The 67,140-nt window shown below is 50.7% G+C and overlaps 1 protein-coding gene and 20 non-coding genes across 21 annotated transcripts; all 21 read left to right on the forward strand.

Moving 5' to 3' along the window:
• The first annotated feature begins 24,470 nt into the window (after positions 1-24,470).
• On the forward strand, positions 24,471-25,211 carry LOC126195537 (nematocyst expressed protein 3-like). The gene is made up of 2 exons (XM_049934163.1): positions 24,471-24,824; positions 24,942-25,211. The coding sequence occupies exons 1-2, from the start codon at positions 24,471-24,473 to the stop codon at positions 25,209-25,211; spliced, it is 624 nt and encodes a 207-aa protein (XP_049790120.1).
• Positions 25,212-26,756: 1,545 nt separating this feature from the next.
• On the forward strand, positions 26,757-26,875 carry LOC126195836 (5S ribosomal RNA). The gene has a single exon (XR_007538616.1). It is a non-coding gene; the product is annotated as a 5S ribosomal RNA (ribosomal RNA).
• A 1,064-nt stretch (positions 26,876-27,939) lies between these two features.
• On the forward strand, positions 27,940-28,058 carry LOC126195949 (5S ribosomal RNA). The gene has a single exon (XR_007538627.1). It is a non-coding gene; the product is annotated as a 5S ribosomal RNA (ribosomal RNA).
• A 1,064-nt stretch (positions 28,059-29,122) lies between these two features.
• On the forward strand, positions 29,123-29,241 carry LOC126196063 (5S ribosomal RNA). The gene has a single exon (XR_007538635.1). It is a non-coding gene; the product is annotated as a 5S ribosomal RNA (ribosomal RNA).
• Positions 29,242-30,305: 1,064 nt separating this feature from the next.
• Positions 30,306-30,424, forward strand: LOC126197004 (5S ribosomal RNA). The gene has a single exon (XR_007539416.1). It is a non-coding gene; the product is annotated as a 5S ribosomal RNA (ribosomal RNA).
• A 1,064-nt stretch (positions 30,425-31,488) lies between these two features.
• On the forward strand, positions 31,489-31,607 carry LOC126197867 (5S ribosomal RNA). Its single transcript, XR_007540069.1, has one exon. It is a non-coding gene; the product is annotated as a 5S ribosomal RNA (ribosomal RNA).
• Positions 31,608-32,671: 1,064 nt separating this feature from the next.
• Positions 32,672-32,790, forward strand: LOC126195842 (5S ribosomal RNA). Its single transcript, XR_007538617.1, has one exon. It is a non-coding gene; the product is annotated as a 5S ribosomal RNA (ribosomal RNA).
• Positions 32,791-33,854: 1,064 nt separating this feature from the next.
• Positions 33,855-33,973, forward strand: LOC126195853 (5S ribosomal RNA). The gene has a single exon (XR_007538618.1). It is a non-coding gene; the product is annotated as a 5S ribosomal RNA (ribosomal RNA).
• A 1,064-nt stretch (positions 33,974-35,037) lies between these two features.
• Positions 35,038-35,156, forward strand: LOC126195864 (5S ribosomal RNA). Its single transcript, XR_007538619.1, has one exon. It is a non-coding gene; the product is annotated as a 5S ribosomal RNA (ribosomal RNA).
• Positions 35,157-36,220: 1,064 nt separating this feature from the next.
• Positions 36,221-36,339, forward strand: LOC126195875 (5S ribosomal RNA). The gene has a single exon (XR_007538620.1). It is a non-coding gene; the product is annotated as a 5S ribosomal RNA (ribosomal RNA).
• Positions 36,340-37,403: 1,064 nt separating this feature from the next.
• On the forward strand, positions 37,404-37,522 carry LOC126195886 (5S ribosomal RNA). Its single transcript, XR_007538621.1, has one exon. It is a non-coding gene; the product is annotated as a 5S ribosomal RNA (ribosomal RNA).
• A 1,064-nt stretch (positions 37,523-38,586) lies between these two features.
• Positions 38,587-38,705, forward strand: LOC126195897 (5S ribosomal RNA). The gene has a single exon (XR_007538622.1). It is a non-coding gene; the product is annotated as a 5S ribosomal RNA (ribosomal RNA).
• Positions 38,706-39,769: 1,064 nt separating this feature from the next.
• On the forward strand, positions 39,770-39,888 carry LOC126195909 (5S ribosomal RNA). The gene has a single exon (XR_007538623.1). It is a non-coding gene; the product is annotated as a 5S ribosomal RNA (ribosomal RNA).
• Positions 39,889-40,952: 1,064 nt separating this feature from the next.
• Positions 40,953-41,071, forward strand: LOC126195920 (5S ribosomal RNA). The gene has a single exon (XR_007538624.1). It is a non-coding gene; the product is annotated as a 5S ribosomal RNA (ribosomal RNA).
• Positions 41,072-42,135: 1,064 nt separating this feature from the next.
• On the forward strand, positions 42,136-42,254 carry LOC126195931 (5S ribosomal RNA). Its single transcript, XR_007538625.1, has one exon. It is a non-coding gene; the product is annotated as a 5S ribosomal RNA (ribosomal RNA).
• Positions 42,255-43,318: 1,064 nt separating this feature from the next.
• LOC126195943 (5S ribosomal RNA) lies at positions 43,319-43,437 on the forward strand. Its single transcript, XR_007538626.1, has one exon. It is a non-coding gene; the product is annotated as a 5S ribosomal RNA (ribosomal RNA).
• A 1,064-nt stretch (positions 43,438-44,501) lies between these two features.
• On the forward strand, positions 44,502-44,620 carry LOC126195956 (5S ribosomal RNA). Its single transcript, XR_007538628.1, has one exon. It is a non-coding gene; the product is annotated as a 5S ribosomal RNA (ribosomal RNA).
• Positions 44,621-45,684: 1,064 nt separating this feature from the next.
• On the forward strand, positions 45,685-45,803 carry LOC126195967 (5S ribosomal RNA). Its single transcript, XR_007538629.1, has one exon. It is a non-coding gene; the product is annotated as a 5S ribosomal RNA (ribosomal RNA).
• A 1,064-nt stretch (positions 45,804-46,867) lies between these two features.
• Positions 46,868-46,986, forward strand: LOC126195979 (5S ribosomal RNA). Its single transcript, XR_007538631.1, has one exon. It is a non-coding gene; the product is annotated as a 5S ribosomal RNA (ribosomal RNA).
• A 1,065-nt stretch (positions 46,987-48,051) lies between these two features.
• On the forward strand, positions 48,052-48,170 carry LOC126195990 (5S ribosomal RNA). The gene has a single exon (XR_007538632.1). It is a non-coding gene; the product is annotated as a 5S ribosomal RNA (ribosomal RNA).
• Positions 48,171-49,234: 1,064 nt separating this feature from the next.
• Positions 49,235-49,353, forward strand: LOC126196001 (5S ribosomal RNA). The gene has a single exon (XR_007538633.1). It is a non-coding gene; the product is annotated as a 5S ribosomal RNA (ribosomal RNA).
• The last annotated feature ends 17,787 nt before the right edge of the window (positions 49,354-67,140 follow it).

Here is a 67,140-nt window from a genome sequence, read left to right on the forward strand (position 1 = left end):
TGGGTCCTACAACTAACTTATCCTAAGGTCAAAATTGGGTGCGTTGTCTGGATCGGTGTAAAACTGCACCCCACTCCCCCTAATCCTGAGGCGCGGCGGATTCTAGACTGAAGAAGTCGGCCTTTCCGCGCCCAGGCGGTTTGGGAATAGGGTACTAAACTTCATCGGTATTTAAGTGGATCTCTATAAGGTGCTAATTTGGTTCTCTCAGGTAGTCCTTTAAGACTTTCTGTGATACCGCGTTAGCCAGTTTGTTGATAATCTGAAAGGTGTCGCGTTGTCTCAGCAGTCTGTATGTGTCATTGTGGGGTAATTGGTTTCGTAACACTGAGGCCACATCATTGAAAAGGGGGCACTCGTAGACTGCATGGTCAGGAGTACCCTCCGGAACACCACAGTCACAAGCGGGTGTCGCCTTTTTCCCGAATCGACATAAGTATGTCGAATAGGATCCATGTCCAGTGAGAAAGTGAATCAGTCCCCTGGTTGGTTCGAAATATGACATTCCCATTCTTTCCCTGACATCTGGTAATAGGTCAAAAGTTCTGCGACCTGTGTCTTCGCATTCCCATGAAAGTTGCCACAGCTGATCCCCTCTTAGCCTAATCTCAACTTTATTCTCAGTCCTGCTTCCCAGAATTTCCTCTATTTTCTCTAAGTTCCCCTTTCTTGCCCAGTACCAAGCAGCTTGCTCCCGAATTTTGATATCTAAGGGGCAGAGTCCCATTATGACTAACAGGGCTCCCCCCGGTGTAGTCCTGTATGCCCCCACTGATCTCATAATCATATTTCTTTGCACTCTTCTCACTGTCATGGCGGGCACCACCCTCGTGAGCCTGTGTGCCCAGATTCCCAAGCCTTAACCGACTATGGAGGTGAGTATGCTATTATGATATAGTTTGATGAGATGTGGTGGGAGATGGAAGCGTTTGTGTCCAATGGAGATGAGGTTGTTGAGTACTTGTAAAGCTCTTTGTGTTACGGTTTCAATGTGCCTGCCCAATGACCACCTTTCATCAATGATGATGCCGAGATATGGAGTCTCACGTCGCCTGAGAACTGGTGAGCCCTCTATCCTGACAGTTGGATTTCGGACTAGTTGTCCCTTTAGAAGAAGGTATGTGGACTTAGCTGGTGAAATCTTCATCTTGGTGTTCCGACACCACAGTTGAAGTGTTTCTATTGCTCGCTCTATCTTAGGCTCTATGTCTTCACGGCTTCGGCCGCCGACCAGTAGGAGGAGGTCATCGGCGTAGGCTATCACCTCCAGCACTTCGTCACTTTGCTGTAGTTTGTCTAGTAAAGGTTCCATGTGGATGTCCCAGAACAGGGGACCTAGTACGGAGCCCTGGGGACATCCCTTAGTGATTGTTTTTCTTACCCTTGTGCTGGGGGATGATAGCCAGACCTCCCGATCCTCGCAATAGCTCCTCAGACACCCATATAGCGGCCCTGGACACTCCTTCTCCCGTATACAGGAGAAGAGCGAAGGCCACCACAGGTTGTCGAAGGCGCCACTTATGTCCACCATGATGCCGACCACGTACTTGTACAGGGTAGAGCCACAGACCTAAGCCGCCAGGGCGATTGCATCAAATGCCGATCGCCCAGGCCTGAAGCCAAACTGCCTGCTGCTCATCCCGCACAGCACTCAGTGCGCAGCCATTCTGTCAGCCAGCAGTCTCTCCAGAACCTTCCCAAGCAGATCAAGCCGGCAGATTGGTCTGTAGGATTTTGTTTCTGCTGGGTCTTTGTCAGCACCTTTCTTAATGATTACTACGTTTGCCCTCTTCCAAATTCGAGGGAACTTTTGCTGCCTGAGACACTCATTGTATAGGTGAGTTAGAGGGGCGACTATCTGGGGGGCCAGAAATTGCACCACCTCCGCCACAATGCCATCTGGCCCGGGAGCTTTCCCTCTCTTCAGGGATTTTATGTGGGCAGCTACCTCCTCTTCAGAGAAGGGGTAGACTGCCGTGTCATTTCCATATGCATTGCTGCTGTAGGTTTCTCGCAGCTGCCGTTGTCTCTCCATCCGCTGTATCATCAGGCAGCAGGGACTGGAGAAGGACCTCAGCAGTTTCCTGCCAGGACTCCGTCATCCCGTCCCCACGCCTGACGGTTGAGAGCTCCATCGGCGAGCGGATTTTTTCCCGGACAAGCTTATAGGGAACTCCCCAAGGGTCTAGAGCAAGTTGGTTCAGAACGAAGTGTTCCCAGCTTTTAGATCTTACTTCACGTAAGTGTTTATGGAAATTTTCTTTCGCTTCCCGGTATAGCTGCAGCCATCGTTGTCTTTCTAGCCAGACGACACTGCACTGGTAGTGCCTCCTGAGCCTTCTAACAGACCGGCGCATCTCCTCCAGTTCGGCTGACCATGGTGACGGAGAGGCTGCCATGGCCTTTCTCCTAGTTGGTACGGCAGCCTTCACCGCTCGAGTTATTACTGTCATCAGTTCCTCAGCTCTATTGTCAACGTCAATGTCCAGGTGTCCATCACCTTCTGGCAGTGCAGGAATGTCGCACTCCCTAGCAAGTTTCTCCCAATTGGCTCTTTTGTAGTTAAATTGCACCTCCCACCCCATGGCCCAGCGGCTCTCCCTGTCTCCCATACTGAAAGTGATAAGATTATGGTCACTAGTGGTGGCGTGCTCTACAACTTTCCACTGCTGGATTAAGTGCGCAGCATTGGGCGTAGCCAAGGTCACATCAATTTTTGTGCCTTGGCCACCTCCCGCCACGTAGGTCGGAGGGTTGCCAGGCTTGTTTGCCACCACCAGCTGCAAGGCCATGATGGCCTCTTCTGCCCTCTCTCCGTTTGGGTCCCTGTTGCCGCTGTACCATAGGGGGGATTTAGCATTTATGTCTGCAGTTATAATTACTTTCCGCCCCGGCAACGCCGTGATGACTGTGGTGAGGTGTGCCAAGTGTCTCTCAATGTCATCACCGTACTGAAAATACATGTTGATGCGGATAATGATTCCGGATGGAGACTGCAGCTCCACGACGTTGCAGTGGCTGGTTGTAAACTGAGTTAGAACTATGGCTCTTAGGAGTTTGTTGGTTATAATTATTGCCAATCTTGGGTCTTCCCCTCGGCTTATAACTTGCCAGGTCGCAGCTGTGAAAGCTAATTTTCCATTTAGGGAGTACGGCTCCTGCAGACAGACCAGATCCAGTCTCCTCTCCTCCACTTCCTTACATAGCTCCTGCATCACAAGTCTACTGTTATGGGCGTTAAGTTGGCCAATGGTGATTATCGTCATTTAGTTGTTATGGAAAATATGTGTGAATTCTGTCGTTAGGCCAAGTCTAGTTCCAGTCAAATGTAATGCGTCCATTTGCCAAAACTGCTTGCTCGTAGATGTCATCCAAGTCGAATTTTTCGCCACGTTTTTCAAAGACTTTCTTTAGTAAGTCCCGCAGGGCTCCGAAGTCGGTGGGGAGATTCACTGACTTGAGCTGGATTCTGTCAACAGCCTCCATTACCGAGAAGGTGACTCTCCTACCATATTCATGTCCCACCCGGACCATGTGTCTTAAGGCAGTGGTCAGGGTAGTCGGCTGCTCTAGTCTCCCCAGTTGCATCGTATATTCAAGGTTTGGATAGACTCTGACTGGGTCGATGGGTGGCAATCTCACGACGGGATCTATTGTGGCTAGTTCACTAGAGCTAGTTATTTTGTTGTCCTGAACTGGTTCATTTGTATTTCTGTTCTCCTTCGTTGAGATTGCCACAGTCTCTGTTACAGGATGCCATTGCCGTTGATCTTTAGTCGGCCTTGTTTCCCGGCTTTGGGAGGAGGGGGGCTTGACCGTAAGAGGCTCAGTTTGAGTTCCTCTGTCAGTTGTAGTAGAGTCCGTTTGAGTACTCGCCTCTTTGGTATTGATTGTGGCGTCAGTAAGCGACCTCAAAAACAACTTAAAGGCACTTGCCCTCATGGCATCCCTCCTCCTTTTGCTCGGGGATTTTCTTTTGGGCATCCTGTTCGCTTTGGCATGTTCAGCCATAGTCAGTTCTCGAAATTAGTCTCTGTTCCAGCTGTCTGTAGGTGGGGCAGTTTCGCCCGGTGGTGCCACAAGATTTTTTACCCCGTCTCTTACAAGGGATGCAGACTGCTGCAGCCCTACAATCTTTCCGCACATGTCCGTCCTCACCACATTTTGAGCAGGCCGACCCCCTGGTACAGTGCCTCAGAACGTGGTCGAGATCTCCACAGTAGTGGCAACGCTGTACCACAAGATAATCACGTGTATTTATGGCATGAAAGCCTGTATACAGTTTGCCCATTGAAGTTAATTTCCTCCACATTTGAGCGGAGACCTCAGCGACGTGGTGAACCACATCACGGTCCCGAGGCCCTGTTTTAAATCTCAGTTTAAAATTTTCTTTGAATTCATCCTCTGACATCTCCTCAAAATTTTGTGCCCTTACAGTTTCATGTATTTCCTCATTCGTCATAATTGTTGGTACATCATAGAGGATGACCAACAGGTTTCTTTTCCTCAGTGGCTCGCATTTGACCACCGAGTTTAATTTAGCATTGTTTAATAGTTTTGCTCTGTCCTCTTCGGAGGCAACTTCTGCAATAACTGAATTTCTACTTGGTTTAACCTTGTTAATTTTAATCTTATCTTTTACTGGGTTTATTGTGGTGGTGAGCAACTCTTGTATTTTCCTAACGCTAGTGTCTTGACCGGGCAAGGTCTTTAGGAACACCGTAGTGTCTACTTTTTGTGTAACTCTTGCAATGGTGTCCCTTGTTGTTTGTGGTTTTGGTGGCGCTTGTGCGACCACTCCCGCCCAGGTCTTAGTAGGTTGTTTTCTCAGTCTTTGATTTTCCTTTTCTAACTCTTCTACTCGTCCCTCTAGCTTGGCGTTAGCGATGGCCCACGCCGCCAACTCATTTTTGATTATTGTCTGTGCTGCCTGACTGATCTTTCCATTTTTAATATTTTGCTCAAGGAGCGACGTGATCCTTGAGTGTCTTTACAGCACATTTTCCTCGTTTGCCTGTCCCGACTCGTCCTGAGGAGCAGGTACAGGCATCAAAGAAGCTCGCGATAGCGCACTCGAATCACTCGTCTCTGGTGTCTCCATATTGAACGAGTGATAAAAAAGGGTTGGGAGCCCGTCTCTTGCCCCGGACCGGCTCCTCTGGCATGGGGGGTGGACTTCTGCAGCTCGCCCACCGACCTCGCCCCTAGGTCAAGGGCACTCCAGAGCTGCCGGGTTCAGCGCGCCGTCGCCAGCGCACTGGTCCCCGTCGAAGGCCTCGTCGTCGACGATTTCACACGACGCTCCTCGGCAAGTGCACCCCGCACTCCGGAGAGGCGGATGCACCTATCACCCTTCGCCGCCTACTAGCCCGAGCTTCCACCTGAAGGCCAAGGACCCACTCCTACTCAGGTGGTGGGTCGGCCCCCCAGTCGTTCGGCGGTCTGGACCCATCTAACCTAGCCCAGGCGATGTCACCACCTCCTGGGTTTGGCAGAACACGCCCCGGTTACCCAGGGGCGCGGCGAAGCACCCTTGCCGACTCGCGCCGTGATCCCACGCCGACAAACGAAGTCGCCGGCATGCAGAGCACCTGCTGGTCTGTACCCTGCGAACAGAAAGGGACTGGTGTTTGGTCCCTAGACACAGCTCCCCCTGTGCCACGCACCCTTCGCTTTCGCATCGGGTTGGGTCGCAGCTCTCCCTTTTGTCGCAAGGCAGAATGCCAAGCTTAACATCTGGCACCACGGGAAGGCGGAAAGAGCCACTTGGGAAGGAGAGGCTGAGTTATTTGCATTGGATGAGTTATTTTTTTTTAAATTCTTTATTTAATTTCATAATAATTATACTATAATGACCCACCACCTTAGTGATTAGTGGGTCCTATATTTCTAAATTTACAAAAGCAGCTTTAATATTTTTCTTAACCACAGACAGTTCTACGATTTCTACTAGGCAGACTACTTCTAGTTTACTAGCAAACATAATTTCTAGTTACTACAATTGGTTAATACTAACTGCCTGCAGCGTTACAAGTGTGCCAGTTTTAATAATATAAACCTACTTAGATGCCTTGCTCATAGAGCTAATCCCTATGAGCAAGCCCCTGGCACAGGGCAGGCAAGGGTTAACTTATCGCTGCAGGTTCCTAACTTTCTATCCTATTCTAATTAACTAAATCTAATCTTATTCTATGTCACAATCGGTGCGTTTTCTTCATTCGGGATCGCCCCAGTCCCCCTGGTCCCGGTCGTGGCGGATTCCAACTGTAAAGTCGACCTATCCACGAACAGGCGGTACGGGATTGGGGCAGTGGTCGCATTCGGTGTTGTCTGTTTACACTCCTGGAAATGGAAAAAAGAACACATTGACACCGGTGTGTCAGACCCACCATACTTGCTCCGGACACTGCGAGAGGGCTGTACAAGCAATGATCACACGCACGGCACAGCGGACACACCAGGAACCGCGGTGTTGGCCGTCGAATGGCGCTAGCTGCGCAGCATTTGTGCACCGCCGCCGTCAGTGTCAGCCAGTTTGCCGTGGCATACGGAGCTCCATCGCAGTCTTTAACACTGGTAGCATGCCGCGACAGCGTGGACGTGAACCGTATGTGCAGTTGACGGACTTTGAGCGAGGGCATATAGTGGGCATGCGGGAGGCCGGGTGGACGTACCGCCGAATTGCTCAACACGTGGGGCGTGAGGTCTCCACAGTACATCGATGTTGTCGCCAGTGGTCGGCGGAAGGTGCACGTGCCCGTCGACCTGGGACCGGACCGCAGCGACGCACGGATGCACGCCAAGACCGTAGGATCCTACGCAGTGCCGTAGGGGACCGCACCGCCACTTCCCAGCAAATTAGGGACACTGTTGCTCCTGGGGTATCGGCGAGGACCATTCGCAACCGTCTCCATGAAGCTGGGCTACGGTCCCGCACACCGTTAGGCCGTCTTCCGCTCACGCCCCAACATCGTGCAGCCCGCCTCCAGTGGTGTCGCGACAGGCGTGAATGGAGGGACGAATGGAGACGTGTCGTCTTCAGCGATAAGAGTCGCTTCTGCCTTGGTGCCAATGATGGTCGTATGCGTGTTTGGCGCCGTGCAGGTGAGCGCCACAATCAGGACTGCATACGACCGAGGCACACAGGGCCAACACCCGGCATCATGGTGTGGGGAGCGATCTCCTACACTGGCCGTACACCACTGGTGATCGTCGAGGGGACACTGAATAGTGCACGGTACATCCAAACCGTCATCGAACCCATCGTTCTACCATTCCTAGACCGGTAAGGGAACTTGCTGTTCCAACAGGACAATGCACGTCCGCATGTATCCCGTGCCACCCAACGTGCTCTAGAAGGTGTAAGTCAACTACCCTGGCCAGCAAGATCTCCGGATCTGTCCCCCATTGAGCATGTTTGGGACTGGATGAAGCGTCGTCTCACGCGGTCTGCACGTCCAGCACGAACGCTGGTCCAACTGAGGCGCCAGGTGGAAATAGCATGGCAAGCCGTTCCACAGGACTACATCCAGCATCTCTACGATCGTCTCCATGGGAGAATAGCAGCCAGCATTGCTGCGAAAGGTGGATATACACTGTACTAGTGCCGACATTGTGCATGCTCTGTTGCCTGTGTCTATGTGCCTGTGGTTGTGTCAGTGTGATCATGTGATGTATCTGACCCCAGGAATGTGTCAATAAAGTTTCCCCTTCGTGGGACAATGAATTCACGGTGTTCTTATTTCAATTTCCAGGAGTGTATTTAAGCATGAAGGTCTCTCAAAAAAGTTGTCAATACTTTTCAAGATACCTCGTTTGCTAGCGTATTCAGTCTCTGAAATGTCTCCTCCCGTCTTAAAAGGTCATAGGTGTTTGTGCTTGGTAGTTGTCGTCTCAATGTCCCGGCTACATCATCGAAAAGGGGGCACTCGTAAACCACATGGTCGGGAGTACCCTCCGGTGCGCCACAGTCGCACGCAGGCGTCGCCCTTTTCCCAAACCGACAAAGATAAGTCGGATAGGGGTCATGACCGGTGAGAAAGTGGAACAATCCCTGAGTTGGCTCGAAGTACTTCATTTTCAGTCTGTCCTTTATATCTGGTAGGAACTGAAAGGTTCTTCTACCAGTTTCATCCGACTCCCATATTTCCTGCCACAGAGCTACCCCTCTTTCCCTAATCTCCCCTTTTTCCCTGACTGGTGACCCCATAATTTCCTCTACCTTGGTGATAACACCCTTTTTGGCTCAGTACCATGCAGCGTGTTCGCTAATCTTTATATCTAGATGACAGAGCCCCATTATGATTAACAGGGCTCCCCCTGGAGATGTTCTGTATGCTCCCACGGACCTTAATATAATGTTGCTTTGTACTCTTCTCACCGTCACAGCAGGCACCACCCTCGTGAGCCTGTGAGCCCAGACTCCTGAGCCGTAACCCACTATTGACGTCAGTATGCTGTTATGGTAGAGTTTGATTAAATGAGGCGGGAGGTGGAATCTCTTATGTCCTATGGAAATTAGATTGTTTAGTAATTGTAGTGCTTTCTGGGTTACGGTTTCTATGTGCTTTGCAAAATTCCACCTTTCATCGATGATGATTCCCAAGTAGCGCGTTTCTCGTCTCCGAAGAACGGGCGTACCGTCAATTCTCACAGTCGGGTTTCTTATTAACTGTCCTTTAAGTAGTAGGTAGGTCGACTTAGATGGTGAGATAGTCATTTTGGTCTTTCGGCACCATAGTTGTAATTTGTTTATTGCTCCCTCTATTTTCGGTTCTATGTCCTCGCGACTTCGGCCGCCGACCAGCAGGAGGAGGTCGTCAGCGTAGGCTATCACCTCTAGCACATCTTCGCTCTGTTGCAGGCTATCCAGAAGAGGCTCCATGTGGGTGTCCCAAAATAGGGGACCCAGCACGGAGCCCTGGGGGCAACCCTTGGTGATAGTTTTCCGGACATTCCCGCTAGGGGATGATAGCTGTACCTCCCGATCTTCACAATAGCTCCTCAAACACCCATATAGCAGCCCTGGGCACTCCTTCTCCCGAAGGCAGGAGAAGAGCGAAGGCCACCACAGGTTGTCGAAGGCGCCACTGATATCCACCATGATGCCAACAACATACTTACACGGGGCTGAGCCACAGACCTCGGCCGCCAGGGCGATTGCATCAGATGCCGATCGCCCCGACCTAAAACCGAATTGCCTGCCGCTCATCCCGTGCAGCATGCGGTGAGCAGTCAGTCTATCCGCTAATAACTTTTCCAGAAGTTTGTCAAAGCCGTCCAGCAGGCAGATGGGCCTGTAGGATTTGGCCTCTGCACGGTCCTTCTCGGGGCCTTTCTTGATAATCACCACGTTTGCAGCTTTCCATATTTTTGGAAATTTGCCTTGCCTGAGGCATGCGTTGAAGATATGTGTAAGTGGTGCAACTAGCTGTGGGGCTAATAACTGCACCACCTCCGCCACAATGCCGTCTGGCCAGGGGGCTTTTCCTCTTTTTAAAGACTTGATATGAGCAGCAACTTCCTCCTCAGAGAAGGGGAGGACCGCCACGTCATTTGCATACCTATGAAGGTGTTCATCTCGTAGTTGACGCTGCTCTTCGGTGTCGTCATTTCTATCATCGTCAGGCAACAGCGACCGGAGGAGGACCTCAGCAGTTTGCTGCCAGGATTCCGTCATCCCGTCCCCGTACCTGAGCGTTGATATCATTGTTGGGGAGCGAATCTTCTCCCTTACCAACCTGTATGGTACACCCCAAGGATCAAGGGCCAGCTGATTGGTTACAAAATTTTCCCAACTAGTTAGTCTGGTCTTTTGTAATTCTTTTTGGAAGTTGTCTTTTGCCTCCCGGTATAACTGCAGCCATCTTTGCTTTTCCCACCAGACGACACTGCGCTGGTAGTGCTTCCTCAGTCTCCTGACAGACTGTCGTAGTTCTTGCAGTTCGGCTGACCATGGTGCCGGTGTGGCCGCCACGGCTCTCCTCCTGGTTGGTACGGCCGCCTTAATCGCCCTTGTTATTGCATGTACCAGCCCTTCGGCTCTGTCGTCCACGTTGAAGTCCTGTCGTTCGTCTCCTTCTGGTAATGGAGGAATGTCGCACTCTCTGGTTAGGCGTTCCCAATCTGTTTTTCGAAAATTCCTTTGCACCTCCCACCCCATGGCCCAGCGGCACTCTCTGTCTCCAACAATAAAGGTGATTAGATTGTGATCGCTAGTGGTGGCATTGTCTTCCACTCTCCACTCTTGGAGTATGTTCACTGCGTTTGGCGTGAGCAAAGTCACGCCAATGTTGGTGCCCTGTCCTCCTCCAGCTACGTAGGTTGGGGGATTACCTGGTCTGTTTGCCACCACTAGTTGAAGAGCCATTATCATTTCTTCTGCTTTTGCACCATTTTCATCCCTTGTGCCACTGTACCATAGGAGGGATTTGGCGTTAATGTCAGCAGTTATTATGATTTTGTGCCCCCGCAACGCCGTGACCACACTCACTAGATGATCTATGTGTTGTTCAATTCTATCTCCGTACTGAAAGTACATGTTAATAATGATGACAATTCCAGCAGGAGATTGTATCTCCACGACGTTGCAGTGACTGTTGGAGAACTGTGACAAGGGTGTTGCACGCAGTGCAGCGTTAGTTATCAGAATGGCCGCTCTGGGGATGTCCCCACTGCTAACAGTTTGCCATGTTGCGGCAGTGAACGCAACTTTTCCAGCCAGAGAGTACGGCTCCTGTAAACAGAGTATGTCCAGTCTCTTTTCCACCACTTCCTTTCGGAGCTCCTGCATCACTAGTCGACTGTTATGAGTGTTGAGTTGTCCGATTTTTATTCTGGTCGTCATGGGAAGTAGGTACGTATGTGGTCTTGTGGCCAGGTTTTATTCCAGTCATATGCCAGTCGTCCGTGTGCTATCACCGATTGATGATAAATGTCATCCAGGTCAAATTTCTCTCCTCGTCTTTCAAACACTTTTTTGAGTAGGTCCCGCAGTGCTCCGAAGTCAGTGGGTAGGTTCACCGACTTTAATTGTATTCTGTCCACAGCCTCCATCACCGAGAAGGTTACCCTTCGTCCGTACTCATGTCCTACTCGGACCACATGACGTAAGGCAGTGGTCAGGGTAGTCGGCTGCTCCAGTCTAGCTAGTTGCATGGTGTACTCAAGGTTTGGGTACACCCTCACCGGGTCCATGGGTGGCAACCTCACCACCGTGCTATCTTTGGTGTTGGCGGTGGAGCTCGTTATCGTGCTTTCCTGGACGGGTTTTGCAGCTTTATCTGTCACTACCACAGGATGCTCTTGCCGTTGTAGATTTTTAGTCGGCAGCGTGTCCCGGCATTGGGAGGAGGGTGCTCTGACCTCTGAGGGAAGCTCAGTTTGAATGCCAATGTCCCTGGTGGGGTACTCAGTTTGTATGGATTTGTCGACTGTTGGTATGTCGGCGTTGATAAGCGACTTCAGGAAATTCCTGAATCTACTTGTTCTCATAGCATCCCTCCTCCTTTTGCTCGGGGATTTATGCTTTGGCATTCTGCATGGTATGCCGTTTTCAGCCATAGTCGATTCGAGATATCAATCTTTGTTCGAGCATCCTGTAGGTAGGGCAGTTTCGTCCTGTGGCTCCACAAGACTTCTTGCCACGACTCTTGCACGGGATGCAGACACCTGTGGCCTTACAGTCTTTCCGGGTGTGTCCGTTATCACCGCATTTTGAGCACGCCGACCCCCTGGTGCAGTGCCTCAGAATGTGGTCCAAGTCGCCGCAATTATGACAACGAGGTACCACGATGTAATCTTTAGTATTTATAGCGTGGAATCCCACGTATAGTCTGCCCAGTACTGTTATTTTTCTCCACATTGTTGCGGAGACCTCGGCGACGTGATGTACGACATCACGGTCCCGAGGACCCGTCTTAAATCTTAGTTTAAAACTGTTTTGAAATTCATTTTCATTTATATCCTCAAAGTTTTGTTTTCTGACTGCCTCAGACAGTTCCTCATTTGTCATTACAGTAGGAATGTCATACAATATGACCAATGGGTTCCTCTTTTTTGGGGGTTCGCATTTTACTACTGCGTTCAATTTAGGATTTTCAAGAAGTTTGTTCTTATCCTCTTCAGACGCAACTTCTACAATCACCGAGTTGCGGCTTGGTTTGACACGTATTATCTTTATTTTATCTTTTACAGGGTCAATTGTAGTGGTCAAAAGTTCCTGGATCCTTTTGACGCTCGTATCTTTTCCAGGCAAGGTCCTAAGAAAGACTGCCCGTCTCCTGTTTCTTTGTCACCCTGTCTATTGCCTCTTTTGTATTGTTTTGTCTGGTGGGGGCTTGTGCAGCCACCGCCGCCCAGGTCTTGCTCGGTTGTTGTTGCCATCCGGGTGTTTTCTTTCTCCAGCTCCTCTACTCTTCCTTCCAATTTAGCATGAACAATTGCCCATGCAGCCAATTCGTTTTTTATCTGTAAGATTGCTGCCTGGCTTATCTTCTCATTTTTGATACTTTGTTCCAGGAGCAACGTAATTTTTGGATGCCTCTGCATTACTGAGTAGTCCTCCTCTGCCTGTCCCGCCTCGTCCTGTGGAGAGGGATCAGGCGCAAAAGAAGCTCTCGAAGGCGCACTAATATCACTCGTCTCTGATGTCGCCATTATGTACGAGTGATAAGAAGAAGTGGGAGCCCGTCTCTTACCCCGGACCGGCTCCTCTGGCATGGAGGGGGGGGGGGGGGACTCTTGCAGCTCGCCCACCGACCTCGCCCCTAGGTCAAGGGCACTTCAGAGCTGCTGGGTTCAGCGCACCGTCACCAGTGCACTGGTCCCCCTCGGTGACTCCGTCATCGACGATTTCACGCGACGCTCCTCGGCAACTGCACCCCGCACTCCGGAGAGGCGGATGCACCTCTCGCCCTTCGCCGCCTACTTGCCCGAGTTTCCACCTCTCGGCCGAAGACCCACTCCTACTCAGGTGGCGGGCCGGTCCCCCAGACGTTCGGCGGTCTGGACCCATCTAACCTGGCCCAGGCGATGTCACCACCTCCTGGGTTTGGCTGAACACGCCCCGGCTACCCAGGGGAGCGGCGAAGCACCCTTGCCGGCTCGCGCCGCGATCCCACGCCGACAAACGAGATCGCCGGCATGCAGAGCACCTGCTGGACTGTGCCCTGCGAACAGAAAGGGACTGGTGTTCGGTCCCTTGACACAGCCCCCCCTGTGCCACGCACCCTTCGCTTTCGCATCGGGTTGGGTCGCAGCTCTCCCTTTTGTCGCAAGGCAGAATGCCGAGCTTAGCGTCTGGCACCACGGGAAGGCGGAAAGAGCCACTTGGGAAGGAGAGGCTATAACAGACGCATCACTTCCCCTCTGAGGACTGCCGCCGCCGCCGCCGCCGCCGCCGCCGCCGCACAACCGACTGGAAGCGATACGCCCCAGTGCGAGCTTCCGTGCCATACGGCGCGTCGACAACGGGCGGGCCCGTGCCGAACGCGCCGTCAAGCGACCGACCTCACGCCAGATGGATGAGTTATTTTTTTTTCTTTAAAAAAAAAAACAACTTTATTAACACAATACATTACAACTCTATGAGAATTACAAAAGATAACCCACCACCTTAATAATTAGTGGGTCTATGTATTATACTATTTCTAATACAGCAAGTTCTACTTTTTTAGTATTTTAACTGGCTAACTTATGGACAAGGTTAATCTGTTATGCTATCCTACTATTCTGTTATATTCTGCAGCGATTACAGGTGTGCCAGTTGGTGTTACAAACCTACTGTTGTAAGGCCTGCTCACTGAGCTAAACCCAAGTGAGCGTGCCCCTGGCACTGGGCTGGCCAAGTCTGTTTATTCGCTGCAGTCCCTACTTGTTAGTGTTGTTAGTGTTCTAAGTCTACTACTACTACTAATGATATTGGTTCTATGTCTGAGTTGAGTGCAGTTGTCATAGTCTGGTGGGTGATGCACTCGCTGTCCTAGTCCAGTAGTGCGGCGGATTCCAGTCGAGGGAGACTGGCCTGCTCCGCACCCGGCGGTATGGCGAGTACATCTCAGTCTAATCCGGGTCGATATCATCTTTTTTGATTTCTTAAGAATTCTCGCAAAACCTTATGTGATACCTCGTTTGCCAATTTATTAAGGATACTAAAGGTATCGGCACGTCGTATCAGGGCATAAGTGTCGTGATCTGGTAATTGCGATCGCAGGTCATGCGCCACATCATCATATAGCGGGCAGTTATATATATGATGTGTTCCGGTGTTCCATCTTGAGCGCCACAGTCACACGCTGGTGTAGCTCTTTTTCCAAACCGACATAGGTATGTCGGATATGGTCCATGTCCCGTGAGAAAGTGCAATAGTCCCCTGCTTGGCTCAAAGTAGGTCATCCCAAGTCGTTCCTTGATGTTTGGCAGCAACTGAAAGACCCTTCTGCCAGCTTCTTCGTTCTCCCAAGATATTTGCCATAACTCTTCCCCTCTTATTTTTATGGCAGATTTGTTTCCTACCTGAACCCCTAATATGTCCCTTGTCTTTTCTATTTTACCCTTAGTCACCCACTACCATGCGGCCTTTTCCCTTATTTTTATGTCTAACGGGCATAATCCCATTAACACCAATAGGGCCCCCCCGGGTGTCGTTCTGTAGGTACCTACAGACCGCATTATCATGTTTCTTTGCACCCTTCTCACGGCCATGGCCGGCATCACCCTCGTGAGCCTGTGGGCCCAGACCCCACACGCATAACCTACTATTGATGAAAGGATGCTGTTATAGTATAATTTGATGAGAGCAGGTGGCAGGTGGAATCTTTTATGACCGATATTGATGAGGTTGTTTAAGGTTTCTATTGCGCGTAGTGTAATGGTTTCGATATGAGATGTGTAGTTCCATTTTTCATCAATAATTACTCCAAGGTATCGCGCTTCGCGACGCCGAAGAACTGGAATTCCATCAATTCTTACTGTGGGATTCCTGACCAGGCTGCCTTTTAAGAGAAGGTATGTTGACTTATTTGGTGCAACTTTCATTTTGGCTTGTTGACACCATTCAGCAAGTATGTTGATTGCCCTTTCTACTTTTGGTTCAAGGTCTTCTCGGCTACGGCCGCCGACCAACAGGAGGACGTCGTCCGCGTAGGCTATCACGTCTAGCACGTCCTCGCAGAGTTGTAGGTTTTCTAACAATGGCTCTACATTTACGTCCCAAAAGAGTGGCCCCAGTACGGAGCCCTGGGGACACCCCTTCGTAATGGTCTTACTTATTTTGTCGCTAGGCGATGATAACCAGACCTCCCTGTCCATACAATAGCTCCTGAGACAGCCGTAGAGGGGCCCTGGGCACTCCTTCTCACGCAGGCGGGAGAAGAGCGAGGGCCACCACAGGTTGTCAAAGGCGCCACTGATGTCCACCATGATGCCAACCACGTATTTGTGCGGGGCAGAGCCACAGACCTCAGCCGCCAGGGCGATAGCGTCAGACGCCGATCGCCCCGGCCGAAAGCCGAATTGCCTATCGCTCATCCCGCACAAAGTTCTGTGTGCAGTCAGTCTGTCAGCCAACAGCTTCTCTAACAGTTTCCCCATGATGTCTAGGAGACATATTGGTCTGTAGGACTTTGGCTCCATAGGATCTTTGTCCTTGCCCTTCTTAATAATGACCATATTTGCCCTTTTCCAGATCTTTGGGAATTTACCAGTCCTGAGACATTCATTGTATAACCCTGTAAGAGGTGCTATCAGCTGTGGGGCGAGGAACTGTACCACCTCCGCTACTATACCATCTGGCCCTGGTGCTTTTCCCTGTTTTAGCGATTTTATTTGTACAGCAATTTCTTCTTCAGAGAAAGGGTACACACGGGTGTTGTTGGTGTACTCCTGCTGATCTGCCCTGCGGATTTGCTGCTGGGTCTCTGCTTCCAGATGATCAGGAAGACGGAGAAACAGAGTCCTCAGGAGGACCTCAGCGGTCTCCCGCCAGGACTCTGTAGTTCTTCCAGCCTCTCTGAGAGTGGAGAGGACCGCTGGGGACCTTATCTTCTCCCTGACCAACTTGTAGGGAATTCCCCACGGGTCAGTTTCGAGTTGTCTAAGTACATAATCCTCCCAGCTACTCATTCTAACCTGTTTTAATTCCTTCTGGAATGCTTCCTTTGCTCCTCTATATTGCTGCAACCAGTATTGTTTTTCGGGCCAGATGGCACATCGCTGGTAATACCTTCTCGCCCGTCGGACAGACTGGCGCAGACGTTCGAGGTCAGCAGTCCATGGCGATGGAGAGGCCGCTATGGCCCTTCTCCTAGTTGGAACAGCAGCTTTTACCGCCCTAACCACTGATCCCACCAGTTCCTCGGCGTACCTATCCACGTCCAGGTCACCCTCGGGCAATGGAGGAATACTACACTCTCGAGCCAGACGTTCCCAGTTGGTTTTATTATAGTTGTATTGTATTTCCCACCCCAGGTCCCAGCGGCACTCTTCTTGACTGAGTTGAAAAACAATTAAATTGTGGTCACTTGTGGTGACTTGGTCCTTAACTCTCCAACTATGTATGTTACTGCTGATGTTAGATGTGGCCAGGGTGACGTCAATGTTAGTCCCTAAACCGCCTCCACCTGTATAGGTGGGGGGATTTCCTGGTTTGTTGGCCACAACAAGCTGCTGGGCCATGATAAACTCCTCAGCCTTTCCGCCATTTGCGTCTCTGGTGCCGCTGTACCATAGGGGGGATTTTGCATTCATATCTGCCGTGATAATGACCCTTTTGCCTTGTAATACCGTGGTCGTCTCCGCAAGATGATCTAGGTGGTCCTCAAAGTTCCCACCGTACTGGAAGTACATATTTACTATGAAGACCAGGCCAAGAGGCGTTTGTAATTCCACCACATTACAGTGGCTGTTTGACAGCTGTGTTATTGTTGTTGCTCTTAGCCCTTTATTTGTGATGATTACTACTGCTTGAGGTTCTTCCCCGTTGGAAATGACTTGCCAGGAGGCTGACATGAAGGGGATTTGCCCAGCTCGAGAGTATGGCTCCTGTAGACAGATTACGTCCAGTCTCAGCTCCTCCACTATTCTTCGCAGCTCCTGCATGACAAGGCGACTATTGTGGGTGTTAATTTGTCCGATTACGACTTTTGGTGGCATTATGGGAAATATGTATGAAAATTACATTCGGGCCAGGGTTTGCTCCAGTCTGATGCTATCCGCCCATTGGCCAGGACAGACTGTGCGTATATTTCGTCTAGCTCGAATTTTTCTCCTCTCCTTTCAAACACTTTTTTAAGTAAATCACGCAGGGCTCCGAAATCAGTGGGAAGGTTCACTGACCTCAGCTGTATTCTGTCTACAGCCTTCATTGTGGAGAAAGTGACCCATCTTCCGTGTTTATGCCCTACGCGCACGACGTGCCGAAGTGCTGTAGTGAGGATGGCCGGCTGCTCCAGGCGGGAAAGCTGCATAGCGAATTCTAGGTTTGGGTAGATTCTCCTAGGGTCTACTCCTGTGGGTCTTAATGTTATTGTTTCCAATTGTGTGGTACTTGTAACAGAGCTATCCTGTAGAATTTCTTTAGGGGTGGCGTCTTGTGTAGGGGTGGCGGTGTTTGTGTCTTGGAATTTTGAGTCCTTAGGTGGCGTGCGGGTGCTTAGTGTTGTTGTGGGGGGTTGCCTTGTTGTTACTGATCGGGCGACAAAGTTTGCCGCTTCAGGGTTGAGTGTGGAAGTGACATCTGGAGGATCAGAATTTAACGGTTCAAGCTTTATGGTTATGTCTTTGGATGAGTTATTTGCATTTACAACCTCCACAATTACGGCCGACGACAACGCCAGCTTACTTTCGGCTTTTAGTCCAGACGACGTCTTTGAAATAATTCGCGGCTCCCCTAAAAGGAAATCGCCGGGCCCTGATGGCCTTCCGATCGAATTCTATCAACGATATTGGAGTATCATGGATGATAAGTTGACACAAGCCGTTAACGACGTCCTGCGGGGAAAGTTTGTACCACCAAACTTAGAGAATGTAAAATCGTGTTGATTCCTAAAAATAAGGGATGTAAAATGATTAACAACTTCCGGCCGATTTCTCTTCTTAATTCAGATTATAATATTATTGCGAGATCTTTAAACAAACGAATGATGCCGTTGACCGCAACCATAACTGGGCAACAGCAAACTTGTGCTTACAGGCGATCAATATTTCAGACTACAGCACAATATGGGGATATCGTCGCTCTGTCGTCCGCCAGCGCCACTAATTGCGGCCTCCTTTTTGTCGATTTTTATAAAGCATTTGATCGTGTCAGCCATAAATACCTCTTCGAAACGATGCGAAGGATGGGCTTCCGGCATGACTCCATCGCTGTCGTGCGCAATATGGTCACTGGTCTGGCCGCCACGATCTCCGTCAACTGCCAGCTCACAAGACCAATTACCATCGCAAGGGGTGTCCCCCAAGGAAGCCCCCTTTCCATGTTGCTCTTTGTCATCTCATTAGAACCATTGCTGCGGCTAGTACAAGAGCACATGACGGGCATAACGATCGCCGGGACGAAAACTGCAGTTGGGGCATATGCTGATGATGTCGGCATCGTCGTGAAGAACAGGGAAGATGTGATTCAACTGGAGGCAGACCTCCGAAGCTATGGTTCCGCTTCTGGCGCAAAAATGAATGAAATTAAAAGCAAATTGTACGTATAAGGGGACTTAACAATGTCGGCCTAGAATGGGCTAACCATGTTACGGAACACAAATCTCTTGGGACGATACTGACGGTCCCCCCACAAAGGATGATAACGGCGAACTGGCGGTATGTCTCGCTCAAAGTCAAGGGTGCTTTAATAGATAACGTCTATCGCAGCATGGACCAAATTCAGAGAGTTAAATTTATAAATACATGTATCCTGTCGCGAGCATATTATGTGGCACAGGTCTTTCCAATCCCCACTGTCATAGCCAAACAGATAATGAGCGACCAATTTTCTGTGGCGGGGGGAAATATTTCGAGTTGACGTGAAGACTGTGACTCTCGACCCTCTGCATGGTGGTATGGGTCTGACCGATCTGAACGCCAAAGCAATGGCTTTATACATTAAACGGATGACATCCTTAATCCAAAGCTACTCTGACACCCTTAAGGCAAAGTTGTTTGAGGCAGTCGCGCCGAAAAGCGTAGAACCGCCGATCAATGTGCAGACGATCGACTACGAGCTCTCCCACAACCGCACATATTATCTGGGAAAGAGCTACTTGAGCGAGGTCCTTCTCCAACATCGACCCTTAACTGCCAAGGACATTCTGGAGCACAGGAAACAATATGAGGGCAAGAACAAAATCGAACAAAAGCATACTGGTGTCAATTGGGATGTCCTGTGGGCGAACATCAGCAGCAGTGTACTTCCGTCCTTGGTCAGGTCGACGTGGTACAAAACGGTCAACAACATTATCAGCACAAATGAGCGCCTGCATGCGATTGGGCTAAGCGACACAGCCCATTGTCCAGATTGTCACCAAGTGGATACTGTTCCCCACAGATATACTTGCAGTCACCGCATGCGCAATTGGCAATGGGTTCGTCATAAAGTCGCCCTTATAACTAGGACTTCTGAAAATAACAGACACGAACTTACTGCACAGACCGGACGTCAAATATTTTCCGCCAACAAAAAATAATGCCGTCATGTGGCTGTTGGGTCACTATACAAGTCATGTCTTCAATCGGCTGACGGGCGACGATTACAGCTAATTTCTGTTACACATGGAAACGGAATATATTAAAATTAGACACTACGCGGATCACCGTCGCTAGTACAGTAATATGCTCCATATTGCATTCAATAGAACGGGTATTGGATATCTGTTCGAGCCCTAAAACCTTCACCCGTTTATGTATTAACTGAATAATCTGGCTCCAATCCCCTATTGATGCTTTCAAAAAAAAAAAAAAAAAAGCACCAATGTTCCTTCACAATCAATGTGAGTGGTGATGGGTATGAGGGCAGCACCGTGGCCAGGCCTCGGACTAATTGACCCCTGCCCTCTTTGCCGCCACCTGCCTGCCTCGCTCGCAAATTAAAAAGATAGCTTTGTGGTCAGCGTGACGGATAGCCGTCCTACGGGCCCGTGTTCGATTCCCGGCTGAGTCGGTGATTTTCTCCGCTCAGGGACTGGGAGTTTTGTTGTCTTCATGATCATTTCATCCTAGTCCAGCGTGCAGGGCGCCCAATGTGGCGTTCAGTGTAATAAGACCTGTATCAATGCGACCGGACCTTCCCTGCAAGGGGCCTCGCGGCAAATTACGCAAAAAGCTCATATCCATTTTTCCATGTGCTGAAGTTACGAAAGTTGAAACTGCTGGTATTGATACTTCAGAGGAAGAAATCTGTGCTTAATTTTCTACAAATGGAGGTGAACCCGAAAGTCTGAATGGATCTGTGGATCTTTAGTGTTTGTTTGAGAATGGATGTGAACATGAATTTGATGTGCGATTTGCAATTAATGTGGCGCAGGAGCGTGTAGCAGAGGAAAAGGAAAAAAAAGGTAGCTCAGTTGGTAGAGCACTTGCCCACGAAAGGCAAAGGTCCCGAGTTCGAGTCTCGGTCCGGCACACAGTTTTAAACTGCCAGGAAGTTTCAATTTAGTACTGAATTGTTTAAATACGAGAACTCTGTATTCAGATGAATACCCTATGAAGAAACGTACTTCTATGTGAGAAAAAGCACCCAAAGCTAAAACAGGAAAAACCTACCCTCAAAGAATAATTTGCTTGGAGAAAGAGGAACCACAGTATACTTGACACTTGAGTTTCAGAACTCAGACAGTATATGTGAAACAAGCACCAATGTTCACTATACTTTCAGAAGGCATCAAAATTACTTTGTTCTTGCTAGATCGATCAAAGCTGTTTTTGCGTGTTATTCACTGAATAGTTTTGCTGAAACGTTTTAGGGGTGGGTGGAAGAACGAGCACTGCATGAAGGACGTTTTACAGCCGTGAAACACTACAGCATTTATTTCCTCCATAACTGCTCTGTGACTAACATATACATCATCATTATTATTTTTTAAAAATGGTGTGAATGACATTTATGAAATTAATAAATCTTTTGCTTAAAAACGGACAGGACAAAGAACAACGACAGATTTGTTCCCCGAGATGTTTGCAACAGCATATAGGACACTGATCACACAGAAACAGCCCCAATTCTTTACAACCTCGTTTATAATGCGCAGGTACGGCATTGGAAGAATTTGCAAGTTAAAATTCACCCATTACCCATGCAAATACTAACGAAATACGTCATATAAGCAAACATCTTACTGCTATCATTAGGCAAGTCTACTTTATGGCATTCTTATATTATTTAATTTTCGTGAGCTACTATGAGGGCCTACATAAACAAAACGACTTTCAGTTTTGTTGTGTACATAGTTCCGCATAGTCAGCGCGTACACAACTTTCCCACTAGAGCGCGCCCCGCTAAGCACTACGAGATGGCGCTGTCTTAGAGACGGACCAAATTCTGCTTCCGCCGATCCGCGTATTAATATGTAACGCAGCCAATGAGATTGCTCCTTACGTAGAACTTTTTCTCCTCGCGGATCACACTCGCGCAGTGATACCTGAACGCTCGAGGTATTATAACGAGTGTACAGACCTCCGATAGGTCAGTCTGCATTAGTCTGCACCAGTCTGTACCAGTCTGCATTAGTCTGCATTAGTCAGTAGTCAAGTTTCAGTCTGCGCCTAATAAGATTAGCATATTCCTGTACATAGCCATGGAGAAAAATGTATAGACACTTTGTCAAGTATCAGAGATACGTGAGAGTAAGATTAACGTACCAAGACCAAGAGAACTTCAGATTGTCAATTATAAACAGCATCCAGAATCAAGTAACGTAATGTCTATGATTTTTATTATTCTAATAAATGTGTGTGAAAATTAATCAAGTTCTGTTTAAAGTTGGTCACCGTCAATCTGCTACTCTAAGCGTGCTAATGGCATTTCTATCGTCTGATCTAACGGCAGAAGATAAACACGCCACGATAAGACCTCGAGACATGTTGCTGACACTCGCCTACTTCGTTAGAGCGACAAGTCAAATAATCTGATGGTGTGTGTACCGAAGGTCTTACAGTACGCACACCACAAGTTTTTTCTATATAACGTTGATTTTAGACAACAGGGTTATTTGACTGGATCCGTGGCTTTACTGCCAACATGACAGATTCAGGACCATTGTTTTCGCATTGTATGTTTGCTCTGCTGTTTCCCACAAATAAACGTATTGGGTTGGGTTGTTTGGGGAAGGAGACCAGACAGCGAGGTCATCAGTCCCATCGGGTTAGGGAAGGATGGTGAAGGAAGTCGGCCGTGCCCTTTCAAAGGAACCATCCCGGCAATTGCCTGGAGCGATTTAGGGAAATCACGGAAAACCTAAATCAGGATGGCCGGACGCGGGATTGAACCGTCGTCCTCCCGAATGCGAGTCCAGTGTGCTAACCAATGCGCCACCTCGCTCGGTAGTAAACGTGTTATAATAAGTGAATTAGTTAATGAAAATTTATCCTTATTGCCCTTAAATAACGTCACGTAATTTTTTGTTTTCTATTGCTGGCCATGCTTTCAATTCTCTATAAATATTCTATTAAAGAAATAAATTTCATATTATATTACTATCCAGAAAAATTTTAATTTCTTATCGTTACTGAATTTCATCACAGTCTAACATGTGCTGGATTGTGACGATAACAACTTTGGTGTAGCTTCCAGTTCGCGGAACTGGCGGCTGTTTAGGGGAGGGCCTTACACTATGGATAGACATACAGGGGGGGGGGGGGGGGGGTGAATGGACGGGACTTGTTCCGGGTGAAATCCTAGCGGTAAGCGCACGTCCGACCCGGAGAGCGAAAGTACAATGGAGATGGAGAGTGAGGCAGCCCTGGGCCGCGCCCCTCCCCCGCCGCACGGTGGCCGAGGATCGCGGAGGTCAGCGCCCCCGCCGCCGCCGCCGCCCCCGACCAGCCGACAGCCGCGCCCGCCAACAGCCCTTCCCACCCAGGCCGAGCCCAGCGCCGACACCGCCACTCCGTACAGCGAGATGCGTGAGCTTGCCATCAAAAAGCAAGTCACCAAACTGTGCCCGCATTCTGAAGGAATCAGGAGACGAGCCGAAAAAAAACAACGTGGACGTCCCGGCCGCGGGGAAATCCAAAAGGCGCCGGAGCAAGCGGCGAAGTCTCAGCCGTGAAAAAGACGACGACCAAGATAGACGTATCTGAAGCAGAGGAGTCAGATACGGCATCCGCAACCAAAAAGGCTACAACCCCTAAAGCAGAGGACGTAGTACTACGGCCAGAACGGCCACAGCACTCTACAGACCCGCCTCCACAAAGCGATTAAATGCAACAGGGCTCAGTATACAGTGTAATTACGTGTAACGTGAACCGAATGACCGCCGCACTAAAATTAGACGCACTAATAGACTTCCTGCTGCACAAAGCCGCAGACGTGGCTTTGTTACAGGAGGTGGTCACGACGGCTACAGAACAGGTACCGGGATACGAAGTCATCTGCAAAAACGACGCAGAAACTAGCTGCGGAACTGCCACCCTAGTCAGACACGGCCTCGAATTTGGCAATGTGAAACCGATGCCCGACGGACGCGGAATAGCGGTGAAGGTAGAAGACACTGTATTTGTATACATTTACGCTGTTGCGGAAGTACTTGGCTGGCTGCCCGCCTGGCAACACGTGTGCCGCTCGCTATTGTGCGTCCCAGGTAGCCGAGGATTACCGGCCGCCGAGCCGTCGCCGCCCGACATCCTACCGCGCCGCGCTCGCCTGCCGGCTCCCGCGCCGCGCCAGCCGTAGCTGTTCGTTTCCAACGCACGTTCCAACGATTCGGTAAGTGACGATGACGACGTATAACCGCTCGAACACGACGTTGCAATTGCAATTCGATCGAGAATATGTGAGGCCGACGGCCTATGAAATCGAAGACTGGATGTTCGACGAACTGCGCATAGAGGAGGAGGAACTAGAGGGGCTGATGCTCGATTTCACGGTGTATAGTTTATTTATAAAGTTAACAACGCTAATACGGTGTGAAACCCTTGTGTCCACACATGGTGGAATACGAAAATTTAAACATAGGGATGGCGCAGTGAGTGATGTGAAGATCTCCTTCGCCGGATATGGTGTGCGTCATTTGAAGGTGTACAACCTTCCGTTTGAGGTGCCTGACGACGAAGTGAGACGATACTTGCGTCTTTACGGCGAAGTAATCTCCGTGAATCGCGAGTTCTGGGGTGCTGGCCATCGGTACAAGGTGGACTCTGGCGTCAGAGCAGTGACGATGGTGCTGAAAAAGCACGTGCCTTCGTTTGTAACGATCGGTGGGCATAGGGGGGTCGTGCAATACAACGGCCAGCCGCAAACGTGCTCAATCTGCAGCTCTACGGAGCACATGAGGGCAACGTGTCCGAGGAGCAGACGTCCGGCGCAATTGCCGCGCACAGAAGCCGCGGAGGTACCCCAAGAAATCGCCACTGCCAGCTACGCTGTAGCGGTAACGCGCGAAGCTCCACGTGTTCACGAGACGGCCTCAGCGGAAGCGGCAGCCCCGTTAGCCGCCGCCACGGAGAGCCCAGCGGCCCCCACACCCCCTGCGCCCGTCACTGCCCCGGCCCCGGCCGCCGCAGGTAGCGCGGGTGAGAAACGCCAGCTGAGCTCCGACTCGGAGGGCGAAGGTACAATGGAGACCGACGCAGCCCTGGCCCCCACCCCCTCGCCCGCTGCCCGGCGGCCGAGGATCGCGGAGGTCAGCGCCTCCGCCCAGCCGACAGCCGCGCCTGCCAACAGCCCTGCCGATCAGGCCGGGCCCAGCGCCGACGCCGCCACGCCGTACAGCGAGTTGCGTGAGTTTGCCATCAAAAAGCAAGTCACGAAACTGGCCCGCATTCTGAAGGAATCAGGAGACGAGCCCAAAGAGAACAACGTGGACGTCCCGAGCGCGGGGAAAGCCAAAAAGCGCCGGAGCAAGCGGCGAAGTCTCAGCCGTGAAAAAGACAAGATGGACGTATCTGAAGCAGAGGAGTCAGATACGGCATCCGCATCAAAAAAGGCTACAACCCCTAAAGCAGAGGACGTAGTCCTACGGCCGGAACGGCCACAGCACTCCACAGACCCGCCTCCACAAAGCGATTAAATGCAACAGGGCTCGGGCTCAGTATATAGTGTAATTACGTGTAACGTGAACCGAATGACCGCCGCACTAAAATTAGACGCACTAATTGACTTCCTGCAGCACAAAGCCGCAGACGTGGCTATGTTACAGGAGGTGGTCACGCCGGCTATAGAACAGGTACCGGGATACGAAGTCATCTGCAACATCGACGCAGAAACTCGCTGCGGAACTGCCACACTAATCAGGCACGGCCTCGAATTTGGCGACTTGAAAATGATGCCCGACGGACGCGGAATAGCGGTGAAGGTGGAAGACACTGATTTTGTAAACATTTACGCTCCGTCGGGAACGGAAAACAAGCGCGCTAGGAGCAAATTTTACAACGAGGACATCTGCGAGCTACTAGTTCACAGCAACAACGTCGTGCTGGCAGGTGACTTCAACTGCGTAATTTCACCCGAAGACCAGATCCCGGTACCCAACTTGTGCGCCGAACTGCAGGATTTAGTTGGGCGTCTGAGATTAGTAGACACCTGGAGGCTACTACACCATAACCATACAGTGTTCACGTACCTGCACAACCGCGGCAGAAGCAGAATCGATCGAGTGTACGTAAACAGAGAGATGGACACCTCTGTGACAGAAGTAGAAGTCTGCCCTGTGATCTTCTCAGATCACTGTGCCTATCAGTGCAAACTCCGTCTCACGAGAAGAAAGCTTCCAGCAGGAAGAGGAACGTGGAAGCTAAATACAAGCCACCTCACGGACGGGAAGCTAAAGCAGGAAATTGCCGACACGATCCAGGCATGCAGACAGAGGCGAGGTGAGTACAATTCCACTACTGAGTGGTGGGTAGAACACGCCAAACCGCAAGTAAGACGTGAACTGATCAGGCAAATTTGTAAACAAAAATTTCTCTTTCGTCGCTAGAAGAGATGGATGCTTTGGCGACCCTCCTGCGTCCCTGTTTTCGCACCTTTCCACGGCACGGCGCTGCTCTACCCGCCGCAAACGGCGTCTCGGACACGCCCGTTAGGCCCACGGCCGTCTCGCAGATGTTTGTCGTGCTTGTGCTGTCATATGGGCCACGACCCGAGCGGCAGCGAGCGGCAGTCGAGCAAAGTCGGGACAAGTCGGGACGGAAGGGGACAGGTGCGAATGCACTGCACAGATCACGCAAATATGTGGAGGCGCGCCGGTGAGGAAGCTGCAGGGGGCGCTCTCCAGCAGGACACTGCTACACCCTTACAGGCCACCCGCCGCCCGGCCGCGCGCAAGCCCTCCGCCGGATACCGGAAACAAGATGCGTCGCCCGCGAGTGTCGCACGCACCAAGAGAAACGAATGACGGGCGGCGCACCGAGCAGCCGCGTGTCTCACGCAAGTGGCGGCGCGCCCGCCAGTTCGGCAGACGCCGGACGCGCACTCCGCGCCGCCTTCGAGGCTCCATCCAGCTGTTGCGGAAGGACGTGCTGCTTTGCGTCAAATGTGTCACCGAAAACTGCGATTACGTGTGTTGGGAGAAGAGGCAAAGGCGTCTTCTGTCGTGCGGCTACAGTATAAGGGCGCCAACGGCCATACCATGTTGAATACACCGGTTCTCGTCCGATCACCGAAGTTAAGCAACATCGGGCCCGGTTAGTACTTGGATGGGTGACCGCCTGGGAACACCGGGTGCTGTTGGCTCCCTTTCATTTTCTCCTTTTTGCATCGCTACCCCTGCCAGCCCTCTTTTCATACTACCTTTCTGTTGTGACAAAGATGCTTCCTTCAGCATTTTAAACGTGCCAAGAAATCCTCGAAAACAACGAAACACTACGAGTCGACAGATGTGATCTGAAACAAGTCAGGGCCTCCTACTGTTTCGTAGCAGTGCAAAATTCCACCAAAAAAAAAAAAAAAAAAAAAAAAATTTGAAACTGTAATAAACACAAGATACGATATTAATGGCCTCAGCTCGAAGAAGAATGTGCCAAGGAAGATTTCTTAAAAATGCCTTAAAATAACGAAACAGTATGAACCGACAGATACGTTCTGAAATACGTCAGGGCTTATTGTTTTGCTGCGTTGTACGGCTGCAAATTTGTAAACAAAAATTTCTCTTTCGTCGCTAGAAGAGATGGATGCTTTGGCGACCCTCCTGCGTCCCTGTTTTCGCACCTTTCCACGGCACGGCGCTGCTCTACCCGCCGCAAACGGCGTCTCGGACACGCCCGTTAGGCCCACGGCCGTCTCGCAGATGTTTGTCGTGCTTGTGCTGTCATATGGGCCACGACCCGAGCGGCAGCGAGCGGCAGTCGAGCAAAGTCGGGACAAGTCGGGACGGAAGGGGACAGGTGCGAATGCACTGCACAGATCACGCAAATATGTGGAGGCGCGCCGGTGAGGAAGCTGCAGGGGGCGCTCTCCAGCAGGACACTGCTACACCCTTACAGGCCACCCGCCGCCCGGCCGCGCGCAAGCCCTCCGCCGGATACCGGAAACAAGATGCGTCGCCCGCGAGTGTCGCACGCACCAAGAGAAACGAATGACGGGCGGCGCACCGAGCAGCCGCGTGTCTCACGCAAGTGGCGGCGCGCCCGCCAGTTCGGCAGACGCCGGACGCGCACTCCGCGCCGCCTTCGAGGCTCCATCCAGCTGTTGCGGAAGGACGTGCTGCTTTGCGTCAAATGTGTCACCGAAAACTGCGATTACGTGTGTTGGGAGAAGAGGCAAAGGCGTCTTCTGTCGTGCGGCTACAGTATAAGGGCGCCAACGGCCATACCATGTTGAATACACCGGTTCTCGTCCGATCACCGAAGTTAAGCAACATCGGGCCCGGTTAGTACTTGGATGGGTGACCGCCTGGGAACACCGGGTGCTGTTGGCTCCCTTTCATTTTCTCCTTTTTGCATCGCTACCCCTGCCAGCCCTCTTTTCATACTACCTTTCTGTTGTGACAAAGATGCTTCCTTCAGCATTTTAAACGTGCCAAGAAATCCTCGAAAACAACGAAACACTACGAGTCGACAGATGTGATCTGAAACAAGTCAGGGCCTCCTACTGTTTCGTAGCAGTGCAAAATTCCACCAAAAAAAAAAAAAAAAAAAAAAAAATTTGAAACTGTAATAAACACAAGATACGATATTAATGGCCTCAGCTCGAAGAAGAATGTGCCAAGGAAGATTTCTTAAAAATGCCTTAAAATAACGAAACAGTATGAACCGACAGATACGTTCTGAAATACGTCAGGGCTTATTGTTTTGCTGCGTTGTACGGCTGCAAATTTGTAAACAAAAATTTCTCTTTCGTCGCTAGAAGAGATGGATGCTTTGGCGACCCTCCTGCGTCCCTGTTTTCGCACCTTTCCACGGCACGGCGCTGCTCTACCCGCCGCAAACGGCGTCTCGGACACGCCCGTTAGGCCCACGGCCGTCTCGCAGATGTTTGTCGTGCTTGTGCTGTCATATGGGCCACGACCCGAGCGGCAGCGAGCGGCAGTCGAGCAAAGTCGGGACAAGTCGGGACGGAAGGGGACAGGTGCGAATGCACTGCACAGATCACGCAAATATGTGGAGGCGCGCCGGTGAGGAAGCTGCAGGGGGCGCTCTCCAGCAGGACACTGCTACACCCTTACAGGCCACCCGCCGCCCGGCCGCGCGCAAGCCCTCCGCCGGATACCGGAAACAAGATGCGTCGCCCGCGAGTGTCGCACGCACCAAGAGAAACGAATGACGGGCGGCGCACCGAGCAGCCGCGTGTCTCACGCAAGTGGCGGCGCGCCCGCCAGTTCGGCAGACGCCGGACGCGCACTCCGCGCCGCCTTCGAGGCTCCATCCAGCTGTTGCGGAAGGACGTGCTGCTTTGCGTCAAATGTGTCACCGAAAACTGCGATTACGTGTGTTGGGAGAAGAGGCAAAGGCGTCTTCTGTCGTGCGGCTACAGTATAAGGGCGCCAACGGCCATACCATGTTGAATACACCGGTTCTCGTCCGATCACCGAAGTTAAGCAACATCGGGCCCGGTTAGTACTTGGATGGGTGACCGCCTGGGAACACCGGGTGCTGTTGGCTCCCTTTCATTTTCTCCTTTTTGCATCGCTACCCCTGCCAGCCCTCTTTTCATACTACCTTTCTGTTGTGACAAAGATGCTTCCTTCAGCATTTTAAACGTGCCAAGAAATCCTCGAAAACAACGAAACACTACGAGTCGACAGATGTGATCTGAAACAAGTCAGGGCCTCCTACTGTTTCGTAGCAGTGCAAAATTCCACCAAAAAAAAAAAAAAAAAAAAAAAAATTTGAAACTGTAATAAACACAAGATACGATATTAATGGCCTCAGCTCGAAGAAGAATGTGCCAAGGAAGATTTCTTAAAAATGCCTTAAAATAACGAAACAGTATGAACCGACAGATACGTTCTGAAATACGTCAGGGCTTATTGTTTTGCTGCGTTGTACGGCTGCAAATTTGTAAACAAAAATTTCTCTTTCGTCGCTAGAAGAGATGGATGCTTTGGCGACCCTCCTGCGTCCCTGTTTTCGCACCTTTCCACGGCACGGCGCTGCTCTACCCGCCGCAAACGGCGTCTCGGACACGCCCGTTAGGCCCACGGCCGTCTCGCAGATGTTTGTCGTGCTTGTGCTGTCATATGGGCCACGACCCGAGCGGCAGCGAGCGGCAGTCGAGCAAAGTCGGGACAAGTCGGGACGGAAGGGGACAGGTGCGAATGCACTGCACAGATCACGCAAATATGTGGAGGCGCGCCGGTGAGGAAGCTGCAGGGGGCGCTCTCCAGCAGGACACTGCTACACCCTTACAGGCCACCCGCCGCCCGGCCGCGCGCAAGCCCTCCGCCGGATACCGGAAACAAGATGCGTCGCCCGCGAGTGTCGCACGCACCAAGAGAAACGAATGACGGGCGGCGCACCGAGCAGCCGCGTGTCTCACGCAAGTGGCGGCGCGCCCGCCAGTTCGGCAGACGCCGGACGCGCACTCCGCGCCGCCTTCGAGGCTCCATCCAGCTGTTGCGGAAGGACGTGCTGCTTTGCGTCAAATGTGTCACCGAAAACTGCGATTACGTGTGTTGGGAGAAGAGGCAAAGGCGTCTTCTGTCGTGCGGCTACAGTATAAGGGCGCCAACGGCCATACCATGTTGAATACACCGGTTCTCGTCCGATCACCGAAGTTAAGCAACATCGGGCCCGGTTAGTACTTGGATGGGTGACCGCCTGGGAACACCGGGTGCTGTTGGCTCCCTTTCATTTTCTCCTTTTTGCATCGCTACCCCTGCCAGCCCTCTTTTCATACTACCTTTCTGTTGTGACAAAGATGCTTCCTTCAGCATTTTAAACGTGCCAAGAAATCCTCGAAAACAACGAAACACTACGAGTCGACAGATGTGATCTGAAACAAGTCAGGGCCTCCTACTGTTTCGTAGCAGTGCAAAATTCCACCAAAAAAAAAAAAAAAAAAAAAAAAATTTGAAACTGTAATAAACACAAGATACGATATTAATGGCCTCAGCTCGAAGAAGAATGTGCCAAGGAAGATTTCTTAAAAATGCCTTAAAATAACGAAACAGTATGAACCGACAGATACGTTCTGAAATACGTCAGGGCTTATTGTTTTGCTGCGTTGTACGGCTGCAAATTTGTAAACAAAAATTTCTCTTTCGTCGCTAGAAGAGATGGATGCTTTGGCGACCCTCCTGCGTCCCTGTTTTCGCACCTTTCCACGGCACGGCGCTGCTCTACCCGCCGCAAACGGCGTCTCGGACACGCCCGTTAGGCCCACGGCCGTCTCGCAGATGTTTGTCGTGCTTGTGCTGTCATATGGGCCACGACCCGAGCGGCAGCGAGCGGCAGTCGAGCAAAGTCGGGACAAGTCGGGACGGAAGGGGACAGGTGCGAATGCACTGCACAGATCACGCAAATATGTGGAGGCGCGCCGGTGAGGAAGCTGCAGGGGGCGCTCTCCAGCAGGACACTGCTACACCCTTACAGGCCACCCGCCGCCCGGCCGCGCGCAAGCCCTCCGCCGGATACCGGAAACAAGATGCGTCGCCCGCGAGTGTCGCACGCACCAAGAGAAACGAATGACGGGCGGCGCACCGAGCAGCCGCGTGTCTCACGCAAGTGGCGGCGCGCCCGCCAGTTCGGCAGACGCCGGACGCGCACTCCGCGCCGCCTTCGAGGCTCCATCCAGCTGTTGCGGAAGGACGTGCTGCTTTGCGTCAAATGTGTCACCGAAAACTGCGATTACGTGTGTTGGGAGAAGAGGCAAAGGCGTCTTCTGTCGTGCGGCTACAGTATAAGGGCGCCAACGGCCATACCATGTTGAATACACCGGTTCTCGTCCGATCACCGAAGTTAAGCAACATCGGGCCCGGTTAGTACTTGGATGGGTGACCGCCTGGGAACACCGGGTGCTGTTGGCTCCCTTTCATTTTCTCCTTTTTGCATCGCTACCCCTGCCAGCCCTCTTTTCATACTACCTTTCTGTTGTGACAAAGATGCTTCCTTCAGCATTTTAAACGTGCCAAGAAATCCTCGAAAACAACGAAACACTACGAGTCGACAGATGTGATCTGAAACAAGTCAGGGCCTCCTACTGTTTCGTAGCAGTGCAAAATTCCACCAAAAAAAAAAAAAAAAAAAAAAAAATTTGAAACTGTAATAAACACAAGATACGATATTAATGGCCTCAGCTCGAAGAAGAATGTGCCAAGGAAGATTTCTTAAAAATGCCTTAAAATAACGAAACAGTATGAACCGACAGATACGTTCTGAAATACGTCAGGGCTTATTGTTTTGCTGCGTTGTACGGCTGCAAATTTGTAAACAAAAATTTCTCTTTCGTCGCTAGAAGAGATGGATGCTTTGGCGACCCTCCTGCGTCCCTGTTTTCGCACCTTTCCACGGCACGGCGCTGCTCTACCCGCCGCAAACGGCGTCTCGGACACGCCCGTTAGGCCCACGGCCGTCTCGCAGATGTTTGTCGTGCTTGTGCTGTCATATGGGCCACGACCCGAGCGGCAGCGAGCGGCAGTCGAGCAAAGTCGGGACAAGTCGGGACGGAAGGGGACAGGTGCGAATGCACTGCACAGATCACGCAAATATGTGGAGGCGCGCCGGTGAGGAAGCTGCAGGGGGCGCTCTCCAGCAGGACACTGCTACACCCTTACAGGCCACCCGCCGCCCGGCCGCGCGCAAGCCCTCCGCCGGATACCGGAAACAAGATGCGTCGCCCGCGAGTGTCGCACGCACCAAGAGAAACGAATGACGGGCGGCGCACCGAGCAGCCGCGTGTCTCACGCAAGTGGCGGCGCGCCCGCCAGTTCGGCAGACGCCGGACGCGCACTCCGCGCCGCCTTCGAGGCTCCATCCAGCTGTTGCGGAAGGACGTGCTGCTTTGCGTCAAATGTGTCACCGAAAACTGCGATTACGTGTGTTGGGAGAAGAGGCAAAGGCGTCTTCTGTCGTGCGGCTACAGTATAAGGGCGCCAACGGCCATACCATGTTGAATACACCGGTTCTCGTCCGATCACCGAAGTTAAGCAACATCGGGCCCGGTTAGTACTTGGATGGGTGACCGCCTGGGAACACCGGGTGCTGTTGGCTCCCTTTCATTTTCTCCTTTTTGCATCGCTACCCCTGCCAGCCCTCTTTTCATACTACCTTTCTGTTGTGACAAAGATGCTTCCTTCAGCATTTTAAACGTGCCAAGAAATCCTCGAAAACAACGAAACACTACGAGTCGACAGATGTGATCTGAAACAAGTCAGGGCCTCCTACTGTTTCGTAGCAGTGCAAAATTCCACCAAAAAAAAAAAAAAAAAAAAAAAAATTTGAAACTGTAATAAACACAAGATACGATATTAATGGCCTCAGCTCGAAGAAGAATGTGCCAAGGAAGATTTCTTAAAAATGCCTTAAAATAACGAAACAGTATGAACCGACAGATACGTTCTGAAATACGTCAGGGCTTATTGTTTTGCTGCGTTGTACGGCTGCAAATTTGTAAACAAAAATTTCTCTTTCGTCGCTAGAAGAGATGGATGCTTTGGCGACCCTCCTGCGTCCCTGTTTTCGCACCTTTCCACGGCACGGCGCTGCTCTACCCGCCGCAAACGGCGTCTCGGACACGCCCGTTAGGCCCACGGCCGTCTCGCAGATGTTTGTCGTGCTTGTGCTGTCATATGGGCCACGACCCGAGCGGCAGCGAGCGGCAGTCGAGCAAAGTCGGGACAAGTCGGGACGGAAGGGGACAGGTGCGAATGCACTGCACAGATCACGCAAATATGTGGAGGCGCGCCGGTGAGGAAGCTGCAGGGGGCGCTCTCCAGCAGGACACTGCTACACCCTTACAGGCCACCCGCCGCCCGGCCGCGCGCAAGCCCTCCGCCGGATACCGGAAACAAGATGCGTCGCCCGCGAGTGTCGCACGCACCAAGAGAAACGAATGACGGGCGGCGCACCGAGCAGCCGCGTGTCTCACGCAAGTGGCGGCGCGCCCGCCAGTTCGGCAGACGCCGGACGCGCACTCCGCGCCGCCTTCGAGGCTCCATCCAGCTGTTGCGGAAGGACGTGCTGCTTTGCGTCAAATGTGTCACCGAAAACTGCGATTACGTGTGTTGGGAGAAGAGGCAAAGGCGTCTTCTGTCGTGCGGCTACAGTATAAGGGCGCCAACGGCCATACCATGTTGAATACACCGGTTCTCGTCCGATCACCGAAGTTAAGCAACATCGGGCCCGGTTAGTACTTGGATGGGTGACCGCCTGGGAACACCGGGTGCTGTTGGCTCCCTTTCATTTTCTCCTTTTTGCATCGCTACCCCTGCCAGCCCTCTTTTCATACTACCTTTCTGTTGTGACAAAGATGCTTCCTTCAGCATTTTAAACGTGCCAAGAAATCCTCGAAAACAACGAAACACTACGAGTCGACAGATGTGATCTGAAACAAGTCAGGGCCTCCTACTGTTTCGTAGCAGTGCAAAATTCCACCAAAAAAAAAAAAAAAAAAAAAAAAATTTGAAACTGTAATAAACACAAGATACGATATTAATGGCCTCAGCTCGAAGAAGAATGTGCCAAGGAAGATTTCTTAAAAATGCCTTAAAATAACGAAACAGTATGAACCGACAGATACGTTCTGAAATACGTCAGGGCTTATTGTTTTGCTGCGTTGTACGGCTGCAAATTTGTAAACAAAAATTTCTCTTTCGTCGCTAGAAGAGATGGATGCTTTGGCGACCCTCCTGCGTCCCTGTTTTCGCACCTTTCCACGGCACGGCGCTGCTCTACCCGCCGCAAACGGCGTCTCGGACACGCCCGTTAGGCCCACGGCCGTCTCGCAGATGTTTGTCGTGCTTGTGCTGTCATATGGGCCACGACCCGAGCGGCAGCGAGCGGCAGTCGAGCAAAGTCGGGACAAGTCGGGACGGAAGGGGACAGGTGCGAATGCACTGCACAGATCACGCAAATATGTGGAGGCGCGCCGGTGAGGAAGCTGCAGGGGGCGCTCTCCAGCAGGACACTGCTACACCCTTACAGGCCACCCGCCGCCCGGCCGCGCGCAAGCCCTCCGCCGGATACCGGAAACAAGATGCGTCGCCCGCGAGTGTCGCACGCACCAAGAGAAACGAATGACGGGCGGCGCACCGAGCAGCCGCGTGTCTCACGCAAGTGGCGGCGCGCCCGCCAGTTCGGCAGACGCCGGACGCGCACTCCGCGCCGCCTTCGAGGCTCCATCCAGCTGTTGCGGAAGGACGTGCTGCTTTGCGTCAAATGTGTCACCGAAAACTGCGATTACGTGTGTTGGGAGAAGAGGCAAAGGCGTCTTCTGTCGTGCGGCTACAGTATAAGGGCGCCAACGGCCATACCATGTTGAATACACCGGTTCTCGTCCGATCACCGAAGTTAAGCAACATCGGGCCCGGTTAGTACTTGGATGGGTGACCGCCTGGGAACACCGGGTGCTGTTGGCTCCCTTTCATTTTCTCCTTTTTGCATCGCTACCCCTGCCAGCCCTCTTTTCATACTACCTTTCTGTTGTGACAAAGATGCTTCCTTCAGCATTTTAAACGTGCCAAGAAATCCTCGAAAACAACGAAACACTACGAGTCGACAGATGTGATCTGAAACAAGTCAGGGCCTCCTACTGTTTCGTAGCAGTGCAAAATTCCACCAAAAAAAAAAAAAAAAAAAAAAAAATTTGAAACTGTAATAAACACAAGATACGATATTAATGGCCTCAGCTCGAAGAAGAATGTGCCAAGGAAGATTTCTTAAAAATGCCTTAAAATAACGAAACAGTATGAACCGACAGATACGTTCTGAAATACGTCAGGGCTTATTGTTTTGCTGCGTTGTACGGCTGCAAATTTGTAAACAAAAATTTCTCTTTCGTCGCTAGAAGAGATGGATGCTTTGGCGACCCTCCTGCGTCCCTGTTTTCGCACCTTTCCACGGCACGGCGCTGCTCTACCCGCCGCAAACGGCGTCTCGGACACGCCCGTTAGGCCCACGGCCGTCTCGCAGATGTTTGTCGTGCTTGTGCTGTCATATGGGCCACGACCCGAGCGGCAGCGAGCGGCAGTCGAGCAAAGTCGGGACAAGTCGGGACGGAAGGGGACAGGTGCGAATGCACTGCACAGATCACGCAAATATGTGGAGGCGCGCCGGTGAGGAAGCTGCAGGGGGCGCTCTCCAGCAGGACACTGCTACACCCTTACAGGCCACCCGCCGCCCGGCCGCGCGCAAGCCCTCCGCCGGATACCGGAAACAAGATGCGTCGCCCGCGAGTGTCGCACGCACCAAGAGAAACGAATGACGGGCGGCGCACCGAGCAGCCGCGTGTCTCACGCAAGTGGCGGCGCGCCCGCCAGTTCGGCAGACGCCGGACGCGCACTCCGCGCCGCCTTCGAGGCTCCATCCAGCTGTTGCGGAAGGACGTGCTGCTTTGCGTCAAATGTGTCACCGAAAACTGCGATTACGTGTGTTGGGAGAAGAGGCAAAGGCGTCTTCTGTCGTGCGGCTACAGTATAAGGGCGCCAACGGCCATACCATGTTGAATACACCGGTTCTCGTCCGATCACCGAAGTTAAGCAACATCGGGCCCGGTTAGTACTTGGATGGGTGACCGCCTGGGAACACCGGGTGCTGTTGGCTCCCTTTCATTTTCTCCTTTTTGCATCGCTACCCCTGCCAGCCCTCTTTTCATACTACCTTTCTGTTGTGACAAAGATGCTTCCTTCAGCATTTTAAACGTGCCAAGAAATCCTCGAAAACAACGAAACACTACGAGTCGACAGATGTGATCTGAAACAAGTCAGGGCCTCCTACTGTTTCGTAGCAGTGCAAAATTCCACCAAAAAAAAAAAAAAAAAAAAAAAAATTTGAAACTGTAATAAACACAAGATACGATATTAATGGCCTCAGCTCGAAGAAGAATGTGCCAAGGAAGATTTCTTAAAAATGCCTTAAAATAACGAAACAGTATGAACCGACAGATACGTTCTGAAATACGTCAGGGCTTATTGTTTTGCTGCGTTGTACGGCTGCAAATTTGTAAACAAAAATTTCTCTTTCGTCGCTAGAAGAGATGGATGCTTTGGCGACCCTCCTGCGTCCCTGTTTTCGCACCTTTCCACGGCACGGCGCTGCTCTACCCGCCGCAAACGGCGTCTCGGACACGCCCGTTAGGCCCACGGCCGTCTCGCAGATGTTTGTCGTGCTTGTGCTGTCATATGGGCCACGACCCGAGCGGCAGCGAGCGGCAGTCGAGCAAAGTCGGGACAAGTCGGGACGGAAGGGGACAGGTGCGAATGCACTGCACAGATCACGCAAATATGTGGAGGCGCGCCGGTGAGGAAGCTGCAGGGGGCGCTCTCCAGCAGGACACTGCTACACCCTTACAGGCCACCCGCCGCCCGGCCGCGCGCAAGCCCTCCGCCGGATACCGGAAACAAGATGCGTCGCCCGCGAGTGTCGCACGCACCAAGAGAAACGAATGACGGGCGGCGCACCGAGCAGCCGCGTGTCTCACGCAAGTGGCGGCGCGCCCGCCAGTTCGGCAGACGCCGGACGCGCACTCCGCGCCGCCTTCGAGGCTCCATCCAGCTGTTGCGGAAGGACGTGCTGCTTTGCGTCAAATGTGTCACCGAAAACTGCGATTACGTGTGTTGGGAGAAGAGGCAAAGGCGTCTTCTGTCGTGCGGCTACAGTATAAGGGCGCCAACGGCCATACCATGTTGAATACACCGGTTCTCGTCCGATCACCGAAGTTAAGCAACATCGGGCCCGGTTAGTACTTGGATGGGTGACCGCCTGGGAACACCGGGTGCTGTTGGCTCCCTTTCATTTTCTCCTTTTTGCATCGCTACCCCTGCCAGCCCTCTTTTCATACTACCTTTCTGTTGTGACAAAGATGCTTCCTTCAGCATTTTAAACGTGCCAAGAAATCCTCGAAAACAACGAAACACTACGAGTCGACAGATGTGATCTGAAACAAGTCAGGGCCTCCTACTGTTTCGTAGCAGTGCAAAATTCCACCAAAAAAAAAAAAAAAAAAAAAAAAATTTGAAACTGTAATAAACACAAGATACGATATTAATGGCCTCAGCTCGAAGAAGAATGTGCCAAGGAAGATTTCTTAAAAATGCCTTAAAATAACGAAACAGTATGAACCGACAGATACGTTCTGAAATACGTCAGGGCTTATTGTTTTGCTGCGTTGTACGGCTGCAAATTTGTAAACAAAAATTTCTCTTTCGTCGCTAGAAGAGATGGATGCTTTGGCGACCCTCCTGCGTCCCTGTTTTCGCACCTTTCCACGGCACGGCGCTGCTCTACCCGCCGCAAACGGCGTCTCGGACACGCCCGTTAGGCCCACGGCCGTCTCGCAGATGTTTGTCGTGCTTGTGCTGTCATATGGGCCACGACCCGAGCGGCAGCGAGCGGCAGTCGAGCAAAGTCGGGACAAGTCGGGACGGAAGGGGACAGGTGCGAATGCACTGCACAGATCACGCAAATATGTGGAGGCGCGCCGGTGAGGAAGCTGCAGGGGGCGCTCTCCAGCAGGACACTGCTACACCCTTACAGGCCACCCGCCGCCCGGCCGCGCGCAAGCCCTCCGCCGGATACCGGAAACAAGATGCGTCGCCCGCGAGTGTCGCACGCACCAAGAGAAACGAATGACGGGCGGCGCACCGAGCAGCCGCGTGTCTCACGCAAGTGGCGGCGCGCCCGCCAGTTCGGCAGACGCCGGACGCGCACTCCGCGCCGCCTTCGAGGCTCCATCCAGCTGTTGCGGAAGGACGTGCTGCTTTGCGTCAAATGTGTCACCGAAAACTGCGATTACGTGTGTTGGGAGAAGAGGCAAAGGCGTCTTCTGTCGTGCGGCTACAGTATAAGGGCGCCAACGGCCATACCATGTTGAATACACCGGTTCTCGTCCGATCACCGAAGTTAAGCAACATCGGGCCCGGTTAGTACTTGGATGGGTGACCGCCTGGGAACACCGGGTGCTGTTGGCTCCCTTTCATTTTCTCCTTTTTGCATCGCTACCCCTGCCAGCCCTCTTTTCATACTACCTTTCTGTTGTGACAAAGATGCTTCCTTCAGCATTTTAAACGTGCCAAGAAATCCTCGAAAACAACGAAACACTACGAGTCGACAGATGTGATCTGAAACAAGTCAGGGCCTCCTACTGTTTCGTAGCAGTGCAAAATTCCACCAAAAAAAAAAAAAAAAAAAAAAAAATTTGAAACTGTAATAAACACAAGATACGATATTAATGGCCTCAGCTCGAAGAAGAATGTGCCAAGGAAGATTTCTTAAAAATGCCTTAAAATAACGAAACAGTATGAACCGACAGATACGTTCTGAAATACGTCAGGGCTTATTGTTTTGCTGCGTTGTACGGCTGCAAATTTGTAAACAAAAATTTCTCTTTCGTCGCTAGAAGAGATGGATGCTTTGGCGACCCTCCTGCGTCCCTGTTTTCGCACCTTTCCACGGCACGGCGCTGCTCTACCCGCCGCAAACGGCGTCTCGGACACGCCCGTTAGGCCCACGGCCGTCTCGCAGATGTTTGTCGTGCTTGTGCTGTCATATGGGCCACGACCCGAGCGGCAGCGAGCGGCAGTCGAGCAAAGTCGGGACAAGTCGGGACGGAAGGGGACAGGTGCGAATGCACTGCACAGATCACGCAAATATGTGGAGGCGCGCCGGTGAGGAAGCTGCAGGGGGCGCTCTCCAGCAGGACACTGCTACACCCTTACAGGCCACCCGCCGCCCGGCCGCGCGCAAGCCCTCCGCCGGATACCGGAAACAAGATGCGTCGCCCGCGAGTGTCGCACGCACCAAGAGAAACGAATGACGGGCGGCGCACCGAGCAGCCGCGTGTCTCACGCAAGTGGCGGCGCGCCCGCCAGTTCGGCAGACGCCGGACGCGCACTCCGCGCCGCCTTCGAGGCTCCATCCAGCTGTTGCGGAAGGACGTGCTGCTTTGCGTCAAATGTGTCACCGAAAACTGCGATTACGTGTGTTGGGAGAAGAGGCAAAGGCGTCTTCTGTCGTGCGGCTACAGTATAAGGGCGCCAACGGCCATACCATGTTGAATACACCGGTTCTCGTCCGATCACCGAAGTTAAGCAACATCGGGCCCGGTTAGTACTTGGATGGGTGACCGCCTGGGAACACCGGGTGCTGTTGGCTCCCTTTCATTTTCTCCTTTTTGCATCGCTACCCCTGCCAGCCCTCTTTTCATACTACCTTTCTGTTGTGACAAAGATGCTTCCTTCAGCATTTTAAACGTGCCAAGAAATCCTCGAAAACAACGAAACACTACGAGTCGACAGATGTGATCTGAAACAAGTCAGGGCCTCCTACTGTTTCGTAGCAGTGCAAAATTCCACCAAAAAAAAAAAAAAAAAAAAAAAAATTTGAAACTGTAATAAACACAAGATACGATATTAATGGCCTCAGCTCGAAGAAGAATGTGCCAAGGAAGATTTCTTAAAAATGCCTTAAAATAACGAAACAGTATGAACCGACAGATACGTTCTGAAATACGTCAGGGCTTATTGTTTTGCTGCGTTGTACGGCTGCAAATTTGTAAACAAAAATTTCTCTTTCGTCGCTAGAAGAGATGGATGCTTTGGCGACCCTCCTGCGTCCCTGTTTTCGCACCTTTCCACGGCACGGCGCTGCTCTACCCGCCGCAAACGGCGTCTCGGACACGCCCGTTAGGCCCACGGCCGTCTCGCAGATGTTTGTCGTGCTTGTGCTGTCATATGGGCCACGACCCGAGCGGCAGCGAGCGGCAGTCGAGCAAAGTCGGGACAAGTCGGGACGGAAGGGGACAGGTGCGAATGCACTGCACAGATCACGCAAATATGTGGAGGCGCGCCGGTGAGGAAGCTGCAGGGGGCGCTCTCCAGCAGGACACTGCTACACCCTTACAGGCCACCCGCCGCCCGGCCGCGCGCAAGCCCTCCGCCGGATACCGGAAACAAGATGCGTCGCCCGCGAGTGTCGCACGCACCAAGAGAAACGAATGACGGGCGGCGCACCGAGCAGCCGCGTGTCTCACGCAAGTGGCGGCGCGCCCGCCAGTTCGGCAGACGCCGGACGCGCACTCCGCGCCGCCTTCGAGGCTCCATCCAGCTGTTGCGGAAGGACGTGCTGCTTTGCGTCAAATGTGTCACCGAAAACTGCGATTACGTGTGTTGGGAGAAGAGGCAAAGGCGTCTTCTGTCGTGCGGCTACAGTATAAGGGCGCCAACGGCCATACCATGTTGAATACACCGGTTCTCGTCCGATCACCGAAGTTAAGCAACATCGGGCCCGGTTAGTACTTGGATGGGTGACCGCCTGGGAACACCGGGTGCTGTTGGCTCCCTTTCATTTTCTCCTTTTTGCATCGCTACCCCTGCCAGCCCTCTTTTCATACTACCTTTCTGTTGTGACAAAGATGCTTCCTTCAGCATTTTAAACGTGCCAAGAAATCCTCGAAAACAACGAAACACTACGAGTCGACAGATGTGATCTGAAACAAGTCAGGGCCTCCTACTGTTTCGTAGCAGTGCAAAATTCCACCAAAAAAAAAAAAAAAAAAAAAAAAATTTGAAACTGTAATAAACACAAGATACGATATTAATGGCCTCAGCTCGAAGAAGAATGTGCCAAGGAAGATTTCTTAAAAATGCCTTAAAATAACGAAACAGTATGAACCGACAGATACGTTCTGAAATACGTCAGGGCTTATTGTTTTGCTGCGTTGTACGGCTGCAAATTTGTAAACAAAAATTTCTCTTTCGTCGCTAGAAGAGATGGATGCTTTGGCGACCCTCCTGCGTCCCTGTTTTCGCACCTTTCCACGGCACGGCGCTGCTCTACCCGCCGCAAACGGCGTCTCGGACACGCCCGTTAGGCCCACGGCCGTCTCGCAGATGTTTGTCGTGCTTGTGCTGTCATATGGGCCACGACCCGAGCGGCAGCGAGCGGCAGTCGAGCAAAGTCGGGACAAGTCGGGACGGAAGGGGACAGGTGCGAATGCACTGCACAGATCACGCAAATATGTGGAGGCGCGCCGGTGAGGAAGCTGCAGGGGGCGCTCTCCAGCAGGACACTGCTACACCCTTACAGGCCACCCGCCGCCCGGCCGCGCGCAAGCCCTCCGCCGGATACCGGAAACAAGATGCGTCGCCCGCGAGTGTCGCACGCACCAAGAGAAACGAATGACGGGCGGCGCACCGAGCAGCCGCGTGTCTCACGCAAGTGGCGGCGCGCCCGCCAGTTCGGCAGACGCCGGACGCGCACTCCGCGCCGCCTTCGAGGCTCCATCCAGCTGTTGCGGAAGGACGTGCTGCTTTGCGTCAAATGTGTCACCGAAAACTGCGATTACGTGTGTTGGGAGAAGAGGCAAAGGCGTCTTCTGTCGTGCGGCTACAGTATAAGGGCGCCAACGGCCATACCATGTTGAATACACCGGTTCTCGTCCGATCACCGAAGTTAAGCAACATCGGGCCCGGTTAGTACTTGGATGGGTGACCGCCTGGGAACACCGGGTGCTGTTGGCTCCCTTTCATTTTCTCCTTTTTGCATCGCTACCCCTGCCAGCCCTCTTTTCATACTACCTTTCTGTTGTGACAAAGATGCTTCCTTCAGCATTTTAAACGTGCCAAGAAATCCTCGAAAACAACGAAACACTACGAGTCGACAGATGTGATCTGAAACAAGTCAGGGCCTCCTACTGTTTCGTAGCAGTGCAAAATTCCACCAAAAAAAAAAAAAAAAAAAAAAAAATTTGAAACTGTAATAAACACAAGATACGATATTAATGGCCTCAGCTCGAAGAAGAATGTGCCAAGGAAGATTTCTTAAAAATGCCTTAAAATAACGAAACAGTATGAACCGACAGATACGTTCTGAAATACGTCAGGGCTTATTGTTTTGCTGCGTTGTACGGCTGCAAATTTGTAAACAAAAATTTCTCTTTCGTCGCTAGAAGAGATGGATGCTTTGGCGACCCTCCTGCGTCCCTGTTTTCGCACCTTTCCACGGCACGGCGCTGCTCTACCCGCCGCAAACGGCGTCTCGGACACGCCCGTTAGGCCCACGGCCGTCTCGCAGATGTTTGTCGTGCTTGTGCTGTCATATGGGCCACGACCCGAGCGGCAGCGAGCGGCAGTCGAGCAAAGTCGGGACAAGTCGGGACGGAAGGGGACAGGTGCGAATGCACTGCACAGATCACGCAAATATGTGGAGGCGCGCCGGTGAGGAAGCTGCAGGGGGCGCTCTCCAGCAGGACACTGCTACACCCTTACAGGCCACCCGCCGCCCGGCCGCGCGCAAGCCCTCCGCCGGATACCGGAAACAAGATGCGTCGCCCGCGAGTGTCGCACGCACCAAGAGAAACGAATGACGGGCGGCGCACCGAGCAGCCGCGTGTCTCACGCAAGTGGCGGCGCGCCCGCCAGTTCGGCAGACGCCGGACGCGCACTCCGCGCCGCCTTCGAGGCTCCATCCAGCTGTTGCGGAAGGACGTGCTGCTTTGCGTCAAATGTGTCACCGAAAACTGCGATTACGTGTGTTGGGAGAAGAGGCAAAGGCGTCTTCTGTCGTGCGGCTACAGTATAAGGGCGCCAACGGCCATACCATGTTGAATACACCGGTTCTCGTCCGATCACCGAAGTTAAGCAACATCGGGCCCGGTTAGTACTTGGATGGGTGACCGCCTGGGAACACCGGGTGCTGTTGGCTCCCTTTCATTTTCTCCTTTTTGCATCGCTACCCCTGCCAGCCCTCTTTTCATACTACCTTTCTGTTGTGACAAAGATGCTTCCTTCAGCATTTTAAACGTGCCAAGAAATCCTCGAAAACAACGAAACACTACGAGTCGACAGATGTGATCTGAAACAAGTCAGGGCCTCCTACTGTTTCGTAGCAGTGCAAAATTCCACCAAAAAAAAAAAAAAAAAAAAAAAAATTTGAAACTGTAATAAACACAAGATACGATATTAATGGCCTCAGCTCGAAGAAGAATGTGCCAAGGAAGATTTCTTAAAAATGCCTTAAAATAACGAAACAGTATGAACCGACAGATACGTTCTGAAATACGTCAGGGCTTATTGTTTTGCTGCGTTGTACGGCTGCAAATTTGTAAACAAAAATTTCTCTTTCGTCGCTAGAAGAGATGGATGCTTTGGCGACCCTCCTGCGTCCCTGTTTTCGCACCTTTCCACGGCACGGCGCTGCTCTACCCGCCGCAAACGGCGTCTCGGACACGCCCGTTAGGCCCACGGCCGTCTCGCAGATGTTTGTCGTGCTTGTGCTGTCATATGGGCCACGACCCGAGCGGCAGCGAGCGGCAGTCGAGCAAAGTCGGGACAAGTCGGGACGGAAGGGGACAGGTGCGAATGCACTGCACAGATCACGCAAATATGTGGAGGCGCGCCGGTGAGGAAGCTGCAGGGGGCGCTCTCCAGCAGGACACTGCTACACCCTTACAGGCCACCCGCCGCCCGGCCGCGCGCAAGCCCTCCGCCGGATACCGGAAACAAGATGCGTCGCCCGCGAGTGTCGCACGCACCAAGAGAAACGAATGACGGGCGGCGCACCGAGCAGCCGCGTGTCTCACGCAAGTGGCGGCGCGCCCGCCAGTTCGGCAGACGCCGGACGCGCACTCCGCGCCGCCTTCGAGGCTCCATCCAGCTGTTGCGGAAGGACGTGCTGCTTTGCGTCAAATGTGTCACCGAAAACTGCGATTACGTGTGTTGGGAGAAGAGGCAAAGGCGTCTTCTGTCGTGCGGCTACAGTATAAGGGCGCCAACGGCCATACCATGTTGAATACACCGGTTCTCGTCCGATCACCGAAGTTAAGCAACATCGGGCCCGGTTAGTACTTGGATGGGTGACCGCCTGGGAACACCGGGTGCTGTTGGCTCCCTTTCATTTTCTCCTTTTTGCATCGCTACCCCTGCCAGCCCTCTTTTCATACTACCTTTCTGTTGTGACAAAGATGCTTCCTTCAGCATTTTAAACGTGCCAAGAAATCCTCGAAAACAACGAAACACTACGAGTCGACAGATGTGATCTGAAACAAGTCAGGGCCTCCTACTGTTTCGTAGCAGTGCAAAATTCCACCAAAAAAAAAAAAAAAAAAAAAAAAATTTGAAACTGTAATAAACACAAGATACGATATTAATGGCCTCAGCTCGAAGAAGAATGTGCCAAGGAAGATTTCTTAAAAATGCCTTAAAATAACGAAACAGTATGAACCGACAGATACGTTCTGAAATACGTCAGGGCTTATTGTTTTGCTGCGTTGTACGGCTGCAAATTTGTAAACAAAAATTTCTCTTTCGTCGCTAGAAGAGATGGATGCTTTGGCGACCCTCCTGCGTCCCTGTTTTCGCACCTTTCCACGGCACGGCGCTGCTCTACCCGCCGCAAACGGCGTCTCGGACACGCCCGTTAGGCCCACGGCCGTCTCGCAGATGTTTGTCGTGCTTGTGCTGTCATATGGGCCACGACCCGAGCGGCAGCGAGCGGCAGTCGAGCAAAGTCGGGACAAGTCGGGACGGAAGGGGACAGGTGCGAATGCACTGCACAGATCACGCAAATATGTGGAGGCGCGCCGGTGAGGAAGCTGCAGGGGGCGCTCTCCAGCAGGACACTGCTACACCCTTACAGGCCACCCGCCGCCCGGCCGCGCGCAAGCCCTCCGCCGGATACCGGAAACAAGATGCGTCGCCCGCGAGTGTCGCACGCACCAAGAGAAACGAATGACGGGCGGCGCACCGAGCAGCCGCGTGTCTCACGCAAGTGGCGGCGCGCCCGCCAGTTCGGCAGACGCCGGACGCGCACTCCGCGCCGCCTTCGAGGCTCCATCCAGCTGTTGCGGAAGGACGTGCTGCTTTGCGTCAAATGTGTCACCGAAAACTGCGATTACGTGTGTTGGGAGAAGAGGCAAAGGCGTCTTCTGTCGTGCGGCTACAGTATAAGGGCGCCAACGGCCATACCATGTTGAATACACCGGTTCTCGTCCGATCACCGAAGTTAAGCAACATCGGGCCCGGTTAGTACTTGGATGGGTGACCGCCTGGGAACACCGGGTGCTGTTGGCTCCCTTTCATTTTCTCCTTTTTGCATCGCTACCCCTGCCAGCCCTCTTTTCATACTACCTTTCTGTTGTGACAAAGATGCTTCCTTCAGCATTTTAAACGTGCCAAGAAATCCTCGAAAACAACGAAACACTACGAGTCGACAGATGTGATCTGAAACAAGTCAGGGCCTCCTACTGTTTCGTAGCAGTGCAAAATTCCACCAAAAAAAAAAAAAAAAAAAAAAAAATTTGAAACTGTAATAAACACAAGATACGATATTAATGGCCTCAGCTCGAAGAAGAATGTGCCAAGGAAGATTTCTTAAAAATGCCTTAAAATAACGAAACAGTATGAACCGACAGATACGTTCTGAAATACGTCAGGGCTTATTGTTTTGCTGCGTTGTACGGCTGCAAATTTGTAAACAAAAATTTCTCTTTCGTCGCTAGAAGAGATGGATGCTTTGGCGACCCTCCTGCGTCCCTGTTTTCGCACCTTTCCACGGCACGGCGCTGCTCTACCCGCCGCAAACGGCGTCTCGGACACGCCCGTTAGGCCCACGGCCGTCTCGCAGATGTTTGTCGTGCTTGTGCTGTCATATGGGCCACGACCCGAGCGGCAGCGAGCGGCAGTCGAGCAAAGTCGGGACAAGTCGGGACGGAAGGGGACAGGTGCGAATGCACTGCACAGATCACGCAAATATGTGGAGGCGCGCCGGTGAGGAAGCTGCAGGGGGCGCTCTCCAGCAGGACACTGCTACACCCTTACAGGCCACCCGCCGCCCGGCCGCGCGCAAGCCCTCCGCCGGATACCGGAAACAAGATGCGTCGCCCGCGAGTGTCGCACGCACCAAGAGAAACGAATGACGGGCGGCGCACCGAGCAGCCGCGTGTCTCACGCAAGTGGCGGCGCGCCCGCCAGTTCGGCAGACGCCGGACGCGCACTCCGCGCCGCCTTCGAGGCTCCATCCAGCTGTTGCGGAAGGACGTGCTGCTTTGCGTCAAATGTGTCACCGAAAACTGCGATTACGTGTGTTGGGAGAAGAGGCAAAGGCGTCTTCTGTCGTGCGGCTACAGTATAAGGGCGCCAACGGCCATACCATGTTGAATACACCGGTTCTCGTCCGATCACCGAAGTTAAGCAACATCGGGCCCGGTTAGTACTTGGATGGGTGACCGCCTGGGAACACCGGGTGCTGTTGGCTCCCTTTCATTTTCTCCTTTTTGCATCGCTACCCCTGCCAGCCCTCTTTTCATACTACCTTTCTGTTGTGACAAAGATGCTTCCTTCAGCATTTTAAACGTGCCAAGAAATCCTCGAAAACAACGAAACACTACGAGTCGACAGATGTGATCTGAAACAAGTCAGGGCCTCCTACTGTTTCGTAGCAGTGCAAAATTCCACCAAAAAAAAAAAAAAAAAAAAAAAAAATTTGAAACTGTAATAAACACAAGATACGATATTAATGGCCTCAGCTCGAAGAAGAATGTGCCAAGGAAGATTTCTTAAAAATGCCTTAAAATAACGAAACAGTATGAACCGACAGATACGTTCTGAAATACGTCAGGGCTTATTGTTTTGCTGCGTTGTACGGCTGCAAATTTGTAAACAAAAATTTCTCTTTCGTCGCTAGAAGAGATGGATGCTTTGGCGACCCTCCTGCGTCCCTGTTTTCGCACCTTTCCACGGCACGGCGCTGCTCTACCCGCCGCAAACGGCGTCTCGGACACGCCCGTTAGGCCCACGGCCGTCTCGCAGATGTTTGTCGTGCTTGTGCTGTCATATGGGCCACGACCCGAGCGGCAGCGAGCGGCAGTCGAGCAAAGTCGGGACAAGTCGGGACGGAAGGGGACAGGTGCGAATGCACTGCACAGATCACGCAAATATGTGGAGGCGCGCCGGTGAGGAAGCTGCAGGGGGCGCTCTCCAGCAGGACACTGCTACACCCTTACAGGCCACCCGCCGCCCGGCCGCGCGCAAGCCCTCCGCCGGATACCGGAAACAAGATGCGTCGCCCGCGAGTGTCGCACGCACCAAGAGAAACGAATGACGGGCGGCGCACCGAGCAGCCGCGTGTCTCACGCAAGTGGCGGCGCGCCCGCCAGTTCGGCAGACGCCGGACGCGCACTCCGCGCCGCCTTCGAGGCTCCATCCAGCTGTTGCGGAAGGACGTGCTGCTTTGCGTCAAATGTGTCACCGAAAACTGCGATTACGTGTGTTGGGAGAAGAGGCAAAGGCGTCTTCTGTCGTGCGGCTACAGTATAAGGGCGCCAACGGCCATACCATGTTGAATACACCGGTTCTCGTCCGATCACCGAAGTTAAGCAACATCGGGCCCGGTTAGTACTTGGATGGGTGACCGCCTGGGAACACCGGGTGCTGTTGGCTCCCTTTCATTTTCTCCTTTTTGCATCGCTACCCCTGCCAGCCCTCTTTTCATACTACCTTTCTGTTGTGACAAAGATGCTTCCTTCAGCATTTTAAACGTGCCAAGAAATCCTCGAAAACAACGAAACACTACGAGTCGACAGATGTGATCTGAAACAAGTCAGGGCCTCCTACTGTTTCGTAGCAGTGCAAAATTCCACCAAAAAAAAAAAAAAAAAAAAAAAAATTTGAAACTGTAATAAACACAAGATACGATATTAATGGCCTCAGCTCGAAGAAGAATGTGCCAAGGAAGATTTCTTAAAAATGCCTTAAAATAACGAAACAGTATGAACCGACAGATACGTTCTGAAATACGTCAGGGCTTATTGTTTTGCTGCGTTGTACGGCTGCAAATTTGTAAACAAAAATTTCTCTTTCGTCGCTAGAAGAGATGGATGCTTTGGCGACCCTCCTGCGTCCCTGTTTTCGCACCTTTCCACGGCACGGCGCTGCTCTACCCGCCGCAAACGGCGTCTCGGACACGCCCGTTAGGCCCACGGCCGTCTCGCAGATGTTTGTCGTGCTTGTGCTGTCATATGGGCCACGACCCGAGCGGCAGCGAGCGGCAGTCGAGCAAAGTCGGGACAAGTCGGGACGGAAGGGGACAGGTGCGAATGCACTGCACAGATCACGCAAATATGTGGAGGCGCGCCGGTGAGGAAGCTGCAGGGGGCGCTCTCCAGCAGGACACTGCTACACCCTTACAGGCCACCCGCCGCCCGGCCGCGCGCAAGCCCTCCGCCGGATACCGGAAACAAGATGCGTCGCCCGCGAGTGTCGCACGCACCAAGAGAAACGAATGACGGGCGGCGCACCGAGCAGCCGCGTGTCTCACGCAAGTGGCGGCGCGCCCGCCAGTTCGGCAGACGCCGGACGCGCACTCCGCGCCGCCTTCGAGGCTCCATCCAGCTGTTGCGGAAGGACGTGCTGCTTTGCGTCAAATGTGTCACCGAAAACTGCGATTACGTGTGTTGGGAGAAGAGGCAAAGGCGTCTTCTGTCGTGCGGCTACAGTATAAGGGCGCCAACGGCCATACCATGTTGAATACACCGGTTCTCGTCCGATCACCGAAGTTAAGCAACATCGGGCCCGGTTAGTACTTGGATGGGTGACCGCCTGGGAACACCGGGTGCTGTTGGCTCCCTTTCATTTTCTCCTTTTTGCATCGCTACCCCTGCCAGCCCTCTTTTCATACTACCTTTCTGTTGTGACAAAGATGCTTCCTTCAGCATTTTAAACGTGCCAAGAAATCCTCGAAAACAACGAAACACTACGAGTCGACAGATGTGATCTGAAACAAGTCAGGGCCTCCTACTGTTTCGTAGCAGTGCAAAATTCCACCAAAAAAAAAAAAAAAAAAAAAAAAAATTTGAAACTGTAATAAACACAAGATACGATATTAATGGCCTCAGCTCGAAGAAGAATGTGCCAAGGAAGATTTCTTAAAAATGCCTTAAAATAACGAAACAGTATGAACCGACAGATACGTTCTGAAATACGTCAGGGCTTATTGTTTTGCTGCGTTGTACGGCTGCAAATTTGTAAACAAAAATTTCTCTTTCGTCGCTAGAAGAGATGGATGCTTTGGCGACCCTCCTGCGTCCCTGTTTTCGCACCTTTCCACGGCACGGCGCTGCTCTACCCGCCGCAAACGGCGTCTCGGACACGCCCGTTAGGCCCACGGCCGTCTCGCAGATGTTTGTCGTGCTTGTGCTGTCATATGGGCCACGACCCGAGCGGCAGCGAGCGGCAGTCGAGCAAAGTCGGGACAAGTCGGGACGGAAGGGGACAGGTGCGAATGCACTGCACAGATCACGCAAATATGTGGAGGCGCGCCGGTGAGGAAGCTGCAGGGGGCGCTCTCCAGCAGGACACTGCTACACCCTTACAGGCCACCCGCCGCCCGGCCGCGCGCAAGCCCTCCGCCGGATACCGGAAACAAGATGCGTCGCCCGCGAGTGTCGCACGCACCAAGAGAAACGAATGACGGGCGGCGCACCGAGCAGCCGCGTGTCTCACGCAAGTGGCGGCGCGCCCGCCAGTTCGGCAGACGCCGGACGCGCACTCCGCGCCGCCTTCGAGGCTCCATCCAGCTGTTGCGGAAGGACGTGCTGCTTTGCGTCAAATGTGTCACCGAAAACTGCGATTACGTGTGTTGGGAGAAGAGGCAAAGGCGTCTTCTGTCGTGCGGCTACAGTATAAGGGCGCCAACGGCCATACCATGTTGAATACACCGGTTCTCGTCCGATCACCGAAGTTAAGAGCGATGCACCAGACGACACAGATTCAGCAAAAATATTAGAAGAAACGCGCAGACAGTTGGACAACGCAGATGGCGCACCGCTGACCGAGGCCATGTCAGAGGACGAAGTCAGAGCCGTCCTCAAAACCTGCGCCAACGACAAAGCTCCAGGAGCTTTCCACCGCACGGCGCTCACGCTCGCCAACTAACGGCTCCCGTACCGCGCCAGCCGTAGCTGTTTTGCCGTCGGCGATCATCTATGCGTGTACAGCGCTTTGGTGTGTTCTCAACGAAAATCATGACAATAGTGCGCATTCGATCGTGGGTACGAGAGTCCGTCCTCCTTCGATATTGAGAAGTGGATGTTTAACGAACTACAAATACAAGAGGACGAAATAGAAGGGCTGCAGCTGTATTTTACGCTGCTCAACCTCTTTTTGAATCTGAAAGCCCACGTGAGATGTGAGACGCTCATCAATGTAAGCGGGGGTATTAGGAAGTTCAAACACTGGAACAGTCGTGTGAGAGGTGAAAATCACATACGCCGGACACGGCGTGAGAAACATGAAAGTGTACAACCTCCCCTTCGAGGTGCCGAACGAGGAAGTAGCACGCTGCCTCAAGTTGTATGGAGAAGTTCTCTCTGTAACGAGAGACTTCTGGGGTGCCGGGCACTGATACAAGGTGGACTCGAATGTTAGGTTCGTCAGGGTGGTCCTAACGAAACACGTGCCATCCTTCATTGTTACAGGGGGATACACAGAAGTCGTCCACTATAGCGGGCAACTACCGAAGTGTTCAATTTGCAGCTCGACAGAACACATGTAGAGCAGCTGTCCGAGAAATGAAAGAGTGGCTCAGCTGCCACATGAAAACGCCGACTACATAACTGAGCAGGCAGCAAGCTACGCGGGAATTCTGACGGGCCAGGGCCCGGGCGCGAACAAAGTAACTGCCGTAGCGGAAGCAGTGGTAGCCGCCACGCCAGCTGGCAATACCAGCCAGAGCAGCGGCCGCCGCGGACAGTGCAGGCAATAGAGGTGGCAAAAAATAACGTAACTGATAGAAATAACCGGTTACTGAGAAGTAACCGTTACTGTGATAACCGTTCCTCTGATTCTGGCTGTTATTTCAATAACTGTTTAGTGTCAACAGTGCCTCGCGCCATCTGTTGACCGAAGATCGTACTGCGCATTTGGAAGGCGTTCTATAGACCATGGGAATAACTGAGACTGCGCGCCATCTGTTGATAAGAACTGTGTACTATTTCGTGGGCCTTCGTTACTTTTAGCATAAACAATTAAATAAAGTTAATGTCCGAGCCGTGGCTGATAGGAGCTGCAGTACAGGCATTAACAAGTACGGTCGTTCCCTTAAGCCACCGCCTTACGTGTTAATTTAGCTTGGACGGGTAGTACAAGGAAAATTACTAAGGAATTCGAGCGACTATGGAAATAACTGTCAGAGACCGGTATTCTCCTCTGGCAGTTATCGTTATTGGCTCGTAGTTCTAGTTCTCTGGTAGTTATCGGGCTACCACCACAGATAACCTGGAAGCTGGTAACGGAATAACTGTGTGTCTAGACGTTCCTGACTCGGTGACTCCAGTTAAAGGTCGTAGTTCCTGGTGATATTTCCAGAGAGGATAGTAACTGGAGCGAACAAATATTTTCGTACTGCTACGGAAATAGCCGCTGGCCAACGCGAATGACAAATAACATGTCAGAAAGTATAACATAATGCAGTGGAATATAATAATAATTATTATCCTCATCATTTGTCAGGAGATTGTCAAAATATGTGAGTATATCACAGTAACTGCTAATATTTATAGAATTGGTACACTGACAGAATAAAACACAGTTACGTACTTTTAATAAATTTATCGTACACATAATACCCGATCTTGACTGTTGCAACCAAGTGCTGTCAAAACAGAAATATAGCAGAATTTTTACCTAAGCTGGTCTATCAGTCTCTGTTACGATATTCATCTACAGAGTAGAAGGAGGGGTCAATGGAAGCGTCTGATTCCGCCCGTCTGCTTCGACGTAAAGGTGTTGTGGTGTGTGAATGTCATTACGGCACGGTGTTTATGAGTTGGTTTGTGCGTGTGTGGGGGGGGGGGGGGGGAGAGGGGGGGCTGTAGATCTAGGTTGCAGTGCCGGAATTTGCTGGTGGTAATTTTTTTTTTTCTAGCTGTGATGTTTTGTGTATTTATGAAGTATTGAATGTGATTTAATTTATGTAGGGATGATTGATTTGTGGACTTTTGGGATTGTGGTTTTATTTTTCGCAGTTGTAGGTGTTGGTTTTTTTGGCATCAGTAGCTGTGGTGGACCTATATAGGTCACCGGAAATGACCGATTCCCATTTTCATAGTTGTGTGTGTTGATGTTTTAGTATCGTCATCTGAGGTTGACCTATGTAGGTCAAGGGAAATGTCTGATTCCAATTTTCGTACTTTTAGTTGTGGGTATTGGTGTTTTGGTATGGTCACCTATAGTTGACCTATATTGTTCACGTGAAGTGTCCGATTCCTGCAGATTTTTGTTGGTGTAGCAGAATGCTGTAATTTTTTTCTTTTTGTTCTTCATTTTGTGTTTTGGGATCATGGTGTGTGTTTCTTTTTTTTTTTTTTACTAGCTTGTCCTCACCCGAAAAACCCCCAACTTCCCGCAGTTGTCCCATTGGTTTGATTGTATTTTTGGTGGGAAATGTTATTGTATTATTTATATGTATCTTCGTGTTTGTTGCCATGTGTATGTAGTGACGTCATAGACACTTGAAATAGCCATTTCCGGCATATTGATGACGGGTGGAATCAGACACTTCTGTATTAAATAGTCTTTCAAACACACTGTAAACCGTGCCTTATCTGAAACCAAGTTTTTAATGGTTGCTGACTTGCTGGCAGTTTATTGAAAATGCATGTTCCTGAATATTGGACCCCTTTTGGACCAAGGTAAGTAATTTTAGGTCTTTATGTAGATTGCTGTTCCCATTTCTAGTACTGATATGTATTAAGCTATTGGTTGGAAATACTTGTAACAAATTTCATTAAGGAATAAATATACTAGGAAGCAGTGGTTAGAATACAAAGTTCCTTGAACAGGTTCCTACATGATGTTCTTGAATTGATACCACAAACTATTTTTATTACACGCTTTTACATGCGAAAAACTTTTGCTATGTTTGATAAGTTACCACCGAATATGCTCCCTTATGAAATAAAAGAATGAAAAAATGTGGTATGGCCTTCCCAACTGAATTTATTATCGAGTTCTAGTCCCAGAAATGTAACACTGTCAACCTTTTCGATCTGCATGTCTTCGTATGTTATAAACATGCTGTCGCTGGAGAAATCGAGCAGTTTGCAAATCTGACGTAAAACTTGGATTAGCGTACTCACACTTTCCCCAATAGCACTAGCTTTTACAGCACAGGAGTAAACGAATCTGTCACATTACGTATATTTTTTGTTGTATTACAAGGCTGTACACTTTATTCTATTATGTGAGTAGCACAAGAAATTAAGCATCGAATTTAACATACAGTACTCAGTTTACATATTACTTCATACTTAAAAACGCACGTTGTTAACATTTTACTTAAACAGTGCTTTGGCGAAGTTCCGCGTACTTTCTGTCGCAGCTGCGAAGATAATATTTCTAATAGCGACCGATAACCTACAAACATATAATATGAAACACTAATAATCGTTCTAACATCAACTAAAATGTACCCGGAGTTAATAAGCTAAGGTTATGACACGATTCATACGACATTCCTGCTATTTCACACTACTCGCAGTTATACTGATAACTAAACTGATGGATTCCAACTATGTCGTTATTTAACTGTCGGAGTATTCGCTAGCGAAAAATAACTTGGCAGTTATTAATAACGGTTAACGATAACGGTTATCAAAGAATAACTGGAACTGTGATCACAGTTGCTCCAGAATAACCGTTTGGCCCACCTCTAGCAGGCAAGAAGCGGCACCTCACCTCTGACTCGCACAACGAAAGCTCAATGGAGGCCTAACCGGCGGCCACCCCCTCCCCCACCAGCCGGCGGGTGAAGGTGACGCGCGCCGCCGCGCCCGCCCAGCCGTCAGCTGTTCCTGTCATTCACTGACGCCTGCAGCCGGGCCCAGCGCCCACCACGTACACCGAGGCGCGCGAGATCGCCATCAAGAAGCAGGTGAAAAAACTCGCTCGCATCCAAAAACAAACAGACGACGACCCGAAAGAGTCGAGTGACAAGTCGCAATGGTCGTCGAAAGCTAAAAGGCGATGCAACAGACGGCGAAGCCACAGCAACGGCTCGAACGACGAGAGGATGCTGACCTCCGACGGGGAAGCGTTGGACACACAGCCCGCGAACGCGGGCAAACAAAACACAGAACCAGAGTATGTTGTCCTCCAGCCAGACTGCCCACAGCAAACACATACCGCTTAAATGCAGGAACGCTCTGGCTATAAAGTCATTACGTGCAATTTAAACAACATGAATTCGGTTGTCAAGATAGATGCCCTCACTGAGTTCCTGCAGCACCGAGCTGCCGATGTAGCAATGCTACAGGAAGTTCTCACCACCGATCTAGAACAAGTACGGCGATTCGACGTCTTCACGAACATAGACGCAGAAACGAGAACTGGAACTGCGATAATGGTGAGAAATGGCATCGATATAGAGGACAGCCCTCTTTTCACGCTACGTTACTGATGTGACAAAGATGCTTCTGTAACAATCTTAAACTACTATAATAAACATAAGATATTAATGAACTCAGTTTGAAGAAGAGTGTGCCAAATAAAATTTCCAAAAAGTCTCCGAAAATGACAAAATAGTATGAATCGACAGTTATGTTCTGAAACACGTCAGGGCTTAGTCTTTCGTAACAGTGTACATCTGCACATTTGTAAACAAAAACCTGTCTTTCATCGCTAGAAGAGATGGGTGCTTAGGCGAACACCCGAGTGGCAGCGAGCGGCAGTCGAGCAAAGTCGGGACAAGTCGGGACGGAAGGGGACAGGTGCGAATGCACTGCACAGATCACGCAAATATGTGGAGGCGCGCCGGTGAGGAAGCTGCAGGGGGCGCTCTCCAGCAGGACACTGCTACACCCTTACAGGCCACCCGCCGCCCGGCCGCGCGCAAGCCCTCCGCCGGATACCGGAAACAAGATGCGTCGCCCGCGAGTGTCGCACGCACCAAGAGAAACGAATGACGGGCGGCGCACCGAGCAGCCGCGTGTCTCACGCAAGTGGCGGCGCGCCCGCCAGTTCGGCAGACGCCGGACGCGCACTCCGCGCCGCCTTCGAGGCTCCATCCAGCTGTTGCGGAAGGACGTGCTGCTTTGCGTCAAATGTGTCACCGAAAACTGCGATTACGTGTGTTGGGAGAAGAGGCAAAGGCGTCTTCTGTCGTGCGGCTACAGTATAAGGGCGCCAACGGCCATACCATGTTGAATACACCGGTTCTCGTCCGATCACCGAAGTTAAGAGCGATGCACCAGACGACACAGATTCAGCAAAAATATTAGAAGAAACGCGCAGACAGTTGGACAACGCAGATGGCGCACCGCTGACCGAGGCCATGTCAGAGGACGAAGTCAGAGCCGTCCTCAAAACCTGCGCCAACGACAAAGCTCCAGGAGCTTTCCACCGCACGGCGCTCACGCTCGCCAACTAACGGCTCCCGTACCGCGCCAGCCGTAGCTGTTTTGCCGTCGGCGATCATCTATGCGTGTACAGCGCTTTGGTGTGTTCTCAACGAAAATCATGACAATAGTGCGCATTCGATCGTGGGTACGAGAGTCCGTCCTCCTTCGATATTGAGAAGTGGATGTTTAACGAACTACAAATACAAGAGGACGAAATAGAAGGGCTGCAGCTGTATTTTACGCTGCTCAACCTCTTTTTGAATCTGAAAGCCCACGTGAGATGTGAGACGCTCATCAATGTAAGCGGGGGTATTAGGAAGTTCAAACACTGGAACAGTCGTGTGAGAGGTGAAAATCACATACGCCGGACACGGCGTGAGAAACATGAAAGTGTACAACCTCCCCTTCGAGGTGCCGAACGAGGAAGTAGCACGCTGCCTCAAGTTGTATGGAGAAGTTCTCTCTGTAACGAGAGACTTCTGGGGTGCCGGGCACTGATACAAGGTGGACTCGAATGTTAGGTTCGTCAGGGTGGTCCTAACGAAACACGTGCCATCCTTCATTGTTACAGGGGGATACACAGAAGTCGTCCACTATAGCGGGCAACTACCGAAGTGTTCAATTTGCAGCTCGACAGAACACATGTAGAGCAGCTGTCCGAGAAATGAAAGAGTGGCTCAGCTGCCACATGAAAACGCCGACTACATAACTGAGCAGGCAGCAAGCTACGCGGGAATTCTGACGGGCCAGGGCCCGGGCGCGAACAAAGTAACTGCCGTAGCGGAAGCAGTGGTAGCCGCCACGCCAGCTGGCAATACCAGCCAGAGCAGCGGCCGCCGCGGACAGTGCAGGCAATAGAGGTGGCAAAAAATAACGTAACTGATAGAAATAACCGGTTACTGAGAAGTAACCGTTACTGTGATAACCGTTCCTCTGATTCTGGCTGTTATTTCAATAACTGTTTAGTGTCAACAGTGCCTCGCGCCATCTGTTGACCGAAGATCGTACTGCGCATTTGGAAGGCGTTCTATAGACCATGGGAATAACTGAGACTGCGCGCCATCTGTTGATAAGAACTGTGTACTATTTCGTGGGCCTTCGTTACTTTTAGCATAAACAATTAAATAAAGTTAATGTCCGAGCCGTGGCTGATAGGAGCTGCAGTACAGGCATTAACAAGTACGGTCGTTCCCTTAAGCCACCGCCTTACGTGTTAATTTAGCTTGGACGGGTAGTACAAGGAAAATTACTAAGGAATTCGAGCGACTATGGAAATAACTGTCAGAGACCGGTATTCTCCTCTGGCAGTTATCGTTATTGGCTCGTAGTTCTAGTTCTCTGGTAGTTATCGGGCTACCACCACAGATAACCTGGAAGCTGGTAACGGAATAACTGTGTGTCTAGACGTTCCTGACTCGGTGACTCCAGTTAAAGGTCGTAGTTCCTGGTGATATTTCCAGAGAGGATAGTAACTGGAGCGAACAAATATTTTCGTACTGCTACGGAAATAGCCGCTGGCCAACGCGAATGACAAATAACATGTCAGAAAGTATAACATAATGCAGTGGAATATAATAATAATTATTATCCTCATCATTTGTCAGGAGATTGTCAAAATATGTGAGTATATCACAGTAACTGCTAATATTTATAGAATTGGTACACTGACAGAATAAAACACAGTTACGTACTTTTAATAAATTTATCGTACACATAATACCCGATCTTGACTGTTGCAACCAAGTGCTGTCAAAACAGAAATATAGCAGAATTTTTACCTAAGCTGGTCTATCAGTCTCTGTTACGATATTCATCTACAGAGTAGAAGGAGGGGTCAATGGAAGCGTCTGATTCCGCCCGTCTGCTTCGACGTAAAGGTGTTGTGGTGTGTGAATGTCATTACGGCACGGTGTTTATGAGTTGGTTTGTGCGTGTGTGGGGGGGGGGGGGGGGAGAGGGGGGGCTGTAGATCTAGGTTGCAGTGCCGGAATTTGCTGGTGGTAATTTTTTTTTTTCTAGCTGTGATGTTTTGTGTATTTATGAAGTATTGAATGTGATTTAATTTATGTGGGGATGATTGATTTGTGGACTTTTGGGATTGTGGTTTTATTTTTCGCAGTTGTAGGTGTTGGTTTTTTTGGCATCAGTAGCTGTGGTGGACCTATATAGGTCACCGGAAATGACCGATTCCCATTTTCATAGTTGTGTGTGTTGATGTTTTAGTATCGTCATCTGAGGTTGACCTATGTAGGTCAAGGGAAATGTCTGATTCCAATTTTCGTACTTTTAGTTGTGGGTATTGGTGTTTTGGTATGGTCACCTATAGTTGACCTATATTGTTCACGTGAAGTGTCCGATTCCTGCAGATTTTTGTTGGTGTAGCAGAATGCTGTAATTTTTTTCTTTTTGTTCTTCATTTTGTGTTTTGGGATCATGGTGTGTGTTTCTTTTTTTTTTTTTTACTAGCTTGTCCTCACCCGAAAAACCCCCAACTTCCCGCAGTTGTCCCATTGGTTTGATTGTATTTTTGGTGGGAAATGTTATTGTATTATTTATATGTATCTTCGTGTTTGTTGCCATGTGTATGTAGTGACGTCATAGACACTTGAAATAGCCATTTCCGGCATATTGATGACGGGTGGAATCAGACACTTCTGTATTAAATAGTCTTTCAAACACACTGTAAACCGTGCCTTATCTGAAACCAAGTTTTTAATGGTTGCTGACTTGCTGGCAGTTTATTGAAAATGCATGTTCCTGAATATTGGACCCCTTTTGGACCAAGGTAAGTAATTTTAGGTCTTTATGTAGATTGCTGTTCCCATTTCTAGTACTGATATGTATTAAGCTATTGGTTGGAAATACTTGTAACAAATTTCATTAAGGAATAAATATACTAGGAAGCAGTGGTTAGAATACAAAGTTCCTTGAACAGGTTCCTACATGATGTTCTTGAATTGATACCACAAACTATTTTTATTACACGCTTTTACATGCGAAAAACTTTTGCTATGTTTGATAAGTTACCACCGAATATGCTCCCTTATGAAATAAAAGAATGAAAAAATGTGGTATGGCCTTCCCAACTGAATTTATTATCGAGTTCTAGTCCCAGAAATGTAACACTGTCAACCTTTTCGATCTGCATGTCTTCGTATGTTATAAACATGCTGTCGCTGGAGAAATCGAGCAGTTTGCAAATCTGACGTAAAACTTGGATTAGCGTACTCACACTTTCCCCAATAGCACTAGCTTTTACAGCACAGGAGTAAACGAATCTGTCACATTACGTATATTTTTTGTTGTATTACAAGGCTGTACACTTTATTCTATTATGTGAGTAGCACAAGAAATTAAGCATCGAATTTAACATACAGTACTCAGTTTACATATTACTTCATACTTAAAAACGCACGTTGTTAACATTTTACTTAAACAGTGCTTTGGCGAAGTTCCGCGTACTTTCTGTCGCAGCTGCGAAGATAATATTTCTAATAGCGACCGATAACCTACAAACATATAATATGAAACACTAATAATCGTTCTAACATCAACTAAAATGTACCCGGAGTTAATAAGCTAAGGTTATGACACGATTCATACGACATTCCTGCTATTTCACACTACTCGCAGTTATACTGATAACTAAACTGATGGATTCCAACTATGTCGTTATTTAACTGTCGGAGTATTCGCTAGCGAAAAATAACTTGGCAGTTATTAATAACGGTTAACGATAACGGTTATCAAAGAATAACTGGAACTGTGATCACAGTTGCTCCAGAATAACCGTTTGGCCCACCTCTAGCAGGCAAGAAGCGGCACCTCACCTCTGACTCGCACAACGAAAGCTCAATGGAGGCCTAACCGGCGGCCACCCCCTCCCCCACCAGCCGGCGGGTGAAGGTGACGCGCGCCGCCGCGCCCGCCCAGCCGTCAGCTGTTCCTGTCATTCACTGACGCCTGCAGCCGGGCCCAGCGCCCACCACGTACACCGAGGCGCGCGAGATCGCCATCAAGAAGCAGGTGAAAAAACTCGCTCGCATCCAAAAACAAACAGACGACGACCCGAAAGAGTCGAGTGACAAGTCGCAATGGTCGTCGAAAGCTAAAAGGCGATGCAACAGACGGCGAAGCCACAGCAACGGCTCGAACGACGAGAGGATGCTGACCTCCGACGGGGAAGCGTTGGACACACAGCCCGCGAACGCGGGCAAACAAAACACAGAACCAGAGTATGTTGTCCTCCAGCCAGACTGCCCACAGCAAACACATACCGCTTAAATGCAGGAACGCTCTGGCTATAAAGTCATTACGTGCAATTTAAACAACATGAATTCGGTTGTCAAGATAGATGCCCTCACTGAGTTCCTGCAGCACCGAGCTGCCGATGTAGCAATGCTACAGGAAGTTCTCACCACCGATCTAGAACAAGTACGGCGATTCGACGTCTTCACGAACATAGACGCAGAAACGAGAACTGGAACTGCGATAATGGTGAGAAATGGCATCGATATAGAGGACAGCCCTCTTTTCACGCTACGTTACTGATGTGACAAAGATGCTTCTGTAACAATCTTAAACTACTATAATAAACATAAGATATTAATGAACTCAGTTTGAAGAAGAGTGTGCCAAATAAAATTTCCAAAAAGTCTCCGAAAATGACAAAATAGTATGAATCGACAGTTATGTTCTGAAACACGTCAGGGCTTAGTCTTTCGTAACAGTGTACATCTGCACATTTGTAAACAAAAACCTGTCTTTCATCGCTAGAAGAGATGGGTGCTTAGGCGAACACCCGAGTGGCAGCGAGCGGCAGTCGAGCAAAGTCGGGACAAGTCGGGACGGAAGGGGACAGGTGCGAATGCACTGCACAGATCACGCAAATATGTGGAGGCGCGCCGGTGAGGAAGCTGCAGGGGGCGCTCTCCAGCAGGACACTGCTACACCCTTACAGGCCACCCGCCGCCCGGCCGCGCGCAAGCCCTCCGCCGGATACCGGAAACAAGATGCGTCGCCCGCGAGTGTCGCACGCACCAAGAGAAACGAATGACGGGCGGCGCACCGAGCAGCCGCGTGTCTCACGCAAGTGGCGGCGCGCCCGCCAGTTCGGCAGACGCCGGACGCGCACTCCGCGCCGCCTTCGAGGCTCCATCCAGCTGTTGCGGAAGGACGTGCTGCTTTGCGTCAAATGTGTCACCGAAAACTGCGATTACGTGTGTTGGGAGAAGAGGCAAAGGCGTCTTCTGTCGTGCGGCTACAGTATAAGGGCGCCAACGGCCATACCATGTTGAATACACCGGTTCTCGTCCGATCACCGAAGTTAAGAGCGATGCACCAGACGACACAGATTCAGCAAAAATATTAGAAGAAACGCGCAGACAGTTGGACAACGCAGATGGCGCACCGCTGACCGAGGCCATGTCAGAGGACGAAGTCAGAGCCGTCCTCAAAACCTGCGCCAACGACAAAGCTCCAGGAGCTTTCCACCGCACGGCGCTCACGCTCGCCAACTAACGGCTCCCGTACCGCGCCAGCCGTAGCTGTTTTGCCGTCGGCGATCATCTATGCGTGTACAGCGCTTTGGTGTGTTCTCAACGAAAATCATGACAATAGTGCGCATTCGATCGTGGGTACGAGAGTCCGTCCTCCTTCGATATTGAGAAGTGGATGTTTAACGAACTACAAATACAAGAGGACGAAATAGAAGGGCTGCAGCTGTATTTTACGCTGCTCAACCTCTTTTTGAATCTGAAAGCCCACGTGAGATGTGAGACGCTCATCAATGTAAGCGGGGGTATTAGGAAGTTCAAACACTGGAACAGTCGTGTGAGAGGTGAAAATCACATACGCCGGACACGGCGTGAGAAACATGAAAGTGTACAACCTCCCCTTCGAGGTGCCGAACGAGGAAGTAGCACGCTGCCTCAAGTTGTATGGAGAAGTTCTCTCTGTAACGAGAGACTTCTGGGGTGCCGGGCACTGATACAAGGTGGACTCGAATGTTAGGTTCGTCAGGGTGGTCCTAACGAAACACGTGCCATCCTTCATTGTTACAGGGGGATACACAGAAGTCGTCCACTATAGCGGGCAACTACCGAAGTGTTCAATTTGCAGCTCGACAGAACACATGTAGAGCAGCTGTCCGAGAAATGAAAGAGTGGCTCAGCTGCCACATGAAAACGCCGACTACATAACTGAGCAGGCAGCAAGCTACGCGGGAATTCTGACGGGCCAGGGCCCGGGCGCGAACAAAGTAACTGCCGTAGCGGAAGCAGTGGTAGCCGCCACGCCAGCTGGCAATACCAGCCAGAGCAGCGGCCGCCGCGGACAGTGCAGGCAATAGAGGTGGCAAAAAATAACGTAACTGATAGAAATAACCGGTTACTGAGAAGTAACCGTTACTGTGATAACCGTTCCTCTGATTCTGGCTGTTATTTCAATAACTGTTTAGTGTCAACAGTGCCTCGCGCCATCTGTTGACCGAAGATCGTACTGCGCATTTGGAAGGCGTTCTATAGACCATGGGAATAACTGAGACTGCGCGCCATCTGTTGATAAGAACTGTGTACTATTTCGTGGGCCTTCGTTACTTTTAGCATAAACAATTAAATAAAGTTAATGTCCGAGCCGTGGCTGATAGGAGCTGCAGTACAGGCATTAACAAGTACGGTCGTTCCCTTAAGCCACCGCCTTACGTGTTAATTTAGCTTGGACGGGTAGTACAAGGAAAATTACTAAGGAATTCGAGCGACTATGGAAATAACTGTCAGAGACCGGTATTCTCCTCTGGCAGTTATCGTTATTGGCTCGTAGTTCTAGTTCTCTGGTAGTTATCGGGCTACCACCACAGATAACCTGGAAGCTGGTAACGGAATAACTGTGTGTCTAGACGTTCCTGACTCGGTGACTCCAGTTAAAGGTCGTAGTTCCTGGTGATATTTCCAGAGAGGATAGTAACTGGAGCGAACAAATATTTTCGTACTGCTACGGAAATAGCCGCTGGCCAACGCGAATGACAAATAACATGTCAGAAAGTATAACATAATGCAGTGGAATATAATAATAATTATTATCCTCATCATTTGTCAGGAGATTGTCAAAATATGTGAGTATATCACAGTAACTGCTAATATTTATAGAATTGGTACACTGACAGAATAAAACACAGTTACGTACTTTTAATAAATTTATCGTACACATAATACCCGATCTTGACTGTTGCAACCAAGTGCTGTCAAAACAGAAATATAGCAGAATTTTTACCTAAGCTGGTCTATCAGTCTCTGTTACGATATTCATCTACAGAGTAGAAGGAGGGGTCAATGGAAGCGTCTGATTCCGCCCGTCTGCTTCGACGTAAAGGTGTTGTGGTGTGTGAATGTCATTACGGCACGGTGTTTATGAGTTGGTTTGTGCGTGTGTGGGGGGGGGGGGGGGGAGAGGGGGGGCTGTAGATCTAGGTTGCAGTGCCGGAATTTGCTGGTGGTAATTTTTTTTTTTCTAGCTGTGATGTTTTGTGTATTTATGAAGTATTGAATGTGATTTAATTTATGTAGGGATGATTGATTTGTGGACTTTTGGGATTGTGGTTTTATTTTTCGCAGTTGTAGGTGTTGGTTTTTTTGGCATCAGTAGCTGTGGTGGACCTATATAGGTCACCGGAAATGACCGATTCCCATTTTCATAGTTGTGTGTGTTGATGTTTTAGTATCGTCATCTGAGGTTGACCTATGTAGGTCAAGGGAAATGTCTGATTCCAATTTTCGTACTTTTAGTTGTGGGTATTGGTGTTTTGGTATGGTCACCTATAGTTGACCTATATTGTTCACGTGAAGTGTCCGATTCCTGCAGATTTTTGTTGGTGTAGCAGAATGCTGTAATTTTTTTCTTTTTGTTCTTCATTTTGTGTTTTGGGATCATGGTGTGTGTTTCTTTTTTTTTTTTTTACTAGCTTGTCCTCACCCGAAAAACCCCCAACTTCCCGCAGTTGTCCCATTGGTTTGATTGTATTTTTGGTGGGAAATGTTATTGTATTATTTATATGTATCTTCGTGTTTGTTGCCATGTGTATGTAGTGACGTCATAGACACTTGAAATAGCCATTTCCGGCATATTGATGACGGGTGGAATCAGACACTTCTGTATTAAATAGTCTTTCAAACACACTGTAAACCGTGCCTTATCTGAAACCAAGTTTTTAATGGTTGCTGACTTGCTGGCAGTTTATTGAAAATGCATGTTCCTGAATATTGGACCCCTTTTGGACCAAGGTAAGTAATTTTAGGTCTTTATGTAGATTGCTGTTCCCATTTCTAGTACTGATATGTATTAAGCTATTGGTTGGAAATACTTGTAACAAATTTCATTAAGGAATAAATATACTAGGAAGCAGTGGTTAGAATACAAAGTTCCTTGAACAGGTTCCTACATGATGTTCTTGAATTGATACCACAAACTATTTTTATTACACGCTTTTACATGCGAAAAACTTTTGCTATGTTTGATAAGTTACCACCGAATATGCTCCCTTATGAAATAAAAGAATGAAAAAATGTGGTATGGCCTTCCCAACTGAATTTATTATCGAGTTCTAGTCCCAGAAATGTAACACTGTCAACCTTTTCGATCTGCATGTCTTCGTATGTTATAAACATGCTGTCGCTGGAGAAATCGAGCAGTTTGCAAATCTGACGTAAAACTTGGATTAGCGTACTCACACTTTCCCCAATAGCACTAGCTTTTACAGCACAGGAGTAAACGAATCTGTCACATTACGTATATTTTTTGTTGTATTACAAGGCTGTACACTTTATTCTATTATGTGAGTAGCACAAGAAATTAAGCATCGAATTTAACATACAGTACTCAGTTTACATATTACTTCATACTTAAAAACGCACGTTGTTAACATTTTACTTAAACAGTGCTTTGGCGAAGTTCCGCGTACTTTCTGTCGCAGCTGCGAAGATAATATTTCTAATAGCGACCGATAACCTACAAACATATAATATGAAACACTAATAATCGTTCTAACATCAACTAAAATGTACCCGGAGTTAATAAGCTAAGGTTATGACACGATTCATACGACATTCCTGCTATTTCACACTACTCGCAGTTATACTGATAACTAAACTGATGGATTCCAACTATGTCGTTATTTAACTGTCGGAGTATTCGCTAGCGAAAAATAACTTGGCAGTTATTAATAACGGTTAACGATAACGGTTATCAAAGAATAACTGGAACTGTGATCACAGTTGCTCCAGAATAACCGTTTGGCCCACCTCTAGCAGGCAAGAAGCGGCACCTCACCTCTGACTCGCACAACGAAAGCTCAATGGAGGCCTAACCGGCGGCCACCCCCTCCCCCACCAGCCGGCGGGTGAAGGTGACGCGCGCCGCCGCGCCCGCCCAGCCGTCAGCTGTTCCTGTCATTCACTGACGCCTGCAGCCGGGCCCAGCGCCCACCACGTACACCGAGGCGCGCGAGATCGCCATCAAGAAGCAGGTGAAAAAACTCGCTCGCATCCAAAAACAAACAGACGACGACCCGAAAGAGTCGAGTGACAAGTCGCAATGGTCGTCGAAAGCTAAAAGGCGATGCAACAGACGGCGAAGCCACAGCAACGGCTCGAACGACGAGAGGATGCTGACCTCCGACGGGGAAGCGTTGGACACACAGCCCGCGAACGCGGGCAAACAAAACACAGAACCAGAGTATGTTGTCCTCCAGCCAGACTGCCCACAGCAAACACATACCGCTTAAATGCAGGAACGCTCTGGCTATAAAGTCATTACGTGCAATTTAAACAACATGAATTCGGTTGTCAAGATAGATGCCCTCACTGAGTTCCTGCAGCACCGAGCTGCCGATGTAGCAATGCTACAGGAAGTTCTCACCACCGATCTAGAACAAGTACGGCGATTCGACGTCTTCACGAACATAGACGCAGAAACGAGAACTGGAACTGCGATAATGGTGAGAAATGGCATCGATATAGAGGACAGCCCTCTTTTCACGCTACGTTACTGATGTGACAAAGATGCTTCTGTAACAATCTTAAACTACTATAATAAACATAAGATATTAATGAACTCAGTTTGAAGAAGAGTGTGCCAAATAAAATTTCCAAAAAGTCTCCGAAAATGACAAAATAGTATGAATCGACAGTTATGTTCTGAAACACGTCAGGGCTTAGTCTTTCGTAACAGTGTACATCTGCACATTTGTAAACAAAAACCTGTCTTTCATCGCTAGAAGAGATGGGTGCTTAGGCGAACACCCGAGTGGCAGCGAGCGGCAGTCGAGCAAAGTCGGGACAAGTCGGGACGGAAGGGGACAGGTGCGAATGCACTGCACAGATCACGCAAATATGTGGAGGCGCGCCGGTGAGGAAGCTGCAGGGGGCGCTCTCCAGCAGGACACTGCTACACCCTTACAGGCCACCCGCCGCCCGGCCGCGCGCAAGCCCTCCGCCGGATACCGGAAACAAGATGCGTCGCCCGCGAGTGTCGCACGCACCAAGAGAAACGAATGACGGGCGGCGCACCGAGCAGCCGCGTGTCTCACGCAAGTGGCGGCGCGCCCGCCAGTTCGGCAGACGCCGGACGCGCACTCCGCGCCGCCTTCGAGGCTCCATCCAGCTGTTGCGGAAGGACGTGCTGCTTTGCGTCAAATGTGTCACCGAAAACTGCGATTACGTGTGTTGGGAGAAGAGGCAAAGGCGTCTTCTGTCGTGCGGCTACAGTATAAGGGCGCCAACGGCCATACCATGTTGAATACACCGGTTCTCGTCCGATCACCGAAGTTAAGAGCGATGCACCAGACGACACAGATTCAGCAAAAATATTAGAAGAAACGCGCAGACAGTTGGACAACGCAGATGGCGCACCGCTGACCGAGGCCATGTCAGAGGACGAAGTCAGAGCCGTCCTCAAAACCTGCGCCAACGACAAAGCTCCAGGAGCTTTCCACCGCACGGCGCTCACGCTCGCCAACTAACGGC

Source organism: Schistocerca nitens, chromosome 7, assembly GCF_023898315.1.
Source record: "Schistocerca nitens isolate TAMUIC-IGC-003100 chromosome 7, iqSchNite1.1, whole genome shotgun sequence".
Classification (NCBI taxonomy): Eukaryota; Metazoa; Arthropoda; class Insecta; order Orthoptera; family Acrididae; genus Schistocerca; species Schistocerca nitens.

Coding starts and splice junctions, on each gene's coding strand:
- LOC126195537 (XM_049934163.1), top strand. CDS start 24,471: ATGAGGGCAACGTGTCCGAGGAGCAGACGTCCGGCGCAATTGCCGCGC. Junction 24,825..24,941: donor GGCGGCCGAGGATCGCGGAG/GTCAGCGCCTCC, acceptor GCCATCAAAAAG/CAAGTCACGAAACTGGCCCG.